Source organism: Castanea sativa, chromosome 2, assembly GCF_040712315.1.
Source record: "Castanea sativa cultivar Marrone di Chiusa Pesio chromosome 2, ASM4071231v1".
NCBI lineage: Eukaryota > Viridiplantae > Streptophyta > Magnoliopsida > Fagales > Fagaceae > Castanea > Castanea sativa.
This window is the reverse complement of record NC_134014.1, coordinates 45,818,579-45,890,667: the sequence shown is the minus strand read 5'-3', so window position 1 is coordinate 45,890,667 and position 72,089 is coordinate 45,818,579. Positions and strand designations below refer to the sequence as shown.

Below are 72,089 nucleotides of genomic sequence, written 5' to 3'. Positions count from 1 at the left end.
GTTAAAATGTGTGTAAGGTGTGTTTAAAATGTGAAAATGTTGGTTAGAACTAACCAACCAAACATGCCCTAAAATTTTTTAAACGAAAAATTGCTCGTAAAGAATGTTCCAACTGTCAAGTGTTGAGGTCCTTTTGTTGCCAATAGTAGGCCAAATGCTAGCGTTTGATAAGTCAATGGCTAGATTTGAATTGTTTGAGATAGTCGGTCTGTTGGGAGGATTGTTGAAGCGATTCTTCTAGTACTTCTAACTAATAAAACACGGTCATTTATGTAAATATGATATTACTTAGTGGTTTTAATTTTTAATTCTTGTACCGATTAAGAATCTAACTCACACATTTGCATAAGTAACATCATTTCATTGATTAGGTGAACCACTTAAATGATCCTCAGAGTGGACGTAATAATTTCTTCTAAAACACGTATCAATGGATCACTTTTATTAACCACCACCAATATATTTTCCTTTATATAATAAAATAATCCAATGAGTGTGGGAAGGGAAGTAGATTATTAATGTAAATTAATAAAAGAGGAATACAAATGTATCATTTTTTTCTGTTCTACTTTAAGTTTCATTAATTACAACTTTATCATATATTTATTTGACTTTCCTTATAAAATAATCAATGTTTAAGAGGGGGAAAAAATCAAACACATGCCATATTGTAATTGATGGAACATAAAATAGAACACAAAAGTAATATAAAAGATTTGTATTCATAAAAAAAAATCTTTCATTAAAAAAAAATTGGCTATAAAACATAGGACAAAGTTTAGCTACAACCCCCACTAAAAAAAACTAACATGGCTACATATTTTGAAAATTTATATGTTGGATTGCGTGTTCTTTATGTTCTTAACACGCATATCAAATTTTGTGTTAATCGGATGTTATTTAGTATTTACTATGCAATCCGTAAACTTATTTTTTATGCATAATTTTAAACTACAAAAACTTGAAATTTAAACATTTGATTGCTGATATAATTATTGATCTTTAATTTTCTAAAAACATTTTGCAAGCATAAAGTACATAAGAGAAAAATGTTTGTAACCAAACTTTATCCTAAAACATATAAAGAGAGATGTATAGTAACTTAGTAAGGTCAAATAAATATATTAAAAAATATTAAATTTATACAGTATTAAATCCAAGTCAATAAATAAATTTGGTTGCATCAAACAAAGATATCTAATGATACATAAAGAAAGTATACGAAACAATCCACATTTTCTATGAAAAACCATGGCCTAGACGGGTAATTATAGAATACTCCTAGAGTACTATAAATGCATACTTCTCCATCTCACATAATTGTGGATCTCATTAATTAAATTCATGGTGGGACCTACAATTCATGTGAGAGGGGAGAGTACACATTTATGACACTCCTGGAGTATTCAATAATTTTCCATCCCTGACATGCTTAATGTGAAAAACAAAACTTGTATGTTGGAAATTAATGGATGTTGAGAATTTGGTAGGGGACGAGTTAATGCTAAGGAAGTCAATACCGTACCGGATACCGTACCGGTTTGGTTACCGGTACGATATATTTTGGATATCGGTCAATACCGGTGTACCGTTTCGGGTTTACCGCTATTTTATACACACACACACACACACACACCAAAATCTCTAGAACTATATTTATAAGTATATAATATTTCAATTATATTATAGTAAATATAAAAGTTTATCATAAAATATTACCTCAATTCAGAACAAATTATTCATAATTTTAGACTTTAGTATCAATTAAAAGAAAAAAAAACACAATATAAAAAATAGAAAGCTTAGTTGTTCATTGCATACTAAGAAAACAAATAATACTAATAAGTTAATGTAAATAAGTTATCATTATGCCCTTACAAAAATTACAAAACTATAAATAAATAAAAAAAAAAAAAAGCTTTTTTCTGTACTGGCCGATATTGCCCAAAATTGGCCGGTATGGCCGATAGCGCACCGGCACGGCCGGTATTTTTTTCGGTACAAAATAGAAGTGTACCGGTACCGGTGCACTGGCCGGTACGATATGTACCGGCCGGTACGGCGGGTACCGGTACGGTATCGACCACCCTGGTTAATGCCCGTTGCTTCCTGCTTGCTTTTACTTTTTATGACAACTTACTATGGGTGCTATAAAAATCCTTCAGAAAGAATGAGAAAATCGTTTGAAGCAATGGATAATAGCAAAACTAGTGCATTAGGCAATGAAGTTCACAGGAGGTTAATTTGTTTGTATCATTGTATGTATATATGTTGTTGTTGTTTGTGTGTGTGTGTGTGTGTATGTATGTATGTATGTTTGCACTATACTGTACAGGCTTATCAAGAAACTTATTCAAAAAGATATTGATGAAGGCAAAATGTAAGGACTAACCCCATATATAAATTCAATGTGGGAACAATGAGGGAGCTAAGTCACAAATAATCCTATGGGTCCCATTATAGGGGCAAAACGAAAATATTTGCTTGGGGAGGCTAAAAACTATCAAATGCATTCACAATGCAAGAAAAATGCTAAATATAATATAAATACATATTTTCGTACATTAGTTTGGTAGAATTTACCTAAAAATAACTATAGTAGTACAAGATTTTTGTAAGACAGTTTTAATCAGTGTAATATATATATATATATAGAGGTGAAACAGAGAGAAACTCCAATTGAATTCTAAATTAGAATTTTAATCTATTGTTGTGCCACGTGTCAATGTAAATATGAAATTGGAGTCTAATTTGTAATTCCGATCTGCTTCTTTTTTTTTTTCCACACCCGTGTATTTTCAGGTTCACTTCCTTTTTCCACACCCACGTATTTTCAGGTTCACCTCCCTTTTCCACATGGAATTTCAAAAGAATCTCTCGATATCAATGATGCATGTATTTGGGTATTTTTGTATCTTATATAAGAAGAGGTTCTTCAAATATTCCGATTGTACGTATCTTTACAATTTTTATGGTCCTGGTTTATGCTCTGCAAAACAAATTCCAACCATTCCTAAGGTCTGATTACTACTTTCTTTCATCTGCCTATACTGTCGTTCTTTTTCGTGTAAATTTTTTATTGTTTAATTATATAATTTTGTGGTTTTTCTCTGATTGATGTTGTATGTTTATTGTCTTTCATCTGCTTATACTTTCTTTAATTTTTGTCAATAATTTTTATTGTTTAATTATAAAATTGTTTTGTTTTCTTATCATTGATATTGCATTTTTTTTTTCATAACACGTTATCAGCACGAGTCTCTACCCAATTTCGAAAGGAAGTTGTAATCCCATTATTCTTCAAATATCAAAGATTATTTGTATAGTTTTCTCAACTCACTGTAAGTTTTTTTTTTTAAAGAATTAGTACTTATCCTATTTGTTTGTCTTTACATTTTATGCTCATAATTTTAGTGATTTTTAATTGATAATTTTTTTTATGAGATTCACGTTATTCTGTTGTTATATATTGTTATGAGATGCACGTTATGAGATTCACATTTAATTGATTAAAATATTTTGTTAAAAATGGTTTGTGATAAAGTAACTTAATCATAGTTAGATATACCGTGTATGAATCAACCTTGAATATATATGTCTATGTAGCATTCTTTCATTAGAATTTTGTATGATAAAAATATTTGTTAAAAAATTACATAATACTAAGTTTTATTAAACATGAATAAACTAAGTCTTTTAAACATGACTAAATTCATGATTAATAAATAAAAAACAAAACCAATAGTATCACTTAAATAATAAAATGCAATATATTTATTTCCATTGTTTTATTAAATTATGTCAATTCCCGTGCGGTAGCATGGGTTACATGCTAGTTTATTAATAATACTTAAAGCACTAACAAAATTAAAATGACTAATTGAGAATCTAATGGATAGAAAATAGCCGTTGTAAGACTCAAGGAAATTGCGAATGAAAAAGAAAATGTTTCTAAAGTAAGCCAAATTAATGGCTTCATTTCATGAAGTTGGTAGGTATAGTTTCAACAGTAAAAGATTCTATAATGGTAAAATTGTAGAAGTAAGTAAATGGATGCTAAGTTCATAGGAGGCTAATTTGTTTGTATGTTTGTTTGTGTGTTTGTTTTTGTTTTTGTTTTTTATTGCTAAACAAGACAAATTGTCAAACCGATTGTCAAAGACCAAAACAACAATCCCAGGGGGCATCAACCCAGAATTGGCAGATCATTATCAAGGTAGTAGCCCACAGAAATAGGAGATCAAGGAGAATTGGATATGCATATGAAGCTAGAGACATAGATAGTAGGATCATCTTCACGGATGGAGCCAGCAAAGGGAGGCAGTCCCCTTACAGGGCCCTGTTGGATGCAGTGGGTGAGGAAACATATAGGGCAACGAATCTGGGCTACAATAAACTCATCATCCTTAGCAATAGCAGAAGACTTGCACAAATCTGCAACAAAGTTCAAACACCAATATGGCAGGAGCTTACCTTTATCTCGGACCTGAAACAGCTTCCACAGCAAGGGCTTCTAGTGTTTTCTTTTGTTGTGCCTAATTTAGTGCTCTCTCATGTTATGGACCTTGCCCTTACTACTACTTGTTTTCCTGTTCACTTATGTAGGATTAATCCCCACTTGTTGGGAAACATTGACTCGATCTAACTTTGGTTTTGCTTAATGAAATGTTTTATTGGGTATCCAAAAAAAAAAGTCTTCCTCGTACACCTGAAATTTTATTTTATTTTTGCATCACATACCTAACATTGGCTCATGGGGCTTGCAAATTGCCAAACATTGCCAAATCATTCCTAATACTTCCCATTGAGCTCAAAATAGGTGAAGGTGTCAACTGACTCAACTCCCACAATGTTCCCACGTTGGAATTTATATATGGGATTGGTCCTTACATTTGGGCTTCGTTTATATTTTTTTGAATAAGTATTTTGATAAGCCTATTTAGTACAGTGCGCGCACACACACACTAGCCTCATTACACACGAAATTTCTAATACTTCCCATTGAGCTCAAAATAGGTGAAGGTGTCAACTGACTCAACTCCCACAATGTTCCCATGATGAGGCTCTTTTTTTATTTTTTATTTTTTATTTTGGGTTTAGTGAAATAATGTTTAAAAGTGAATAAAGTTTGAAAGCCTAAAACTTAGGATCATTTTAAAAAAATAGTAAATTACTTTTTTAACCAATTTGTGTTTTTAAATTTAAAATTATTTAACTAAAAGATAGAGGTATTTGAGAGCATTTCAAAATTTGTGTGCATATATTTTTGTACGTAAAATGACAAAACTCAAACTAAAAATCCTGTTATTAATAGTGTGTGTGTGTGTATGGTTGGGTTCAAATTACACCTGGTGTAACTCTAAGCAATGTTACACCACTCAATATTTTTTAATTCAATGTAAATTTTGACAAATCCGCCATTAGATTGCATTATCTTTGTATATTCTCCATGCTTGCAAAATTTCAAGGTGATCAAAGATTAATAGCCATGTTAACAATCAATTGTTTAAATTCAAGTTTTTATAGTTTAAAATAATGCATAAAAAATGAGTTATGGATTGAATGATAAATAACATCTAATTGGCATAAATGTTAAGAACATATAGAACATGTAATTTCAATGGTGGGATATTCAAAATATGAGTTTTATAACAAGTTATATATATATATGGTTGGGTTCAAATTACACCTGGTGTAACTCTAAGCAATATTACACCACTCAATATTTTTTAATTCGATGTAAATTTTGACAAATCCGCCATTAGATTACATTATCTTTGTATATTCTCTATGCTTGCAAAATTTCAAGGTAATCAAAAATTAATAGCCATGTTAACAATCAATTGTTTAAATTCAAGTTTTATAGTTTAAAATAATGCACAAAAAATGAGTTATGGATTGAATTGTAGATAACATCTAATTGGCATAAACGTTAACAACATAAAGAGCATGTAATTTCAACGGTGGAATATTCAAAATATGAATTTTATAACAAGTTATTGGATGGTTCTCTTGTTTGTTCATAGAGTCAGTTGAAGTTAATGCCAAGTGTCAACTATGACATCCAGCTCTAGAACTTACCATCTAATGAGCTATGTACCGCTCAACACATAGCCACATCATTTGACAATGGTACTTGCCAGAGAATCAAGTGTTCGTACTTATCATAATCAAAATCACTCATCATCTGACTGTGATCTCGAATAATTCTCATTTTGTAGCTCAAATTACTGTATTTAAACTTTGACACCATATCAGATAAAGCACAATATGTATGTTATGTTTGTAGACAATTCTATATTTATAATTATGGATGGTTACACTACTATGCAATGTAGTAGTTGAGCTTTTATTTTGATGATATTGTATAATTTTGTTAAGTGTAGATAAGTATGGTTGGGGATTATGTGCATATGGAGGTGGCCACATGTTTAAACATGGCTAGAACTAAACAAAATAAATGGTTTTATCAATGTATGCCACATTTTGAAACAACTATTATGAATGGTTAACTGATTTATATGTGCAGATTTTGAAATTGAGCATTTTTTTTTTCACTTGCTTTTGTTGTATAGAACCACAATAAATAGAATTACCAGTCATTTTTGAGACATACAACATTGCATTGAGCACACGTATACATGATGCAAGTAAATTATATTCACTACCTCATAAGGGACAGCAAGGGTGGATTATTTGTTATTGTGCATTTGTAATTTCTCTGACATTATGTCTTTGTAGAAAAATACATTATATCAGAGATACATAGTGAAAAATAAATTCCAAACTCTAGCACACAAACAGCATAAATAACAAATTTAAGAATATTTATCTGCAATCTATTGGAGACATGAGCACAGTTCCTTCAGTTTAGAAAACATGACCATGTGATCGGAACCAGTTATCACCTTCACTTCATCTGTTGGATTATACTCGATCATCCACCTTTGAAAATCCTCCTTTTCAAGCATTTGTAATTTCTCTGACATTATGTCTTTTTAGAAAAATACATTATATCAGAGATACATAGTGAAAAACAAATTCCAAACTCTAGCGCACAAACAGCATAAACAACAAATTTAAGAATATTTATCTACAATCTATTGGAGACATGAGCACAGTTCCTTCAGTTTAGAAAACATGACCATGTGATCGAAACCAGTTATCACCTTCACTTCATCTGTTGGATTATTCTCGATAATCCACCTTTGAAAATCCTCCTTTTCAACATTGTCTTGGTCACACACAATATAAACTCTACGAACAGACCCATATTTCTCCTTGGTTAATTCTACTTCTTTTAACAACAATGCATCATCACCATAAAGACGGAAAGGTCTCACCAAAGACATGGCAAGCGTCAAATCCTAATTCAGTTCATCATTAATTATTGTTAAGTAAATTTAATATATATATATATATATATATATATATATATAGAGAGAGAGAGAGAGAGAGAGAGAGAGAGATGGGTTCAAGTTACACCTGGTGTAACTCTTTAAAGTTACACCCCTTCTAAACCATTGGATTTAGGTAGATCCAACGGTAAAAAAAAGACATCAATTAATGCTAATATTCTGATAAGGATATCATTTACTATCCCTTATTTATTTTTTCTCTCTCTCTTTCTCCTCCATTGCACGTTTCTCTCTGCTCCCTCTTTCTCTTCCATCACTCTTCCACCTCCACTACCATAGTATTCCACCTCCACGGCCAAGTTGCCGGAAGCAAAAGAAGTAGTGGTTAAATTGTAGATTATTTGGTCCTGCATTATGAGTTATGACATTGTCTACGACCTGTGCAATTTTTATCTGTTATGCTTTTATGTTCAATGGGTAATGTAATGTCAAATAGCGTTGTTAAGCTACTTTCGAGATGGAGGAATTGAAATGGTAAATATTATTCATTTGTTTGGAATTGAGCTTCGTTTTGTCTTTTGTGAACTTCGCTAGGACTATGGTATATTAGTATGTACATGATTTAGTTCCTTTTTAGTTCCTTTCCTTCCAAAAAAACAATTACAAGATAGAAATGAAGGCAAGCTGTGAAGCTGATAACAACAACGTGGGACAAGCGTCACATAGATTAAGTTTAATTTGAAAATAATTATTTTTAGGTGATGAAATAAATGTCGGCCAACCCTATTATAGATCCTTGAAGGCTTGAGTACTGGAAAGCATTTGGTTTTCCTCTTAATTAACAACTTGTCTAGCCTCAAGAATGGGATAGAAAAAATTCAGTATGAGGATAGATGAGCTGGACACCTTGCAAGAATTTAGATCATCCTATTTTTGGACAAAAGAAGACATGATAATGTCCTGGCCGTGGAGGTGGAAGAGTGATAGAGGAGAAAGATAGCGAAACATATCTTTTTTTGGGTTTAAAGATAGGTATAAAATGTCATAAATAAGGGATAATAAATAATATCCTTATCAGAATATTAGCATTAATTGGTGTCTTTTTTTGACCATTGGATCTATCTAAATCCAATGGTTTAGAGTTACACCAGGTGTAACTCTTTAGAGTTACACCAGGTGTAACTTGAACCCATCTATATATATATATATATATATATATATATATATATATATATATATATATATATATATATATATATATATATATATATGTATCAGCTAATTGTTTAAGAATTTGAAACTTATACAAGTTAAATTGATGATTGCATGCCTGACTAACTTTTCTGATTTTTCTTTTTAAGGTTTTCTTCCTAATCAACGTGTGACAATGTTGAATAAACATGAGGTAAAAGAAAAGTATAAACTCTATATCTTATCTCAGGTGGGGAGAGCTGGTATAACTTGGTTGCCATGAAATTGGACCCAAATAGCCATGGGGTTGGTGGGTTGGTGGGTTGATGGGCCCTTGATCGAATGTGAATTGTGAGTCCATGAACGAATCCAACCTCCGAAAGAATTACATATAACCAAAGATATCATTATGCACATTTGGGAACTAGTATAGGAAAGAGCAGTGACCACTGACTCGATGGGGAATTTGGTGCTCCATTGATTGTCCTAAATTTGAGAGAGGCAAATTGGAAATCCATGATCTAAACATTATCGAATTCGCAGTAAAAAAGGTAATGATTTCATTACCTTTTCAGCTAAACTTTTCATGGTACATTCCTATGATACTATCCCTCATAGGTGTATCCTCCATAAGGTCACATCACATACCCAAGCTCGACGGTTTCGTTTATAATAAAAAACAGTCAAAGTCTATTCTCAATAGTTTCAAGTCCTTTAACATCACTACCGTACACCTTTAGCGCGATGGTTACTTTACAAGTATAAGTGCTTATGGGGTGTGTGGGGTAAGGACCAGGGTTCAAGTCTCTCGATTAGGCTAGATTAGAATCTCTCTCTCTCTCTCTCTCTCTCTCTCTCTCTCTCACACACACACACACACACACAAAATCATCGACATTCTTATATCATTATTCTTGCTATATGATAATATACAACGACTATGAGAACTTGTCAAAACAAGACTTTTTTTTTTTGTGTGTGTGGATATTTTTGTATAATGTTTACAGTGAACTAAATGATTTTTGTTTGTTTATTAATGTTTAAGAATATTGTGATATATCAAAGATGATAATTTTGTATTTAATAAATTTATGAATTATGATTATTGTATTAATACTACAATTCGGCCTCCCTTGGTAAATTTTTTTGGCTACGCCCTTGGGTAAAAGGTATCAAGGTAAAAAAAGATAAAAATTTAAAAGGTTAAAAATATTTTTGATTCAAGGATTGAGATTAAAAATGAACTTATCAAGTTTCAATTGTAACCCTTAAAAGTGGTATTGCATGGTGCAATAACTACCGGATCTCAATCCTTGCAAATTCATTTCAGCAAAGCGTCGAAGAGGTGATCCCGCATCCTGACAAAAATTTGATTAATGGTCAGATTTTTTGTTATAGGTGAAAGGAGTTTGTTTTGGTTATGTTGCGATGATAGTTGTTGGGAAAAATGGCTAAATAATCGTAATTTTTAAACTATTTAGTTAAACAACCCCCTTCTCAAACTACGTAGTAAGATACGGCTGTTTTGGAACTCGACATTACTGATGTGAAGGTTTTGGCAGAACTCGACATTAGCATTGTCACGTTCTACGCATATTTTGTCACTTAAATATTTTTGAAATTTTTTTATAGAACTCGATATTAGGAATGTCAAATTCCACTTAAAAATATGCATAGAACTTAATATTACTAATGTCAAATTTTAATTGGAACTCGACATCAATAATGTCGAGTTCCAAAATAGTGGTATTTTGCTAGATAGTTTTAAAAAATGGTTATTTGGCTTTAAAAATTAAGGTTATTTAGCCAGTTTCCCCCATAGTTGTTTCATTGAGAAGAAAGAAAATGGGGCAATGTGGGGCTGGCAAAGGCAGTAGCCGTAGCGCTAAGAAAAATTGATTTCCGTAGGCAGCTTCCCTGAGTTGAGAAAAGATAGGAAAACATAAAGTGAATTTTATGTCATTAATGATGCTAGAGTGAGTTATTGCCCATTGGATTGATTATAAAAATTTCTCTTGGGCAATTGGGGAGTCCAACAATTAGTCATGTATAACTAGAAATCATAAGAATAGATAGGGGCCGGTTATAATATTTTAGACACCTAGTAAGTTACCCGTGTAATGCATGGATAATTTTGTAATTTTTATGTTAGATGGTTTTGGATAATGTTGTATATGTATTATAGCATAATTGTTATAGAACTTTATTAGTAATAAGTTCATCATAAAAAAGCAAAAGTTATAAATTGCACATACATATCTATTATAATTATTCAATTGAAGTAATGAGAAAAAAAATAGAGGTGGCCACATGTTAAAAAAAAGGTAGTAGTTCAGCTTTTATTTTGATGATATTGTATAATTCTGTTAAGTTCAGATAAGTATGGTCGGGGATTATGTACATATGGAGGTGGTCACATGTTTAAACATGGCTAGGACTAAACAAAATAGATGGTTTTATCAATGTTCATTGTTGAAGGTATGCCACATTTTGCAACAACTATTATGAATGGTTACTGATTTATATGTGTAGGTTTTGAAATTGGGCATTTTTTCACTTGCTTTAATTTGTTGTATAGAACCACAAAAATACATAGTTTCATTTGGGCACAAAATTATCGGTCACTTTTGAGGCACATACAACATTGCATTATGCACACATACACATGATGCAAGCAAATCACATTCAATACCTTGGAAGGAATAGCAAGAGTGGATACGCATTTGTAATAATTTCATTGACATTATGTTTTTTTAGAAAAATATATTATGGATGAGATGCTTATTACACACAGAATAATCGATTTTACCCATACATTACATCAGATACATTGTGAAGAATATATTCGGAAGTCCAACATGAATATGGCATAAATAAGAAATTTAAGAATATTTCTCCACAATCTCTTGGAGACATGAGCACAGCTCCTTTGGTTTAGAAAACATAACCATGTGATCAGAACCAGTTATCACCTTCACTTCATCTGTTGGATTTTTCTCAATCATCCACCTTTGAAAATCCTCCTTTATAGCACTGTCTTGGTCACACACAATATAAACTCTACGAACAGACCCATATTTCTCCTTGGTTAGTTCTGCTTCTTTTAACAACAATGCATCATGACCATAAAGACGAAAAGGTCTCACCAACGACATAGCAAGCGTCAAATCCTAGTTCAGTTCATCATTGATCATTATTAAATTAATTATATATATATATAAGCCTAAGATAGATGGACACTTCATTTGGGGTATCATGCTCGTGTTGTATCTGTGTCATACATATGTTGTAACAGTGTTCTATTTGCTGTATCATGTTATAATTTTTCAAAAATTGCTTGTGTCTCTATATCATATGTATGTTTGTGTTCATGTCCTTGCATCCTAGATACTAACTAATTTATTAAGAAATTGAAACTCATATGTGCTGTTGAATTGATGGTTGCATGCCCAACTAACTTTTTTGTTTTTTTATTTTTATTTTTATTATAATGTTTTCTTCCTAATCAACGTGTGACAATGTTGAATAACTATGACGCTAAAGGAAAGTGTCAACTCTAAATTCTTACCTCAAGTGGGGAGAGCTGGTATAACTTGGATGCCATCACATTGGACCTAAATAGCCCTGTGACTGGTGGGTTGTTGGGCCCTTGATCGAATGTGAATTGTGAGTCCATGAGCGAATCAAATCTCCGATAGAACTACATATAACCAAAGATATCATTATGCACATTTGGGAACTAGTATGGGAATGAGCAGTGATCATTGATCAATGAGGGATTTAAAGCCCCTTTGATTGTCCTAAACTTGAGAGAGGTAGATTGGAATCCATGATCTAAACAAAATCTAATTCACAGCAAAACATGTAATAATTTCATTTACCTTTTTCAGTTAATCTTTTCATGGTATATTCCTATGATACTATTCCTCATAGGTGTATCCTCATTCATCCATAAGGTCACATCATATACCAAGCTCAACGGTTGAGTTATTAGTTTAAAATAAAAAATGATTAAAGTTTATTCTCTATAGTTTCAACTTTCAAGTCCTTTAACATCCCAAGTATATATAACTATTGTCAATCACTAGGACTCATCCCATAACTTCTATGACTTGATATGTGGTAAAGAAACCTGAAAACCACACTAAACCAGTGGTCGACAGTGACTTAAATCCATCGTGAAGTGGGGCATGAAACTAGTATATCTATAAGATAAAATAAAAAATTCACCCCTGCTTTTACCTCTTACAATTCGATTATGCTATTGCACCAAATTCAAATCCTACGAAATAACTAGCAAAACAAGTGGAGGATACAAACTCCAATAAACTTTAGTGATATTGCAAATAAGAGCACATTTGTTTTAAAGCAAAATGTTTAATGATGAGAAAATGTTTTGATTTTTGGTGTTTAGTCTGAATGAAAAATTACTAATGAACCAGTCGTATATCTTACTACGAACTACTCGTATATCTAGAAAAAAAATGATCGAGTAAGAAAGAGAGTCTTCCCAATCGCCAATCTCATTGCAAACTAGTCGCAAATCTTTAAAAAAAAAAGAAAAAGATGATTGACGAGAAGGAGAATCTTCCTGACCGTAGATCTCACCACACCATGCAAAGCTTCAACGCCATCAAAACGATGTTGTCAAGGCCAACACCAAATCTCCTTAGGTCTCTATATGTTGAGTCATGGGGTGGTTGGTGGCGGTGGTTATGATGAAGAGGAGTGTTGTGATTATGGTGGCCGGGTGGAAAATTTGAAGAGGGAGAAGGTCTCCAATTTAAAAGCTTTGGGGTGTAAACTGTTTTACACCATTTTTAGTCATGCCAAACACCTGGGGAAAAAAAAAAGGAAATAGTTTCCAAAAGATATTTTATGTTGAACTAGTGTAGCCTTAATATTATCGTTTTTTTTTTTTAATGGGTGGTGTAAGGAATGATCCAACATTTGAAACTCTTGTTGCATATATGCAATATTTGTTGCATATATATATATATATATATATATATATATATATATATATATATATATATATATCACAATGATTTTTTTTGTTTTAGAGAGTTTCAACCTATGACGTCCATTCCTGATAATAACTCTTTAATTATCACCAGATCAAGACACCAATCAGTTTTTGATGTAAGCGGAGATTAAACCCCAGATCTTTTATACAACCATCAGAGACATTACCAGTTGAGCTAACTGGAACCCACATATCGCAATGAATTTACATATGCAAGTTATTAACATTTTAAAAAAACAAGAGCATTATGCAAGCCAAATATACATTATTGACAAGTGCATTATTTTTTTCTTTTTTTCCAAAAAATGAGCATTATAATCACTCATAATTGAGCATTTTTTTAAACTTGTGTTCTTAAGGACACTTATCGATAAGACTCTTCTTTAATAAGAGAAAAAAAAATCACAACTTTTTAATGTTGAGGTGACATATTGGGAGTGTGCAATAAAAGAGATTTTCATTTTATCCTAAGTTTAGATAGAAGGAGCGGAAGAGATGAACGAAGAAACCACTCAAATATACTTCAAATTAATATATTATGACTTCTAATAATAATAAAAATAATACATTCTTCTCTCTCTCAAATCTATATATATATAGCCAAATCTCAGAGAAAATCCAATTAGATTTTAATTGGATTCTCAATTTTGCGCCACGTATTCTATTTAATTTTTAATTTTGTGTCAGATGAATTATTGAGTGTAAAAATCAAATAGTTCAAATCCAATTAGATTCTAAATGGAATTTCAATTTTCTACCACGTGTCCATTTATTTTTTTAATTTTTGTGATAAGTGAATTATTGGGTAAAAAAAAAAGAGTCTAAATCCAATTAAATTATAAATCATATATATATATATATATATTATGGAAAACCATTACATATTTTAGAAATGTATAGTTTAAAAAAGTGTAAGTTAATACTATGAATAATTTAAAATCTTTTCTAAAAAAAAAGTATAAATGTGATTGTTTTTAATTGTACCATGCATATGCATGGGGCTACATATTAATATATATTTAAAGCCAAGATTGAGAGAAAATTTAATTAGATTCTAAATTAGATTCCAATTGTTGTCTAATTTTGCGCCACACGTTCTATAAATTTTTTTTTATTTAAAAATTGTTCTAGGTGAGTTAATGTTATGCAAAAGACGAAGAGTCTAATATAAATAAACTATAAAAAAAAGCCAATAAACAAAAAAGAAGAAGAAGAAAAAGTAAACTCATGTGTATATCCAAAACATTTATGTATATAACCACCACGCACCCTTGGTGCGGTAGTCACTCCACAAGTATAAATGCTTGTGGGTTGTGAGGAACAAAAGCCGGGGTTTAAGTTTCCAAGAGGGAACTTCACACACATATACACTTAGATTACGCTAGAGTAGAAATTCTATCTTGTACAAAAATAAAAAAAAATAAAAAAACATTTATGTATATATCTATGGCTTAAAAAAAATGTGTAACTCTTACACTAGATATAATTTGAACTCATATATCATATATATGTGTAATGTATATGCACAAGTTATATAATGGATGTTTCCTTTTTGTAATCAATTAAAGTGATGTTAAATCCATCAATTCTTGGGATGTCAAAGCAGAATAATCAAGTACTTATCTAAATTTGGAAAAAATATGTCGTGACATTGATGAATGAGACAATAAAGGAATGGTTGTTCAATGGAAGAGATAAGAGCGAGTCACGTGTGTGGCTGAGGCCTGCATAAGACTAAAATCTCAATCTCAAAGCCAATGTCTATCCATTGCATTTTCTAAGTAACCAAGTTCTAGGATCATCAATCATTTTAAAATTTTTTTGGTATAATTTTGATGTGATATATTGTGAGTAATTAACTATTAGTTATACATGGGTCAACTAATTTTTCTTCATCAATCACATTTTGCTATGTTACAGACAAAAAATTATAAAAAAATTTGTAGTACTAGACTTTTCCAAGCAACTCTTATGAAAAGTGATAGTTGAAGGGTCATAATGTCTTGATCCTGTCAACTAATAATAACGCACTAAGGGTCCGTTTGGATAGAACTTATTTTGCTGAAACTGAAAACTGAAAACACTGTAGCAAAATAATTTTTAAATATATGAATAGTTTTGTGGGACCTATTTTTAATGAAAAAGTTGTTAAAAAGTGAAATTTGTGGGACCTATGAACAGTGTATTTGTGTACTGTTCATGGCTGAAAAGTCAAAATAAGCTGCTAGGTAAAAAAAAAAAAACAAAAACGTAGACGCACAAACGGCGGATCCAAACGCCCTCTAAAAGTTTTAAGGAAAAAATTAACGGCTTAAGTGTTTCGGTTTAGAAAATATTTTTTAAAATGTTTTATGAGAAAAAAAAAAAAAACTGATTTTAGCTTTTTATATTACTCATCAGAGTAGAATCAAAACTTTCTTAGAAACTCAACATAATCCCTCACCTTGCAACACCAGAGCAGTGGCTTTGCTCCGGTAGACTAGAGACTCATTCGGTGATAAGAACTGGTCATTTTTTTCCATGTAACCTCAACCTTAACTTATCATTTGCTTTATTTATAAAATCTATGCCATACAAATTTTAATGTGATTTTTAATGATAAAATGATCTGATTATGTACAAACATGTCCTATTATTTTTGGGGGTGAAGGTTTCAATTGTAGAGAAAACATTTGATTAGTAAAGTTAAGAAGAAACGAAAGACTGTACAGAGTTTTTCGAGTCCATTATTTTCATGACATTGCCATACCCATCTATTATCCAAGATTGTCAAGCTAGATTGTCTAACAATATCTAATAGCAGTAACTTAGATAGAGAGTAGTACCTCATCATTTACTGCACAGAAATTGAGGTCAGGACCAAACATAAGGGCTGTAGCATATACTGCAACAGAAACTTTCTCAGGGAACTTTTCCATGGCAACAGAGATACAAGCTCCACCAAAGCTGTGGCCCACAAGGATGACTCTTTCATCTGCTGGAAGAGATGCCATGAATTCCATCAAAGGCTCAAGGTAATCTGATAGTGATCTGAGCTCATGTGCTTGCTTTGGGTGAATCCCGCTTGCAGCTAAGTCCAAGGCTGTTACTTTATGACCAGCCGATTTCAGTAGGGTTGCCACTTTGTACCAATTCCATGCTCCATGACAGGCTCCATGAACCAGCACAAAATGACTCTCCTTCTTCTCCATCTCCTCCACCTTGTGTTGTCAGTTGTGTGTGACTATTGATAATTGCTTAATCTTTTATACTTTTTAGAAGAAGAGCTAGAAGCCTCAATAATTGGACACGCTAGCTTGGTAATTCTTTTTTTCTTTTTTAAGAGGGGTAAATTTTATGGTGACACTGAGGCACTACTGACAACTTGGAATTAGGGAGGACAGAAGTATAAGCCAAAAAATAATTATGAAACTCACAAATACACAAAATTATTGAAAAGAGAACTTGACTTTAAAAAAAAAAAAAAACTTCCAAATCATTTGAACCCTTTCTTTTGAAAAAATAAAATATTGTAGTTGGTTTTCTCATAATGCACAAATAAAATATAATTTGAACTTATCATCCCATTAAATATTCAATAATCTACAAATCATTACACACAAACACTCCACAACTAACCAATGAATTTCAAAGTTGGAAATAATCTCAAATTTTATTTTATTTTTTTAAAAGATACTAACAACAAACACTATAAGACAAGCATAGTACAAACAAAATTTGACACTGTCAAGTAACAAATACACAAAACAGGACATGGTTGATGTGTTAGTCACTACTACAGTATTTTTTATGATAAAATATTACTTTAACTTTATTAAAGAGAGAAAGAGAAAAAGATGGAGCATTATATGTTATCTGCCCCCCCCCCCCTCTCTATCTCTCTCTCTCTCTCTCTATTTTCGGTGAGTGTAAATTGTGGAGAGAGTTCTCGGAGAAAATAGACATTTGCTCATAATTTAAAAACGTAGTAAAATGTCTTTGTTTTGAAACTATTTAGCAAAATGCCCCTATTTTTTAACTCAATTTTTAAAAAATCGAGTTACAGGTGAAATTCGACATTAGCAATATCGAGTTTATGCAAATTTTGTCATTTAAATTTTTTTTGAAAATTTAAGTGGAACTCAATATTGCTAATATCGAGTTTCACTTAAAAATATACATAGAACTCTATTTTGTTAAAATCGAGTTTAAAAAACAAGGACATTTTTCTAAATAGTTTCAAAATAAGGGTATTTTGCTGCATAGTTTGTAAATAAGGGGCAAATGCATATTTTTCTTGAGAATTCTTTCATCTCTGCCTCTTTTTTATTTTCTTCACAACTCAAATAATCAAATCAAGCTAATCAATCGACAAAAGTTTAGTAATTTTTGACACTAGAGATTCAGATATGGGAGATAAGATACTCCAATCCCAAAAGGAGGATAGATTAGATATGATACCAAAATTTGAGAGCGGTGGACTGGTGGTGGCGTGGTGCCAGTCTATTTATTGCTACTGCTTTGTTGTGTTGTGCTGCCGTTGCCCACTTGCCTAGGCCTAACTAGGGGGTGGCAAAATCTAACACGACTAACCTGTTTATAAACAAGACATGGGTTGAGGTTAAATGGGTTCGGGTCATATTTGAGTCCACACAGTTGACCCGTTTAATAAATGGGTTGTGTTCGTGTTCAACATGCAAACCCGTCTAACCCATTTCACCCGTTTAGCTTATAAATGTAAAAACTTATGTTATTATTGCTTAATTTTTGTTGTTGTAATTATATGTTCATTACTATATTTATGATTGTAATTGTATTTTAATCTTAGATATTTGGGAATTGATAATAGGTTATTCAGGTTAAGTATGACCTATTAATTAATCGGGTTATTAAACAGGTTATTTGTATTGACCTTTACATGACTTGTTAATTAAACGGGTTAAATATGTCATGTCGAGTAGACCTGTTTAATAAACAGGTCAGGTAAGAATTAAGGATTCTTGACACATTCACTAAACAGGTCGGGTTCGAGTTCGGGTCAACCCATATATTTGAATACTCATGACTCGACACAACATGACCCGACCCGCGAACACAAATTGCCACCATTAGGCCCAGGGTCTCCCTTTCCCTGCCTTCCAGTCCCAGGTCACACTTAGCTTAGGTTTTCTTTCTTTCTTTCTTTCTTTTTTTGTGCTTAGTGTCTTGCATGCGTGTTGAGTGTCTTTTTCTTTTTAAACCCTCTCTTTTTTTTTTTCTTTTTTTATTGGGTGTATGTCTGCTTAGGTATTGTTTGGATTTAAGCTAATTTTTGAGCTGGTTAAATTTATTTTAAATTTTATACTAACAAATTTTTTTATAGCCCTTTAAAAAGATCAATAATATTGTTGAGGGGGCAAAATGCAAATTGATTGAAGCAAATTGCAAAAATTAATACATACATACATATATATACACACTAGATTTTTTTTTTTTTTTTTGTGAAAAATTTAGGGGGGCCACTGCCCCCCTAATCCAAGAATAGCTCCATCCCTGCTGCCAAGTTACTTAAAAAGGTCAACCTACAATATTACAAAACTTAGTACATAATACTTATTACGTGTTTTAAAATAATGATTCACCAATCAATATCGTTATTAAAATCTATCACTCACATTCATTACATTATACACACTTTCCATGGAGGTTTTAAACATCTCCATGGAGGCAATGTCATTAAGGAACAAATTGTCAAAAAAGTAAAAGTGGGATGTTAAAACTTTGGAAGCTAATCTATATCAAAATCAATGAATAACAGCAAAATCTTGACTCTTTCTATTCTTTGTTGGCACATTAAGTAGTAAATATAATTTTGTGGAGATAGGGGCGATGGTTAGGAAGAACACATTTAGTTTTGTTATTTCCCCTAGAATATTCTTTGAGAAGCTGTTTTAAGTTTAAGTTTAATGATGTTGGTGTTAGCTTTCTTTTTAGTTGTTTATTTTAAAAGTCTTTATTTTAGGGATTTTGTTGGTGATAGACAATATCTTAACCCTTTTCTCTATATATATTCAATCATTCAACAATCTCAATAGATAAAAAATCGAGATTATAAATAAATATATGAAAATATTGATATTTAATATATTTGTAATGGTAAAAAATAGGTTCAATATTTTAGGTGTTACATTATAAATAAATATATGAAATATAGATATTTAATATATTTGTAAAGGTAAAAATTAGGTTCAATATTTTAGGTTTTATACCTTAAATTTTCAATCAAATTCAACTAGATGACTATGTTTAATAATACAATATAAATTTTGTTATCTTTATTTTAAGAACAATAAATTCAATCATATGGTTCATTGATCAATGCAAACATGTGATTTAATTTTAATCGAAGATCCTAGGGTACAACATCAAAGAAATAGTACCTAAATTTTGCTCAAACAATAAAAGATGAAACTAAAAAATATTTTTTGATAATTATGTTGCCATATTTCATAATAGTACTTGAAATACTAATTAATAAATGATTATAATGAATATTAGAGCATTAGATTTATAGTGAAATTGTAATATTTTGTACAAGTATAATTGGGGGAATATTTAGTAATTATTTTATAAAAAAAAATAAATAACATGATTTTTTCAAAATAATTTTCCCAACTGATAGCAACCCAAGTTTGTAGTGACCAAATGCAGGACTATTTTCAAAGCTTTTCGAGAAATCAAGTTTTTGCACAACGTCTGGAATAGTAATAGAGCAACCAATGCTCTTTGCCAAAATGGGTGTAATCAATCTGATGTTTTTGTTTTTAACTCTTGCCTAACTTGTAAAAAATCTTGATTTTTTTTTTTTTGCAATAAAAAAAAATGGTTAGATAAGGCGATAAGTGTGGCTTCCCTATCTAAGGGTGACCATAGTAGCACCCTAACTGCTTTCAAGATAAGACCCCATACCACAATTACTAGTGAGTTAGGTGAACATCCTACAGGTGAGGTAAAAGGAGCCACAACACATTATTAGTGGGGGAACTCAAACCATTCCCTAAGACATGTTGGCCCAAGCCCTTACTACTAGGCTAATGACCTGTTTGGGCTATTAATGATTCATTAATATGCATTTTGTTCTAACCAAAATTAGGTCTCCAAAAGAGAACTTCACACACATATACACTTAGATTAGGCTAGAGTAAAAATTCTATCTTGTACAAAAAAAAATACAAGCCAATGCCAGAACAATGAAAAGGAAAGAAAAATCCTCTTATCATTGGTCAAAATTTCTTCAACTTTTAGCTCTTGATTCCACTCTTGGGAGACAAAGTATCTTAGGCAAAATTTGCCAAACAGTATGGAAAATTATTAGGTGGATGGCATGCGTTCAAAGTTATTGAGTTAGTTGGACTCTTTTTGGAAGTCGATTTTAACAAACTCAACTTCTAGGCAACTTCAGCTCCACTTCTAGCAAATATATAAGTCTAACATGGATTAAAAAAAAGGAAACAAGCCACGTGGAAGTCGAGTTTACTAAACTCGACTTCTATTAAAAGTCAAGTATATTGAACTCAACTTCAAGCTTGGGTTAAAAAAAAATTCATGGGGGTAAAAACGAGAATCCGAGTTTCATATAATCAAGTTTACTAAACCTTCTCTCTTCGATGAACCTTCTCTCTCTCTCACTCCGGTGTCTCTCTCTTGTAGAACTTTGAAGTAGAACTTGCAGTTTCCTCCGTCCATCATCTACCTCTGTGGCGAGGAATCCGACTCAACAAGTTCGTTCTCTCTCTCTCTCTCTCTCTCGTGGGCAGGGGCGATTTCTTTCCCTTTATTTATTGGCTAAAATGGGTTTTAATTTGGAGATTTGGGTTTCATTTGATTTGGGTTTAGTTTTTATTTGTTTTTGTTTATTGTGCTATTACATATATTTTTTATCCGCATAATGTTTAAACTTGCTGAAGGCATGGTATACTTAAGGTTAACATCATGTGATGTAGTGCATTGGAACCTTATGTTTAGTCTTAGACCAGTTCAAGATACATGGTACATTTGCCTTTCTTTTTTCTTTATTTTTTTCAGAATTTTGAAACTGAATAGCAGGGTATAGGAACTAGAAAATTATGCCTAGCTAGAAACTCAAATATCCTTTGTTCAACTGAAATCAAGTAAAATGCTTAAAAAGCATTGAATTCATATATAAAGAAATAGACATCTGGAGCCATCCAACAGTATGTTTTGGTTTCGGTAGTCATAACACCAGTTTGAGCTTGCATTTCTAGCAATGCCAAAATCAGCAATCTTTACAACCTGGTAGACAATTTTTTTGAAATTTAGTCAATAGAAACTTAGATCAATCTTAAAGCCATGTTTACAGCCATGAAACAACCTAACAAAGCTCCCATCCAGAAGAACCAATAAATCAAGGACAAGAATGCATGTAGCTGCCCTCTAGTTTGGAAGCAAAAAGAGAAGGGAATATTAATCTAAAGAGATATATAGGCTGTTAAAAAATTTCATGACAATCAGTAGTGCCTTTTTATCAACTTTCATCCATTAATACCTAATAAGCTCTCATCCTTGTTAATTACATTGTTCGAGAAAACCATAAGCAGAACCCTACCTTCTGAGTCTGTATTAAACTAAAATTAACGCCTTCACATCCTATCATACTACCTGCAATCATGTGCCATGTCAATTAGGGGTCACTAGTCAAAATTTTATGTCGGAGAGCAGTTCTCCATCATGCGTACTAGCCAAAATTGTTAATTGAAAAGCAATTCATAGTTAAATTGGTCATTTTTATTTCAGAAAATGTAGTTGTCCTTTAAATTAAGCAAACTAGTCAAATTGGTTAATTTTGACATGATTGTTTTTAACCATGTCATCATCAACCCATCATCAGGCTATGCATCAGTATCTCCAGACTAAGACAGTGATCAATGAATAAGCCATGACTTTAGGAAACTCCAAGGGAGGTAAGAAGTAGTCCTTAATATACAATAACAAAAAAAAAAAACATACAGATCTAAAAGGCAACAACATAAAAATGAAAATCTCTTACTCCATTTCCATCTATCAAAAGATTGGCAATTTCCAGGTCCTGATGGATTATATTATTGTGATGCAACTAGTTCATTCCCTTGGAAACATCAACTAGTGCGTTGGATTTTCTGTATTTAACTTAGGTATGTGTTGAAAATGGATGATAAAGTGTGTTAGAAATTGAATCAGAAATGGTTTTTTTTTGTGTTTGTTTGTATTGTGAGGTTTTGAGAAGGGTTTCTAGATTAGATTTTCCTTGGAGGGCTATTTGGAGGGTGATGGCAGCCATGAAAGTAGTCTTTTCTTTTTCGATTGTGTCTTTGGGGGAAAATTCTAACCATAAATACTCTTATAAAATGAAGGAGACTATTGTGGATCGGTTTTGGATGCCATTGGTTTGTGGTTATTTTGGGGAGGCTATTCAGCTTGCAACTTAGTTTCTTTTATTTAATAAAGATTCTTATTACCTATCAAAATATTATCGTGCTTCTCTTAGCATGGAAGTCTACCTTTAAATTGAATTCCAGGACACATTAATGATTAATCCAAATGAAAGGATGTAAAAATTCTCTCTTCGCATTTGGAGCATTTTGACTAACATTCTGGGGGTCTAATGGTCTATAATGCATCATTTTAGGAGGATCATTCTCTCTCTATTCAATGTCACTAACCAATATTGCACATTACACAAATCTATTATTTATAGCTGATATGACACAAAAACTTTTTGCAGCATGACAATAGATCCTGGACCCATTGATCGTAGTGTATTGATAGAACAAGTTAAACATCGATCTGAGTTATTGTGGAACCTTGGGAGACAAGTAATTGCATGAGTTTTCTTGTACTATGCATTCATGTCACAACTCTAATTAGCCATAAATACTAAATAATTTTTATCTATTGTTATAATATTTGCAGGATCCTCCTGGCACACTGGATTGTCGAAGTCGCCATGAAGAGTTGACACTTCGAGGTCCTATGGTAGATGATCGTGTCCTTGCCATTGTGAGGTTGCTTGGTCTAAAGGGTCTGCACTTGGTCTCATCCATACAGCTTGACCAAATATTGATCACTGCATTTGTAGAGCGATGGCGCCTAAAGACCCATACATTCCACCTATCACATGGTGAGATGACGATCACATTGCAAGATGTGGAAGTTATCATGGGGTTGCCCATCGAGGGTGAAGCAATGGTTAGGCCCACTAGAAGAACTTGGAAAGATGTGTGTGCTGAAATGCTTGGAATTCAAATTCCAAATGGTCGTCAAACTGTGCTAAAAGGTCAAAGGATTCTGATACCCGCACTTGTCGACTGAATCAGACAACCACTGCCTCCGGATGTCAATGAGATTCAAGTTCATCAATATGCTCATTGCTATATACTAGCCCTACTAGGGGATATGGTATTTCTTGACAAGTCCAGAGATAGGGTCCATCTCATGTGGTTAAAGTTCACGCAGAACCTTCGTAATCCACGCAAGTATAGTTGGGGTAGTGCAGTCTTATCGTGGTTGTACAGACAGCTGTGCAATGCAACCGACAAGAAGGCAAAGCAGATTGCCAGACCATTGATTTTGGTCCAATTGTGGATATATGTCAGGTTCCCACATATGTCCCTACAGATGGTGCCCTAACCTGAGGGTGTTTATGGTCCACCACTACCACCAATTCCTATTTCTATGAAGTAAGTATATATTGCATAATTAGTGTGTCATCATGTATTATGCCACATTGTTATACGTAAACGACTAATGACCATGCAATGTTACTTGCTTGTAGGTGGGCAGGGGCGATGTGTACAACGAATACTCCCACGCACATGCTTTCCACATATCGCAATCAAATTGCCACGACACGGATAGACTAGGTATAATACTTGTATTTATACGTCCATAATAACTTATGTACTTCAAAAAGTTTTTCATTGCCCACTATTGTGCTACTTGCTATGCAAATTATGAGAAATTTTCTGAATGTGGTTGCTTTACTCAGTGGCTTTTGTAGGTTAAGTGGGAGCCATATGAAAATGACTTGAGCCACCTTCCTCCTAGTTTTCGCATCGAGGGAAGTAACGTGTGAAGGTTGACCATTCCACTTATATGTTTTTGGCTTGTAGAGTTCCACCTAGCCGATCGTGTCCTACAACAGTTTGGGCTAAAGTAGGAACAACTCAAAGATGCTAATACCAATTCTGATTTGCACAAAATAGATGCGAGGGGCAAGGTAGAGAAAAATTGGTTGGTGGAACATTCAGTCCATATTCAGAATTGGAATGATCGTGATCAATACGTTTGCAATGCACTTAGGATGGAGGAGGTGATGTCACGTCATCATCCATATATGGTGTGGCATCGTAAGATCACTCAATTGTATATCGACTGCGCTAGTGCTAAGATGGAAATTTTGGTAATGTGCATAAGTTTATTTTGTTTCGTATGTTGTGTTTGACGTTATGTATGTATCATACTTAATTATGCCGGTGATTTAATGATAGTTTGCAACCCAACTGGCTGTCCTCAACTGGTTTAGTGAAGAATCTTACGAATACAAGTTCATAGAGTAAACTTTGCTTGCGCACTTCACACACAATCTTTGCTGGTTGGACCACTCAGTTATATAATTCTTGTTGTTGTCCATAGAGTAAACTGTTAATGCATGTCTCACCGCCTTTTTATTAGGGAAAATCAACCCTTTGCTAAAATTCATTCCCCGCACCCAACTTGATGAAAATGGTATCTCAACATTTGAATGATCAACTATATTATCTCAAGTGTTTGCATGGAATGACAGGCCATGAGCTTCATATGTAGGGACTGTAGTTGTAACATGCTGCACACCTATACCATCGCCTATATCATCTTGAAACTCTATAGCATCATCATCATGATCATCCACGACATCATGATGGACATTGTCAACATTTTCATAGTTTATAGTATTCTTGTGAAAGTCATCTCTCCCAATCATATCTTCATACTCATCTCTACCATGATCAACATCATCTTCGTCTTCGTCTTCCCCACCTAGAGATTGAATACATTCTTGTTGATAACTAGATCCACAAGCCTCCATTGGAGTTGGTGTCTCTTGACATGGTAGTGTATAACCTGCAACTATAATGCACGGGGTAAGAGTCGAATGACTATCTGCATGTAATGATTGTAATTCTTCCCCGCCACCACCCTCCAAAGTTGTTTGTTGCACATCTTCACCGCCAACTTCTATACGAGGCTCCATACTCATATACAACTCAACAGCTTTTAACTGGAGTGTAGAGTTTATCCTGTCAAACATAATCTTAACATGCTTGTCTCCCTTTATTTCAATAGGCGTGAAGACAATACGGTCACTAAACACTGCATGAGGAGCACAATATGTAATTTTTGTGTCATGCAACTAACAGTCCAAATCCATCTCTTTCATAATTTTATTTTTCAACTTCTTCAAATTCATCTCCCGCTGTTTCTTTAGCTGAATAATTTCTAACTTTTTACCAGGCCCTTCATATGTCACTTCATAAGTCACATCATTGCAGGGCTCCCCACCATAATATGGATATAAATCAATCGAACTCATTACAAGCTTATAAGTCAAATAAGTTTACCAAAAGTTAGTGACAAATATAACACCTTTATTCAATATGAACTACAAAATATTGCCTGAAGGAAATATAAAGATAACACTGTATAGTCCACTAAACAATTATAAAAAAAAAAAAGTTTAAACTCAAACAAATTTGTACATGGTTGCTAACCTTAAAAAATTAATATTCGTTACACCTTACAACTAACAAACAATTACACATTACAACACATTGCAAGTAAATAATATGTTACCCATTCATTCGCATTATGCATAACAACATATTACAATGAAAAACCCATTGCATATTTCAAATAACAACCCATTACAAAGCACAAATAACAAATGCAAAAAACAACAACAACAACAACAACAACAACAACAATAATAATAATAATAATTACTATTACAAACAACACATTACTCATCAACAATATAACAGTGGTATGTGTGTGTGTGTGTGTGTATATATATATATATATCAAATGAAAAAGTGAGTAATTTATTAAAAAAAAATTGAAGAAGGTTTGAATATTAACTAGGTCTAACCAAAAAAATAATTAAAAAGGTTTGAATATTTACCAACAAATTGAAGAAGAAGAAAAGTTTTTTAATTTGTAGAATGATCAATGTGTGTGAAAGGGAGAATTTGGGCGTGGGAGAGAGCTGGGAGAAGTGAGAGTTGGGAGATGAAATTAGTGTAAGTGTATTAGAGATGAAAGTGTATTATATCTGAGATGGTTGAGGTTGGTGTAAAATTAATTGGAACTCGAGTTTGATAGACTCGAGTTCCATTTAAATTTTTTTTTACCGTGCTCGCATAACTGACTTAGGTGGGGTAGGTGGTGTAATGACTAGCCTAGAATACTTGATTTTATATGGTCTACGTGAGTTTTACATTTTTTAACCAAGCTTGAAGTCGAGTATAGTGAACTTGACTTTCAATAGAAGTTGAGTTCAGTAAACTCGACTTCCACGTGGCTTTTTTTTCATTTTTTTAATCCACGTTAGACATATTCATCTGGTGGAAGATGGGTCTATTTTGGCTAGAAGTCGAGTTTGTTAAAGTCGACTTCCAAAAAGAGTCTAACTTACCAATTAAGTTTGAACGCTGCCATCCACATAATAATTTTCTGGAATTGTACTGTTTGGCAAATTTTGCAGAGTATCTCAAATAAAACCTTAGACTTCAATTTTTGTCACGGTAACAATCCCCCTATGGCTATGTCCCACACCAATAGTAAAATGGAATTTTGAGTTGATCATAACGATATGTCCCAGTCCCACACCGATAGTCCAACGGAGGATTTTTTGTGTGTGTTTTGGTGTGCTAATAAATACTAAAACATCCGATGCTAGTGCTTTAATAAATGAAATAGTAAGCAAATCCATTCTCTCTTATTCAAATAAACACGTAGTTTCAAATTTTAGCAAAGGAAGGGGGGTTAAGGGGACCATGGCCCCCTTGACTTTTCAAAAATCCTCCCTCCCTCTTTTTGATTAAAAAAATTTATATAATTTTGGGCATAATTTTAAACATGTCATGACTTATTCTTTTTTTTGCAAAGATGAACACTTGTTTGATGTAATTTTTTTTTACATAAGAAAATATTATATATATGTTAAATCAAAATTACAAATATTTCATGTATAAGTAATAAATATTATATATATATATATATATATATTGAAATCCTACTGTTAAATTACATGTTCTATATGTTCTTAACATTCATACTAATTTTCATGTTAATTTGTTGTTATTTATGATTCGATCCATAAACTCATATTTTATTTATTATTTTAAACTACAAAAACATGAATTTAAACAATTGATTGATGGCATGATTATTTTTATTTAATCATCTTGAAATTTTACAAGCAAGGAGAATGTATGAAAATAATGTAATCCAATAGAGGATTTGTTAAAATTCGCATTTAATTAAAAAATATTATATGGTGTAATATTGCTTAAAGTTACATCAGGTGTAACTTAAACCCAACTTATATATATGGGTTCAAGTTACACCTAGTGTAACTCCTTAAAATAACACATTTTTAGACCATTGGTATCTATGAGATCTAATGGTTAAAAAAATCAACTATCACATCAGCAAAAAAATTTTAAGCGTGTTTTTTTTTTCTCTTTCCTTATTTTTTACAACCATTGATTTCTTTCACCTTATTTATTTATTCATGTGGTCAAAATGAAAACATTTTTCTCCAAATCATTATGGTATAATTTTTTTTTTTTTTATCCCACCCTTCTTGCTATGGAGACTTAATGGCATAACATCACAGTGCTTCCATTCCATCACTTGGCGTTGCATAAATACGTACATCGGTACATATATATTGATGTTACTGGGATTTATTTTTAACAAGGGGTAGGCGGGGGTGTATTTTGGTGCCATCATCTGAAACTTTTCATGAAGATTTTCTATCCCAAACATTGTATAATTGCCATTCAATAGTTTGCACAACCTGATCTGGATGCCAAAAGTCTAAGTAGTGGGTTAATGAATAAGTAGGCTAATTATTGATGATGTCCTAATTTTACAATCACAATAATTTCACCACAATCCAGGAGCAATATATTTCTGCTACTATGTTTATGTAGTATTTCCTTCCACAATTTATGCTATAAAAGAAACTGCAACTTCTACTTTTGTTGGTCTTGACAAAATATATTTCCCCTCTATTTTGTTAAAAATACTTTTAATTTATCATTGCGAGTTAATCAATAAGGTAAAATAAAAATAAAAATACTTGAAAATGGAAGTGGATGAGGTCTACATACAATTACTACTTTGAAAAGGATGTAAAAATTATGCACAGTGAACTGCATACACATACTGTGTGTATTGCAGTCAATGCTTATATGTAAATAAGGTGAGAGAAATCAATGGTTATAATAACTAAGGTGAGAGAAAAAAACACCCTTAAATAAATTTGGCTAATAAGGCAGTTAAGTATTTTTAACCATTAGATCTTATGTAAACCAATGACCTAAAAATGTGTAACTTTTATGGAGTAACACTAGGTGTAACTTAAACTTATCTCATATATATATATACAAGAAAATCATAAATAATTCTATGCGTCCCATTTAGGGCGAGACCAAAAATATTTGTTTGGGAGAGGCTAAACTATCATATTGATTCGAAATACAAAAAAAAAAAAAAAAAAAAAAAAAACTCTAAATATTATATAAATACATATCTTTGTGCATTATTTTAGTTGAATTAACTTAAAAATACATGTTTGCATAAAAAACCGATTAGTGTTTTGATCTATTGATAAAGAGCTATCATCAGAAGCGGACGTTATATGTTAAAACTCTCTTTAAAAAATAAAAAATAAAAACTTGAAAATGCCTATAGTAGTTCAAGATTTTTGTTACGCACTTTTAATTAGTGTAATTCGTATTAAAACCCAAAGCGCTAACAAAATTAAAATTAAAATGACCAATTAAGCATCTTTTTTTTTTTTTTTTTTGAGATAGGCATTCCTCATTGATTTCGGTGCCGCCCCGTGACCAATTGAGCATCTAATGGATAGAATATAGCCGTTATGACTCATGGAAAATGGAATGAAAAGGAAAATGTTTCTAAAGTAAGGGATTCAGATCCTCTAGAGTTCCTAGGGTACTCTACCAAGTAGAGTTCATTAAATCCTAACCACTCTTTAATGATTTAATGGTCTAGATTTTGTCATGTCAGCATTTCATTAACAATCATCTTAATTGTTTTGTTTACAACATTATTTTATTATTTCAAGAATATTATTAATGAAATGCTGACATGGCAGAATCTAAACCATTAAATCATTAAAGAGTGGTTAGGATTTAATGAACTCTACTGGTAGAGTACCCTAAGAACTCTAGAGGATCTGAATCCCTAAAGTAAGCCAAATTAATGGCTTGATTACATGAGGTGGGTAGGTAGTTTCAATAGTAAAAGGTTTTGTATTAGTAAAACCATAGAAGTAAGTAAATTGATGGAAAAATATTAAAATGTGTGACTTTAAGCTTCAAAGCAAGCTTGAAAAGACTTGCATTGACATGGCAGGGGGGCCAAAACTTTTCCTTTGAGGGGCCAACTCTTACAAAAATGGGTTGAAATTCTCATTTTTATACTATATGAAAGACTACAAAAAAAATTGGGGAGCCATGGTCCCTCCCCCTACAAGTCAACGCGGTTCCAACCTTGATCCTATCTGTTTACATCTCTATCCTTGTTAAACTTATTGAGTGATTGAGTAGTTGAAGAAGATGAGAAAAGTGAAAGTAAGAATTTAAAGTGATTTGGCCTAAAGGCTTACATTCACATTGAAAAGCCTTTGCCGGCTACATCTTGTCTATTTTAAATTGTGTTAATGAACACACTGTAAGGTTTATACACTAGAAAACTCTAAACTAACCCTAGACTAACCAAGAGTTAGTGTGCTTGCTTTATTATTAGGCTTGGACCTCTTAGGCCATAATATGTCTCAACAGTTCCATAAAACATTGATCGATCCTGCATGCAATTTGAATGGTACTAAGAGCATCCACATTGAAAAATCTATCTTATTCTATTTTACCATCTTAAAAAGCTACTTTATCAATTATACATTATCATTTTATAATACACCCAACATCCTAACTTTTAATTTATCCTACCATACATTAAAATAATATATCTACCTAATAAAATAATAATATAACCCAAAACTAAATAAAAACCAAAACCACCGTGAGAGAGAGAGAGCCTCCACTGTGAGCCACATATTGTGGCAAGCCACTCATTGTTGTAGAATAGCTGTTTACCCAGCTTCCCACGCACAAGCACACCAGAGAAAAGAAAGCCATAGACAAAAACAAAGACCAAGAAACTAAACCACACCCATTTTCAGATCCAACTAAATCACGCTTCTTTCAGATCCAACTTTCCCATTTCACACACAAACAAACAAACAAAACTAAACCACACCCATTTTCTATTTTTGTGAAATTTCAAGTTTATACACACATACAAACACCGCAAGCATACCGCCACCACCACCACCTCGATCTGCCAGCAACCCAGCCACTACCCACACGCCGGACCCACGACCCACGCCAAAAAAATTCAGCCACCACTGCTGTAAAATCTCATCAATAAACTAGAGGAGAAGCTAGCTTCAGCCATGGAGTCTCGGTGAAAAGAAACCAAAGGATTTGGGAGAGAATGAGAGAGAGTGATGACAGAGATGAGGAAAGAGAGTTGAAAATAAAAGGAGACCAGAAAGAGAAGGCAGAGGAGAGAGAGATAAAAATGGATTAAAAAACAAGATACAATAGTGCTACAGTGCTATCCTACATTTAGATAGCACTGTAGCACAATTGTAAATTTTTTTTTTTTTAAACTTGCAAGAGTTTGCAAGACCAGATGATGGGTGGTTTTGGAGCTTTGATGCTAAATATTACTCATATATGGCATTTACAACACTCAACGTGAAGGATCTAATATATCCCATTTGAATGGCAAGTGCTAAAGTAGCTTATATAATTTGAAATAATTATTTATCCGGAGAGGGATACCTATATAATGTTTAGCATATAGGACCATTTGTATTGCCGCACTACTTAGGATTGTAAAAAAGTCAAATTTATATGAGGAAATACTTGTTCATATTCGTTTATTTAGCAAATGAGCTAAACTTAACCCTAACTTTAGGCTCGATCATTAAACAAATAGAGTTCAAATATAATGATATGCTCGTAAAAAAAACTTATGAGTATGAGACTCAATTTAAGTAAAAATAATTTATGTATTACTTGTCTACAAGTGTAAAAATAATTTATGTATTACTTGTCTACAAAAATATATTTATATAAATATATAAAAATATATTTATATATGTTAGGGTCATATTTAATATGTAATTGGTTAATCCATTGACAAAATGTACTTTACTTGTAATTGGATAAATCTAAATTGAGTTTAATACATCAAGAAATATGTTGTTCAAATATATTAAGTGTTAGTATTAAAGACATCAAGATTGATTTAAGAAACAAGTGAAGAAAAGCTAATTTATTAAAACTTGACAGATAGTTGCTATCGAGACTAAATGGGAAGCTTGACACAAGCTTGATTTATCAAGAATTACAATTTCAGAATTACATATTTGAAATTTGGCCGAAGCTGTTATATTTTTTTAGGGTTTTTTTTTTCACAACCCTAGACATATATAAGGCTTATTTTTAAGAGCCATCAGATATGGATACAGAGACCAAGAGTTTAATTTTCTCTATGAGAAGCTACTGCGTTTGTACACCATACGGTTTTGTAACCAAGTGCTTCCCAATCTTCATTGTTAATGAAGTGAAAAATTTTGCAACCAACAACAATCATTCAAGTTAATGGAGTTAGTCATGTACTAGGATCCGTATAAAGGAGTTAGTTACAGATTGGGGATTTATGCATCAAAGGAAAGAAGGCTTACAAGATTAAATCCAATTGGGTATTCGAGTGAAGGTTCAACTATAGGTTAGTATTTTGGGATAGGCTAGGTAGTGGTAAGATTCTTCATACTTGTAACCGCTTGATTATTAATTAGTGGATTCTTTGGAGTTGTGACCTTAAATTCATCCCGTGGGGTTTTTGCCTTGCAAGAGGTTTTTTCAATTTGTCAACAAATCACCGTGTTAATTTATTTTCTGTAGCATATTAGTTTATTTGATGATTTGTTGATGCCTCCACAATTTGCATGTAATTAGAACTAATTAATCAACTTGGATAATTAAATTAATTAACCAAAGTCAAGGTATCTTAACCCAATAATATAGACTCGAGATTGGTTTGTATAAGTTTGTAACTAGGTGCATAAGATATAAAATTATTATTTGAAAATTTGTTGATAATACAAAAATAGTCCACACTTGTGGTAAAATTTTTAATAATACAAAGTTGGTGAACCTATCGAGTATATTATATTAAGTCAAGGCATGATTAAAATTCAAATTGAATATAAATTAGTTTTCAATTATAGTTTACTTTTGAGCTCTATGTCCACTTTAATTTCCTTAATCTATTTGCTAAGTGATTCATTCATAATACAATCTACGAGAAAGTTAAGATGACCACTTTACTCACCTAGGTAAGACCATGTCATTACTGTTATTAAATGTTTCTACGCATAGACACAAGTTACAATCTAGTTCATTATAAATTAATAAACAACAATTGTTTTATCTGATTAACTAAAGTAACTTGAAAATAAGCTCGAGCTTTTTTTTTTTTAATCAAAAGAACACGCCATCTCACAAAAATGCTAGTAATAGTTGGAGACATGGAGCTCTATATAAACACTAAGAACTACACTCACGCACCCGACGTGGGACACAAGCCCAGTTTTTTTTTTTTTTGATAAGAAAATAAACAAAATTGTTTTTTTTTATAGAAATAATTACAACATGTTACTAACTCCACAGCTCAAACATTTTCCCCCTAGACCCTCAAGCATTTTGTACATGGGGAAGTGCCAATTTGGCTACAAGGCCATTGGTGAAAATAAACAAAACTTGAGCATGTAATATAATTTGGTAATGAACTTAAGATATGCTTGTGTTCGAAATAAAATTAATTGAATAATCTTGAACTTCTAATACTCGGCTCAATTTGTTTAGCGCCCTGGCACTAGAGCTCCCCGTTCTCAACTGCTAATTATTATTTACTTTTTTCTGAGGCAAAAATGTAGAAATGATTTTCTTCTGGTCAAGAATGGTAGGAAAAGGGACTAAACAATAAACTAGAGATGATTTTGCTTATTTACAAGGGAGGATTTTGATTCTTACCAGTTCAATGGAAATAACCATCATAAATTGAGAGGGGAAGCATAACATGATTCAATGATGTATTCCACCTCCGGCACACCAATCAGTGGCTGAGCCTCTGCTCCAGCCTCCAGTGTGCAAGAGATGGAATATACCATAAACCCATGTGAGTCGAGACTTGGATATAACCACCACCATGCTAGAAATTAAGACAAAGATTTTCTAAAACCTTATTAGAGAGGGACTCTCTTATTTGATCTGGTTTAGATGTTTAACGTCCCAGCTTGTATACATGGGGATGGAAAAGCCAAGAGATACTGCCAATACTTAAAGAGTATATATGATGGGATTTGAGTCATTTGACCTTTGAGAGGGCTATAGCTAGGTTCCTCTTAAATAAGTGAGGGTATGATATTGTTTTCTGATCTGACTTGTTCAAAATTTTATTTATTATTGCTGTATATGAAAACAATATCCTAGCATTATGGTTGAGACCGAGGTCTCGATCATGCCTTTCTTTTTGGAATCGCACATATTGAAGAAGAATATGGAGAATTATCAGAGATAATTGTAGTGCTCCCTGACGTGGATTTCACCGACAATATTGGGCAACTGACATCAAAGGACTACTGAGGAGGAAATAGATAATAGATGTGATGGTGTTTTTGTTTTGTTTTGGTAGAAAAATACTATCACAGTTCTAATTAACATTTCTTTCTCGTACTATTGGAGGGTTGAATAATAAATATTATATATATATATATATATAAAGAAAATTTTAACCTATAACATCCGCTATTGATGATAACTCTTTATTAATAAGTTAAGACATCAATTGATTTTTGGTGTAGACGGAGATTGAACCCCATCTTATTTAAGAGTCAAAAATTTTACTAGTTGAGCTAATTAGAACTCCATATATCTTGTGTCTATTAGTGGTTATTGAGGTTAAGAAAACTTTTTTATAGAATTTTTAAGGGTCAAACAACTCTTTAAAGGGGTATAGTAGAATACATTAGATTTCTTAATTGAATTCAAATATTTGATTATTTTAAATTTAATTATCATTGAAAAACATAACATTATTTATTATTTATTGGTTAATGGAACCAAATGTTTGAATTTAATCGATTAACTTAATGTACTAAACCGAAAATATTGTTGTACCTAAACTTTATCCTTTTGAAAAACTCAAATTTTGAAACTTTTTGTCCTAAAACTAAATTTATATAATTTTTTATTATAGATAGTACATATTTAAATATATGACACCTGTTTTATAGTTGTTGATTTTTATCATTAGGTTAAAGCATTAATTAGTTTCTGAAGTATGCGGAATTTGAATCCAAATCCCTTGTTTGAGGATAATAAATTTTACTGATTGATATTGTTAAATCTATTTGGTTTTTTTTTTTCCTAAATAATGTAAAATATCAGGAACCACTATGATTTAGTTAAAAAAGATACTCAATACTTAAAAAAAAAAAAACTAAATTATTAATTAAACACATTAATAATTGAATAAATGAATAATTTAAATTTAAATATGAAATAATTACTTCTAGAATAATAACAACAACAACGACAACTGACTTTATTTTTAAACAGTAAAACATGAATCATACCTTCCTAATCAACTTTCATGCTTACGCCATCATTCTTTCTTTAATTTCATTTCGTAGATATGTATATTATTCAATTGCTTTTTATTCATTTGAAAAGCGATTGTGTGATCTTTCAGGGTATTGTACTGAAAATATTCTACCTGTCGGCCTCAAATCCTGAGCGATCAAAGTGAACAATAGATAGACACTGCACAAAACGGGAGTTTCGTGTGTGCATAAGAATTACAATAATTTTAATCACAAATAATTTAACAATTATTAATTTAGGCATGTAGCAAGTTAATTGTTAATAAAAAGAAAAATTATGGTGCTACCAACTAGTGCACAATTTTGTGCACAACTCGCCACCTAGACGAGTTGTACACAAGTTGGTGGCACCAGATGAACTCTAATAATAAACAATGTAGGAAGTGATAAAGTGACATCAACAATGCGTCAGTATAATTTCGATGTGCTGACTTAGTATTTTTTAAGATTTTATGATATCTATGAGATTCTAGGTTCGAAACCTTTTACTTCTATATTGGGGTTACTCTTAAGAGATTCATCCCTATAATAACTCAGTGTGTGTGGGGCGTAGGAACTACATATGCTCAAGTAAATAATTTAATACTCGAAAAATTTGGATATATTATTTGTCAAAAAGAGCGTCAATATAAGAATTAATAAAAATCTATCAACTCAACTGTTACAAAAAAAAATTATGAAAATCATTGTGTTTATCACCAAGCTGACAAAGTCTGGATACAAACTTGATTCTAGCTTAAGACTACCACTTCCTTCAAAAAAGTTAATATGTTTATATATTTTGAAAATTTAACCGCTGAATTGTATGTTCTTTATGCTTTTAATACATATGTCAAATTTTGTATAAATCGGATGTTATTTGATATATGATCCATAAACTTATATTTTATATATAATTTTAGCCTACAAAAACTTACAATTTCAACAATTGGTTGATAACATAGTTATTAATTTTTAATTATTTTAAAATTTTGCAAGTATGAAAGATACAAGACGAAAATACAATCCAATAATAAATCTCTTAAAATTCATATTTAATAAAAAGATATTAAGTAATATTGTAACCCTTAGGTTATAACCAGTTTGTAGTTAAAAATTTAGCATAGATCTTGTTTTTTTTTTTTTTTTTTGGAGGAGGTAGCATAGATCTTGTGATTAAGTTATTTCTATATATATAAACAAATCTTATGATTAAGTTCTAGGTGTTGTCTTGTCATTCCAATCTATGTTGTCATCAATGACGTGATTAAAAAAAAAAAAAAAAAGCTAGAGACAAAAATTCCCAAATCATGATATACTAATTTACTTAAATTACGTTTATATGAGGGTAGGTGGCTAGATTTTTTACTTAAAGGAATGCTATTCATTCACGTTAATTAGTTGAAGTTGGCAGAGAAGAAGACGCCAACAATTAAAAAAATTGACTAATTACGTTAGCAAGGATTGGTATATTGTCTGATTATTTTGGGAGAGGAGCAAATTGGAATCATTGAAATTACATTGAAGAATAGGGCTTGTTTGGAACCAGTGGCAGATGATCAGGAGGCCCCCCTCAAAATTTTTGAAAAAAATTAAAGAATTTTTTTTTTTGGAATTATCCTAAATAATTTGAAAATTTATAAATAAACCTTATCATTTTGGCCTTCTATACCTGATAATATACATGTATATATTTAAAAAAGTCTAAAAATAAACATAACTTTCATTTAAATAGAATACAATTCATAAATATATGTCAAAAAATTACAATAATTAAACATTTAACATCTTTAAAATAAACACATAGGTATTTTAAAAATTACCTCAGCAAATAAAAGGGAAATTTTTTTCTAATTTTCATTCCAACACATCTAGGGCTTACCTGTACCACAACAATAAAAAAAATTGAAAGGTCATAAGTTTTGTTGATTTGCGGTACCACCAAGTCCCCCACACAATTGCAGAACGTTTGCTCTTAGTGCTCTCATAGGTGACTCTCTCTGTCTACGTTGGTGTTTGCCTTCTTCTTCTTTTGTCCTTTTAGTTCTACAGTTTTGTGTTTACAATATAAAAAGTAAAAGTTCTGTGTGACTAGACTAGATAAAAAAGAGTGAAAGACAAGCTTGAACTTCTGTAGGCCTCTTACCCCTATATAGTGCTCTTGTGCTGTGTTATTTTATTTTTCATTTGCTCTGCTTTGATTTCCTTACAATATATTATTTGTTATTATAATAATCAATATGTTATATTCCATATGGCATTATAATTTATAATTGTACTTGATTAGTTTGATTAAAATATACCGTATATACTACTATATTAACATGTATTTAATTATTATTTATAGTACATATTAAATTATGAAGTATTGTACATAATTTTTTAGATTTCATATCCACAAAAGAATTTTTATACATGGCCCTCCCATAATTCCTGGCTCTGCCACTTTTTGAAATTGTTGCAGTTTTCAATATTTAAACATCATAACATATATTTTCATAACACTTTTTTACCCACATGTATTTTCACCATGCTTAAATAACGATACTAAAATTTTTTTACCAAATGGCATAGTTGTTGACCCATTTTCTTATTATCATATGTTGTTATTATTTGTATTTTGTGCTTCAAAGTTTGTGTGCATGTTAGTAGTGGCAGAGTAGGACCCAAGGCCCATTATGTAGGACTACTAACTCAAGCGCCCAACTCTAACTTTTTGCAAAAGCCCTAACCTGCAGTTGCCCACACTTGTTGTGACACATTTCTTATGTCTAGGTAATATCCAAGGGAAACAAAAGGATTCCACATTGTTTTAAATTTTTTCTTGATTTTTAAAGAAGAGTCCAGATGGTTAGCAGGTGCATTAGGATATTTTTTAATGGATAATTTTAAGAAAATTTTGATATCACTTCATGAAAAATATAAAAAGTTGTAAAAAAATTAGTTGTTTTTTTCTTGGGAAAATTATACTCTAACACCCGAAACTATACTCTAGTTCCTAAACCGAAAAAATAAAAATAGCTCACAACTCCGAGGCTTTGAATTAAAAAAAAATAGTTTTTTTTTCTTGGGAAAATTATACTTTAACCCTCCAAATTATACTCTAGATTACACTTTGTACCATAAACTTTTTGAAAGCACGTGTTGTACCATAAATTATGATTGTTATTACACTTTGCATCCTAATATCAAGTTTGTTGTTAATTTGGATAGAAAAATATGGCATCATGTGAAAAAACCTACTTGTCTGTCTTCTCAATCACTTTTTCTTTTTTGAGAAACTCTTCTCAATCACTTAAAAATAAAATAATTACATTTTACCATCCTAAATATACTCTAATTACATTTTGCATCATAAACATTAATTTTTTATACAAGTTAACAGCAAAATTTAATTTTGGGGTGCGTAGTATAACAAGAGTTATAGTATAGAGTGTAAAATGTAATATAAGGTATAGTTTATGATAGTAAAGTATAATTTATCAATTTTTATTTTATTATAAAAAGTTTCTAAAAATATTTTCTAAATCAATACACTTAGAACATGAGAGAGAGAGAAAAAGAGAGGAAATAGGCTAGAATTGTGATACAGGCCGACGCGATACACAGTTCGATCAACGAATCAGGCCAGCCCAAAGTTCTCAGCCCGACAACACATAGAGGCTCGAGCTAGCTAGCTAAACCCGTGAGGCCCAAAACTTAAAAAAAAAAAAACTGGGGACTAATCAGCAAATAAAAGAGTTCCTAAACCGAAAAAATAAAAATAGCTCACAACTCCGAGGCTTTGAATTAAAAATTCCGAAACAAATAACCAAAGCCCAAAGGCGGGTCTTTCTCTTTTATACTTTCATTTCACTCCCCCTCTTTCCCTCTCAACCTAGGGTTTTAAAGACCGGGGGTTTAGTATTTTTTTTCTTTCAATTCCATCCCCCAATTCCCAAATCAAAAGCCCAGAAAACACTTTTCTCATTCAAAACCCAAAAACACACAACCAAAAAAAAAAAAAAAACACAGCATGGCGTTTTCACTGTTTTCTACTCCACAGCAACCACAACAACAACAATCGCTGTTTCAACCTCAAACTCAGTCTTTTCAACCCAGTAGTCCATTCTTTCCTCAACAACAACAGCAACAACAGCAACAATTGTTTCAACCACAACAGCAGCAGCAGCAGCAGCAGCAGCAACAACAGCAACTGTTTCAACCGCAACCGCAACAACAGCAACAGCAACAACAGCAGCAGCAGCAGCAGCAGCAACAGCAGCGGCATTTGTTTCTCTTCACTAACGATAAAACTCCGGCGAATTATAGTACCAAGTGGTCGGATCTCCATCCTGAGTCTCAGAAAATTCTCCTCCAGATCGAGTATGTTTTTTTTTCTTATTTCCCAGTTCTTGATTTTTCTTTTTTGCTGGCTGTGTTTTCTGTTTGGTTGCCGAGAGAGTGTGGGAAAAATTAACAGAAACAATGTAAAATTGAGTCTTTTTTTTTTTTTTTTTCTGACTTGTTAAAGTCTCTTGGGTTTCTAAATAGAGATACCTTAAAAATTCAAGTTCTTGATTTTTTTTTTTTGTACTACGATAATGCCAATTATTAAAAGGAGCTTAGGGTCTTTTTTTATTTTTATAAACTAAATGTGGCATTAATTTTGGGTTTTACTTGTAGTTCTTATTATCTTTTTGTAATATATTGTTGTGGATTGAGTTTTGACATGATAATTGTTGTATGAGCTTTTTGAGTTGCTGAAGTATTTTTGTCGATAGGGAGCGGATATTGGGGTATAGAGATGAGAGCCAGAGGCTAGATCAATGTAATCGTCTTTATGATTCTTCGGTTTCCAATGATGGGTTTGAACTTGATGCAAGCCATATTGTTCAGGTTTACTCTTCAATTTGATCCAATTTCTTTTCTTCTCTCTTCATTTTGAATTAGGACTGATAGGTTTGAATATTTTCTAAATTGTCTATATATGTGTATTGTCTAACAATTCTTTGTTATTAGGAGTCAATAGTTTTTCTAGGAAAGGGTTTTGCAATAGCCAATATAAAGACTTTTTACATAGTGAATAAAGCAGATAAGAGAATAATATAGACACAGAGATGGAATTCAATTTCAATAAAATGCCTGCAACATATTTTAGGCTTTGGGGTGTGATTGCTTTCTCCTACCTAAGTGTGATTGCTTAGGAAATCTAGGTTATGGGGAAAAAAATGTTAGGGGATTCCAATACAACAATTACCACGTTTAGGGTATGGGTTTGTAGATCTCATTACCATTAATTTGTTTGAAGAAAGGTTTATGGGTTTGTGTAAAGAATTACAAGGTGGTTTGATGAGTTATTTGATGGCTATGTTATAGAAGAAAGTATGTGGGGTTTTAGGGTTTTCATAGGTAAAATAAAGGGCTTGATTTGAGGTTGTAAGGAGGAGGAAAACGATAGAATTTTATGGTGTTTAGGGGCTGAATGAACAGCACACGTGAACAACACCAAAAATTAAAAAAAAATAAAAAGAAGAAAAAAAGAGAGAAGAGAAAGGGAGGAAAGTGCACACAAAGGCCCAATATTTATATTAATCAGCTCCATCGATTCTTTGAGTGCATTGAGCACAAGATAGGAAATTTTCTTGTACTAGAAGTATTAGGACTTCTAGCTTGACTACTAAACTAAAAACCTAATAAAATATAAGATACTTAGGATCCCCTAGAAAATTCTTGATTCAATTAAACTACCAAAGTACCCTTAATTTGCAGGAATCATAGAAGTTGTAGATTTGCCTGACTACAAAATTGACCATAATTAATTAAATAAAAAGCCCAACAAAAAACTGTTTTTACACTAAGACACATATCTAGAAATTTCAAACCACACAAAATTGAACTTCACATGTGAACCCATAAAATAAATCTTAAGTGGGCGAATTTGTGAAGTAGTAACAATTAGTAGTCCCATGGCTGCATCAAAGTGGTGGTGGGAGCTATAGGGTGGAAGCCAGGCTCATTCCTTGAGTGATGCAAACATGGAAATGGAAGTATAATGGGTTTTTGATCGCATGAAAACACCATATTGGTCATTGGAAACTTGGAAGGAAAACAGCTGCAATTGGAAATTTATTCCCATTCGCTCATTGCAGGCAAGCAAATGTGGCCTTAGAAGGAGTGACTTTCCATGCTACCATGTAAGACATTGAAGTTCAACAAGTGGAAGCTTATAACCAAGTCTTTGAGTTTGTTATGAGAGGAGAGTTTAGGTGCTTTGGTAATATAACACACATACCTCAGTCTTGTTGAGTTTCACACAAAGAATTTTAATTGAATTTATCTATAGCAAAAGTGACAATGAAATCAGTTGAAAAAGATTTTAAGAAAAGAAACTCCTTTTTTTATCAAAAAGTATTATGAAAATCTTATCGTTAAGACCTTTATTCTGAGTCTACTGCAGTACTTATTGGTTTTCTGCAGTGTTTTATGTACTTGTTATCTGTGAGTATATTGCATGAAAATGGATATCTTTTATGTTATTTGTCAGGAACTGGGGGGAATTAGTACTGCCATGGAACGACAGAAAGCTCTGCTGCAGGAGCTGATGTCTGTTGTGAAAGATATGTTACGGAACACGGAGGTTGCTGTTCGTTCTTTCATGATGCTACGCCCAAGGTTCCTTCATCCAAATTCTGGAGGTGCTTCAAATGTCACTGTACCATCACAAGCTCCAGGAGCAACAGGACCAACTGGTTCAAGTAGTCAAACGGCAGCAAACTCTATATTGCCAATTTTTGATTTCTACAGTGGGGTTCCAAGAAAACCATCTCCTTTTTTACAGCAGACAGTTTCTAGATTTGAGAAGTATCTTGGTGAGTGCCGCCAGTGGGTTGAAGAGTTAGAGCAGCTTCTTCTCTTAGATTCTGATAGAAACTCTTCCAATTTTCGATCGTCCTTGTTACTGTCTCTTCCAAAAGTCATGTCAAATGTGCATGACTTTTTTGTTCATGTAGCTGCTAAGGTAAAATAACAATTTTTTTGCGTTCAACAAGCATTATTGCTGTTAATTGTCTGGTGAAATATTGCCAGTTATAATACATATTGATAAATTGTTGATTGTCCCAAAAGTTTAAGTTGTTAGTAAATGCTGAATTCAATCATTTAGTCATAATTCTAACGTACCTACCACACCTATCAAAAAAAAAAAAAATTCTAACATGCCCTTTCACATGTGGGCCTTAACTCCCGCTTAATAAGTGGGGCCCAACATGTGGGATTTTAACATTTTGAATGGGAGGTTGGAGTGGAGATAGGGATTGAACTTAAGATCCCCTGCTCTGATACCATGGTGAATTTAATCATTTAACCATAATTCTAACATGTATCTTTTTTGGCTTTGTTTGTATAACATATTGATGATGAACTAACCCTTTGTTCTCTCTCCATATTTGTCTTATTTTGTAAATTTTAAAAAAGAAGAAAACGATTTCTTTTTGCCAGTCTGCATTTTGGGATAAAAGCTCTTTTGACTTGAGTTGAGTTGAAAAAAAAAGTCCATAATGCTGGAACATTTCCCTTTATTTATCCAGCGTACTTTTAGAAATAAAGGCTGGTTAGGTGCCTTCATTTATGAGTATGCATTAGTGGTTGACTTGAAAGCAATTGGGGTTTCCTAGCACCAAAGCAAATGCCAAAAAGTACCTTATGACTCATTTGTATAATCTATAAAAGATTTGTTACCTAGTGCAATGCTTTAAGTAATTGGAGTTGATCACACTCAAAATGGTTTGGTATGTTGTTTCCTGATATATCTTATGATTAATAGCAGATGCATTAAAATGTGTTCCTTAGGTGGAGAGTATTCATCAGTACATTGAGTCCATGAAAGCAGCTTATCTTGCTGACCAGCGCCGCCGAGGGGATGGGAATGATCCGTTCCTTGAGGCTGATCGGCGTGAAACAGCAAGACAAGAAGCTGCTGCTAAAAGGGTACATCCAACTTTGAATTTGCCTGCAAATTCACAACCATCGACACAAGTTGCAGGGTTGCTTACAAGCTCAGGGACTCAGGGGGCATCATCAACTGCACAACAGACTTCTGCAGCCACAACATTTGCTTCTTCTGGGAGTGGGTTGTCACTTTTTGGTACACCTGCTTCTGCCCCTTCCTCTGTGCCATCTTCTCTGTTTGCAACACCAAGCACTTCTGCTCCAGTATCCTCTCTATTTGGATCATCTGGTGCTACACCACAGACATCACTTTTTGGATCCACATCAGCTTCTTTGTTTGGGTCTGCTTCAACTCCCTCATTGTTTGGTACTGCTGTTCCATCCTTTGGTTCAACTACTCCTCCTGGAGGTTCACTATTTTCAACACCATTTGCTTCAGGTATCCTCCTTCCTTTTTTAGTTCTACAAAAGAATGGTCACACTGTAAATTTAGTTTTGGGCTGAGAGCTTGTGACATTATGTTTTTATTTATTTATTTTTATAATTTTGCTTGCTCATTTTTTTTTCTTGTTCTCTACAATTTTGTGACTCCAATCATTTTTGTATATGGGCTTGGCCTACTTTATAATATTTGAGCCCCTTTGTGACATATTGAATGCTCCCATAAATACTTAATTATAGTTGAACATTTGAAGCTGTAACTTTTGACCTGGGACTTAGAGAATGATGAAACTTAGGGTTGTTCATCTGTAGTTGTAGTAGGATTTTAGAGAGATTTTCTCAGCACACTGATCTCATCAGTCTCCTAAACTGCCAAACTGTGCAGAGGTTTGGAAAGTGACACTTTGGCTAGTGGTTTCTGTTGGGGGCAAAGGGGGGTGGGGGTGGGGGGGGAGGGGGGACATATTTACATAGTTGGCAGTGGGGATGTATATTTCGGTGGTGGTTGGTGGCTGCATGTGGAGGTTTGTCTTGACAGCTCATTAAATGGGATCAGGCTTGGGTTGTTGGCAGTGTGGCATGGTATATTGAGGCGGGGTTGAGCAATTTGGCTAGAGTAGGGCTATATAATTGGTGGCCACAAGGCCAACCTGAGTGGGGCGAAGGTGCAACAGTGTTGGAGCAGGGTGAGAAGAAACCTGGGGGTCGGGATTTTATGAGAAAATGGGGAGGGTCAATCGTTTTAGTTGGTATTTAAAACCTTCTGCTGATCACCACACTAACCTCGTTGGTTTTGAAGATTTTGGTACAGACCACTGTCACTAACTTTGTTGGAGCCTCTGTGGATGGTCAGTTTGGCTCAGCTTGGTTGTTGCTTGGAGCTTCAAAGTTTGAACAGCCCCTGATAGTGGGTTATTGTAGTGATAGAAAGTTTAGTTTAAAGCAGAAAAAAAGTCCATATTATTTCTGATTATTCTGTCTTTATTTTATTGAATAGATCAAATTCTGAATCCATTTATTTTCCCGGTACGTAATCAGATTAGAATATTTAGCATAATAATAATATGGAAATTGATTAAATTTTATTATAATATTCTATGAAAAAAATGGGTCTCATTAAATGTAGTTCTGAATCATACTATAACATTTTCATCGCGGTATCAGGATGGTACTTGTTGAACTCAATTTATGTTGGATTACCAGAAAAAAGGAAGATAAATCTTGATGATTTGCAACTAATTTACAGATCATAACTTTAATTTTGTTAGTGATTTGAACTTGTGCATTTAATTTTTTGATTTATTTTTATAAAAAAAACTTAGGTTCTTATGTAATTTTATTTGCTTAATAAATTTTCCTACTTCCCAGGTGCTGCAACAGGCTCTGGGGCTAGCTTTGGGGCTGCAACGGTGAGCAGATTTTCTCACTTTTGACTTTGTGTACAAGTTTATTTGATCTTGTACTCCTTGCTTAAAGAACCATAGGAACACTTGTCCTTAATAAAATTACCATTTTTCTTTTTGGTTGGTATAAATTGATCATTCAATGCGGCAAGAAGAGTAATAAACACAATTATCTTTGCTACAGAGCTCCTTCCATTCATGCTTAAAGCCTTACTTTTATATGAATCCCTTACAAGTTACATGGTATGCATCTGTACATAACTATTTTTTTCCATATATCTGTTGTCTTTTGCAGAAATCATCAAAGACAAAATCTCGAACTAATCGGCGGTAGCCACAGTGGCTTTGGGTTATGAAATCTGGAGGAAACCTCTTGTATTTCTGAAGATATTAGCATAGTTTTATGTTCAGAAGCATTTTCTTTGCTCTCCACTTTTCGTAAATGCGGCTTATTATGCTGTGGAGTTTGTGTTTCTACAAAGATTTCTCACTTAATCGAGGATCGCATATTGAATGCTTCTGTATCATGACATCCCAATGCTGTGCTAATCCCTTGTGTTTCTGATATTGTCAGTGAGATGCTGGGAGATCCATGTTACTGTAACATTGTAGGGTACAATCTTAGATAAAATGTCTGGATGTGGACTCTCATGAAAAAGATGTAGTTCATTTGTTGAGATATTAGAATGTGTCGAATAAACTATTCATCTGTTGTCTTGCTTTGACTTTGCTGGATGAGTCCTGTCAATGGTAATCATGTACTTTAAACTTTTTCAGTTGATAGAACCTCTATTTGACATGTATTCAACACTCACAACTTGTGTATTTCATTTTTTTTGTTGTTGTTATTATATGTTATTTTTTTGATTAAATGTTTTGGAGTGATAGAACAGATGGTACACAATTGGTCTGAATCCCAGAATTAAAAGATATATGCTTTAGCCACTGATAGTCTTGCTTGCTTGTATAAATCGTGGTCAGATGGTTTAACAAGTTCAATTCTGGGTGGTGCTCCAGTTGAAATAGGGTTTCTCAGAATAATATGGAAGTATTTATTTCAATGGAAAAATACTGACTATTTGCTAAGGCTTGGAATATTTTTCTGAAGAATGTGATATCTATAGAGTTTCCTACTTTCCTTACTGTGTTTATGAGGTGACAAGTCTCACCATTTTGGGAAAATTAACCCGTACAAGAACTTTGAAGAAGGTCCAGACATTTTTGGACTGAAATATTGTAAGAGTGAAGGAAAATGTATTGCCTCGAGGTTTATGAATATGACAATTTATTTACCCAAAAAAGAAAAAGAAAAAAGAATATGACAACTCGTTAATATATTGTCAGGTTTCCAAGACTGAAATATTGCTACAAAAAAAGATTTTGAAGTTCCGCTTTCTTCTCGTGCAAAACTTGGCTGGAGGGCACAGATATTGGACATTTATGGCTCAAGAATTTTGTAGAACGCAGAACTGTTGGTCGTGTTGCCTGATCAACCATGTCTAAGCCAAGCCTGAATTGAACACCTTGGATTGAAGGTGAGCTTAAAACCCGTGTGAAGGCATGGTCATATGGTTGGTTGGGCTGCAGGTATATTTGCTATTGCTTTGTTTCCCGGTTTGTATATCCTATGTAGAATAAACCCTTGCATCAAATTCATCTGTTTCTGATCTCATCATGTTTGGTCGTAGCCTCTTTAGTTCGTCTTGGGCTTTTTCAACCTTGGGGTGTATTTGGTCGCCGGAGGCAAATACGTGAATATTATTCTCGGCCTCAAACCAGCTTAGTCCAGGATCCTTTTCCAACATCAATCCCCTTATCTTCTGTCTCATTTCTGCAACATCATCCCATCTCCCTGCAGCAGCATAAAGATTTGAAAGCAAGATATGGGTAGCACTGTCTTCAGCATCCAACCTTAGAACTTGCTCTGCTGCACGAACTCCTACTCTCAAATTTCCTCTGATTATACATGAGCTTAGCAAAATTCTCCGTAGTTCAAGTTTATCTTCGCTAAAAGGTGATTCGATTATCATTTCCTCTGCCTCATCCAATAATCCAGCTCGACTTAGCAAACTTACCATGCAAGAGTAGTGTTTAGGCCCAGGTGATAAACCATTTTCCTTCATATAATTCCACAAGAACTTTCCCTTTTCTACTAATCCACTGTAGTTACAAGCAGAGAGTACAGACAAAAATGTTATTTGATCTGGTCTTAGGCCGGAATTTATTATCTCTTCGAAGAGCTGCAATGCCTCCATCACCATTCCATGATGACCGTATCCTCCAAGCATTGAGTTCCAGCACTTTAAATCAGGGTTTGAAACTTGGGAAAATATTAATTGAGCTGAGTGAAGGTCACCATTTTTGACATACATATCTATCAAACTCCCAGTGACAGACATTTCAGCATCATATCCCCTTTTTACCACCTGAGAATGAACCATTTCCCCGGGTCTCAATATTACAAGGTCAGCGCATGCACTCAACGCTCCACTGAGAGCAAAACTATCAATCTTATGGCCTTCCCTACACATTCCATTGAAGAATTTAATTGCACTCTCCCCATCAGTCATTCTAGTATGGCCTAAGATCATTTCAGTCCAGAGAACAACATCCTTCTCTGAAATCAAATCAAAGATCTTCTTGGCAGATTCAGCTTCAGCATTTTTGAAATACATGGACACTAGTGTACTTCCTACAAAGACACTCCTCTCAAATCCTGCCTTTGTAACTTGGGCATGAAGAGGTTTCCCATAATTAGAGGCAAGGAACGCACAAGTCGCAGATATAATGGCTGCATAAGTATACTCATCTGGTTTAAGAAGAGACATACCTTGCAACTGGACAAATAGAGCCATGGCTTCCTCTCCGTCCCCATTCTCTGAATACCCAGAAATCATTGAGTTCCATGAAACTAAATCTGGATTTTCAATTCTACGAAAAGCACTAAATGCTATCTGGGTATCACCGCAACTACAATACATGTCAAGCAGGGCATTTTGCAAAGGCAAATCAGCAAGCGCATCTGAAACAATAACTTGGGCATGGATAAGTTGCCCAGAATGAAAATCTCCCAATCTGCTGCACGCATTTAAAACCATTGAATATGTAAACTCGGTTGGAATAACACCTGTCCTTACCATCCTACCAAAGACATCAAGCCCTTCCTTGAGCTCATCATTCCTGAAGTTCCCAAATATTATAGAATTCCAAGCCATGACATCTTTATCATCTATTGACTCAAAAACTCTTTTTGCAGATTCCAAATCCCCACAATTCGAGTACATCCCAAGTAAAGAGGTTTGAACGCAAACATCATTCAAGAACCCAAATTTCACAACTTGGGCATGAAGCAAAGAACCAACCAACCAATCCCCATACAAAGAGGACGCTTGTAGCAAGCTGGTGAAAGTAGAACCGTTTGGCCTCAAGTATTCAATTCCCATTTGAGCAAGCAATTCAAAGGCCAAGATTGCATGGTCCGGGACTCGAGAATATGCTGTAATAAGCGCATTGAAGGAAACAAGATTTCTCTGAGGCATTTTGTCGAACACCAAGTGGGAATCGCGGAGGGAGCCACAGCGTGCATACATTGAGAGGAGATTGTTGTTCAGATAGGGAGTTCGTGCACTGACAGTTGTGGTAGTTAGGAGGAGAGCGTGAAGTTGGCGCGCTTTTCTCAGTGAGGTTATAGTGGTGCATTTTTGTATGAGGCTTGCCAAGCAAGATGTCTCATGCAATGGTGGCATATAAAGGTTAGTACTTCCTACTTAGCAACACTTCACTTCTTACTTCTAAGTTCTTCTTACCTACAAAAACTGCAGAGAATTTGTATTTATTTTGAGTAGGCGCGTGTAAGTGTGTAACTATCATTTACTATATTGTTTATATATATATAAAATCAGTTATATTTATGGAAATTTAGATTTTAAGCCTATAATCTTAAAAATAACAAATTAAATCTCATTAAACCTTTAAAAAAAAAAAAAAAACTTCGTATCATTTAAATGAAACAGAATTATATTTAAAATTTAAGAATCACCGCACATCCTTAATGTGATGGTCACTCTATAAGTATAAGTGCTTGTGGGATGTAGGGGGCAGATGCCAAGTTTAAGTTTTCAGGAAGGAGCTTCACACACATATACACTTATGCTCTGTTTGTTTCAGCATTAACGTTTTCTGGAAAGTAGTTCATTTTCCAAAGAGCATTTTCTAGAAAACTATCTCATTTTCCAATGTTTGATAACGACCTTGAAAATGAGCTTGAGAATGTATTCTGGTGTTTGGTATGCAATTTTTTTTAAATATTTCTTGTATAATTTAAAACATGTATATTATGTAAACTAACTAATGTAATCATTATAAATAAAAAACCAAGAATGAATTTGGTTTTTATACTAAAATTTTGAAAATATACAATCAAAATTAATTAGTTATCAAATTTTCATGATCTCTACCACTCATCTTGTTCATATATATAGATAGTAACGTACGTACACACACACATATCAACCATTTGCCTATATATATAAATTTGACAGGGAAATACATTTTCAATAAATATAGATAACAATAACTTTTAATTATCCACTTTTTTTTTGGTATACTAATTGTTTATTATGATCAACCACAAGTCTTCAATATTACTCTAAATTATGTATTTACATAATGTACTGCATAATATATCATCAGTGCATAATATCTGCCAACAAAAAAAGTATTTACCAACAAATGCAATTTTCCTAAACAATTATCATTCATTATATAACAATATTATTAGTCCACTGTAAATATTTTCCCATGTAAAAGCAAATTTAGAGCAATATAGGTACTATGTTTAAAATTTTTATCTTTTACTTCATTCATTATTTCTTCTTCTTTTTTATTTTTTTGCACTTTATGTATGAAAAAGAAGTAACTTCTGTCTGGAGAAATAGTTAGAGAGAGAGATCTATGGCAAGAGGAAAGACTTGAGTTAGTGACAATGAGGGTGTGAGGAGAGAAAAAGCAAAGGGAAGAGAGAAAAAGTGAGAAAACTTACTATGAGATAGAGAGAAGACGCCAAAAAATTATGTTTCCCACAGCTATAGACGAATATAATATTTATAGAAGATGCAACGTGTGAGAGAGAGATTGTTTTCCAAAAAAAAAAAATTTGGAAAACAACTTATTGAAAATAAGCCTTATTTTTATTAGGGTTTTTCGTTGACCAAAGATAGTTTTCCATTGACCAAGTTTTTTTTATGCCACCAAACATTGGAAAATGTGGAAAACTATTTTTACAAAAGGTTTTTCAGTGAAACAAACAGAGCGTTAGATTAGGTTAGAGTAGAATTTCTATATTGTATAAAAAAAATTTAACATAAATTTTTTTTTGAGAAATAGAATTTAACATAAATTGAATAGAATTTAATTTTTTTATTGATAAGCAAATTAGAGTTTAATTTGACATTGTTACTTTTTATACTTTCTATAGAATTTATAATATATATGTATATATATTATTTTATGATTTAATTTATTATTATTTTTTATAGAGTTTAATTATAGGATTTAAATAGAATTTTAAACCATATATTTACTCCTATATTTTAGTGCTCCTTATCATTTTTTTTTTTTTCCTTTTGAAATAAATTGATGCTGGGGAATGAATAAGTGAAGTGGAAACTCTCAAAAAAAAAAAAAACAAAAAAATTAATACACACAAGAGCAGAGCTAGGCGCGGAAAAATGCGTCGTTTTGAGTCTGAAGTCTGAACTCTGAGTCTGAACCGAAAGGCAAAGTTAGACATGTCAGCCGCTGCTTCTTCATCTTCAAATTGTTCACGTCTCTGCCGTCTGATAGACAACTCTCTCCATCAATTCACGGTTCATCATACATACCACTCTCACTCCACTTCTGTTTCTTCTTTACCCAAAGACAAAGACAAAGACAAAGAGAAACAGATTCTGATTGCTCTTTCTGAGGTTCGCTTCTTAATCTCAAACTGCTTCTCCATTTGACCCCTAAATTTTAAAAAAATTATCTCAATCATAATTCTGATAATCTTCCTTTTTGGTATTTCAGGTCTTGAAACAAATTCAGCTTTGGATTCCAAAACTCAATGCCTACTACTCTCACAATGTTAAGGACTTGGAATCGGCTTCGTGCTCAGGTGGATGTGCATCACATTCTGACGACGACAATCACTGTTTGGCTAACATTGTAGCTCACTTGGTATTCTTTATCTATTTCACTTTTATTTGTTCTTTTATATATCAACCTTTCTATTGCAATTTATCAAAATCTCTCTAGGGTTTCTGATTTTTTTGTGAGCCATTTTTTAAAATTTATTTTTATACGATTCTTCTTTTTCTTTGTTTTGCTTAAATTTGGTTAAGTTTCGTTTTCATCTCCCAAATATCAAAAGTTACAATTTTTTCACTATATAATTTAAAGGGGACTAGTTTATGCACAAGGATGAAATTGCAGCTTTTACAATTTAGGAGGCAAATATTGAATTTAGACTAAATTAAAGGGTACAAAGTAGATTAATGGCTCTTTGTTTAATTTTTAAGAGTTGAGCCTGTTTTAGCAATGCCCTTGTTTTCGTTATTCTTGAATATTTTTTTTCGCTTTCTGTGTTCTTTAAATTTGAAGTGCGTAGTTGGCGATGCTATCATTTCAGTTTCTGCGATCCTTAGGTTTGATTTTGATTTTTCATGGCAGATAGTTTTGCTTACTTTGGAGAATCAATATATTCAACATCTGGCAGGCAATGTCCTTAGTTTCATTTCCGAGTTTGTTGCGACATCTGTATGTTACAATTTTCTGTTTTGAAAGCTCAATTTATAAACCTTGTAGTCTGCTTTTATATTCATGACTATGAATGTTTTTGCAGAAAACCAACTGGGATGAATTCATTCGTTTGGTGTGTGTTTGCTTGGAATTGGCTATCAATAACACACTTTCATATCCTTCTGCACCATCAAGTAGTGAAGCTGAAGATTTTAATTCTGATTCATCGAAGTTTGATGATGTCATAAGACCAAGACTCACAAATGCTAACTGGTGCACAGTGGCTGGCATTATTCGAGTTTTACGTAATATATTGAAATATTTGAAGCGAGAAGATGATGATCAACTTCTTGAAGTGTATTTAAATTCTGTAGATTCTTGTCTGTCAAATGTGCATTGGGATTTATTTGAAGAGGTTCATGTTGGTCAGAACAGTGTCGCTCAGAAGAATTTTTGTGCAGATGCCTTATTTTTCAGAAGCATCAGTGGGTGTCATGAGCCAAGCATCATTTTTCTTGGAAATTTTCTTCAGCTACTTTGTTCATTGGTTGATGAAAGTGATTTCGTGGAAGCTGCAGGTGGTTGCATAGATAAGCACCCAATTTGTTATAAAATCATTAACCTTGTGCCTAAAGTTTTATACTGGTGCCTTGGCAAGGAAGGAGATTATGTTGATACATGCATCTCTCAGTACTTTAGACACAAGTTATTGGTATGGATTGACGATACTTTTTAATTATAAAAAGTAAAGGTTTGGACTTAAAGATTTCGCTTGATGAACTTAATTAGAGATTCTTTGAACTTCATAAACTTCAACAAGGATAACTGAATAGTAACATAAATAGTTGTTGGTATTAAAGATTCTAGGAAATATGCTGTGGTGATCACTTATATATATGTAAAAGAATGCAGCCCTGTTCATTGCACTATAAATGTGTGTTTACTTTACAATTCCCGTCGATCTCTCTCTCTAATAAGTCTGGTCTAAGTAGTAAAGCAACTTAAATATTTTCTGCAGGTTTTAATGATCAGGCTTAGTTTTCAAACATGTCTGGAATGTTCCACTCTTGTTTCATGGTTGCAACTTCTCCATACTTACTTTCAAGAGCTTTTGTGGCAACCCATAACCCAAGCTGAGTCTTCTCTGGATGATTGTCTAGAAGGCTCTCCATTTTTTATATGTGTTTCTAATGGAGAAACACATCTGCATTCAAGCCATATACAGAGGCAGGCTATTTTTCTTTTCTTAAAAATCTCCTTCACTTTGATAAGTCTGAAAGAAAACACTGAGAAGCAATGTCTGTGTACAACCCCAAACTCATGCTTAACGTATGAGTCAAATTCAGGCCTGGAATGCTGCTTTAGGAAGAAGGGTTTGTTAGAGCTCCATAAGTGGCTTCAAGGGCATTTTCCAACTGAAACATTTTTGGACAATGAAATGTATATGGAAAGATGTGTAAATTTTGCCTCATCCTTACTCCAATTATTTATGCACGAGGTTTGTCTTTCCTACCCCTTTAACAATGTTGTGATTTTGTGTAAGTTTATAAGCTTGTATGCTTTTGCTATATTTCTGAATTGTGCATGGGCAAAAATAGGTGCTGGGATCCCCCACAAATTTTGAAAACTGTATTAATATCTTTATATATAAAATTTTTTTTGTTGCTCTTCCCCCCCCACCCCCCTTTCCAAAAAAAAAAAAAAAACCCAAAAAAGGAGCTTCCCCCCTCAAAGAGGGGAAAAAAGAAAAGAAAAAAGAGTTAGTTATTTTAGATTCCAATATTCAATAGGTTAGACTTTCAAGTAGTAAAAATTATCTCATAGAATGAGAATAAAACTATAATTATATTACATAAAAAAATATAAATATCTTATTCGCATTCATTTTTTACTGTAAAATTTAAGTCTATATAGTTCTCAATATTGTATGAAATTTTTTATTGAGCTTTATACAATCTGATATGAAAGAATGATATCTAATCAAAATTCATAATGTTAAAAAGTTTAAAAGAGAAATTGAATCAAGACCTTCCGAGTGGTGTTCGTTTATATATGTGTGTTAAATAATTAATTATATTTTGAGATTACAGTCCCCTCCCCCTCCCCAAGCAAAAAATCATGATTTGCACCTGAATACTTGTATTTGATGTACTGAATACTTGCGTCATAATTTGTGACTTGTTAAAAGAAAGTCCATACTTCTTGTTGGTCTCTTTTTTATTTATTTATTATTATCTATTGTAACATTTGTTTAGGCTAAGTTCTTATGTTATAGCTAAACATATAACTACTCTCAGTCACAGACACACACACCCCCACAAAAAGCTGCACATGTGTTCTTCACTGAACTCTGGCTTGAGTCGTTTCCACTTTGCAGCCTGTCACATTCTGCTAGGAAGTACAAGGAAATTCTTGAACTCTGATAGGGAGATTTTAGAGGTTTCAGTATCCATGTACATTCTGATATGATAACATCCTGGATTGTGTGAAGAGATTCTTAGGTTGGCATTTATATGAGATAGGAATTCCTGAACTCAACTTCTTGTTCTTTAGGGACATGTCTTTGCAAAAAACTGGACAAGTTGTTAGGGATTTGAAGTTTCCCTAATTTGAGCAATACATACTGTAGACATCAGTTGACAATCAAAGTGGGAGGGTTTTCATTTTTGTTTTTACTCGTCTTTCCTCATATTTGTATGGTTAAGCAACCTGGTAGCCAATAAATTGCTGATTGGAACAGAACATATCCCAAAATAATTTATAATGTGATGTCGTAGTACATCTTTCTCTCTTCTTTTGGTAGGTAAAGAGGTAATATAGTTAATTTCACTGATCTTAGGTATCAGTTGAGTTAATGCAGTAGCTTTAATAAGTGCTTGTAGAATAATAATTGTTCTAGACAAGGAAGCTATTTTTCACAGGTTATTTGATTCGTGGATGTCAATTTGTTTTAGAGGCATATTGTTTGTATTCAAAAGAATTTATTTTCCTTGAACTCCAAAGCAATAAAATTGTATTTGGCTGCACAAGAATAATCATGTTATTGATGTATAGAAATTACCGAGAGAAAAGGCATATTACTTTGAGAATGCATTTTTCGCTCACTGCAATGTACTATTATTCCAAATTCTGTTATTTCTTCTTTTCTTATATGTTTCTTCTCATAGAATTTCTATATTCTAATTTCTTGTTCTTCTCTTGAACTGTAGGATGATATATTATTTAAAATGCTCTTGCAACTGCTTGGCGTACCTTTTTGCACAGAGCAACAGTGAGCAATTCATGTTGTGGTTGTTTTAATTGATAATTAATTTGGTTGGAAACTAATCTAACAATCTCTTGGGTTGTACCTAGGTATCACAAAGAGAAAGGGACATTTCAGGATGCGAAAGAAGATATTCTTTTCCATGTTTCAAACATTTTTAGTCCCATATGCCTGTTCCATCTATTTCTTTCCAAGGCAAGTTTTATGCAACCCGAAAAATGGCACATTTAGGGTATGTTTGGTTGGAGGTGGAATAGGGAGGGTAGAAAAAAATAAAAAAGGAGAGAAAAGTGGAGAGAAAATATTTTAGTGGGTGTTTGGTTTGAGGGAGGAGAGGAAAAAAATTGGTGGGGCCCAGGTATTTTCCACCTAGGCCCGCAAAACAAGATCACACCAAATTGGAAAGAAAATAGGGAAGAAAATTAAGAATGAACCAAAAATTACCATTTTGTCCTTACTTACCAACACCTGCTTCGTATGCTTATTTTTTCTCTCATCAGAATCTTCTTCTTTTTTCATTCTTTGCCTGTGCTTTTTTCTTTCATTGCCTTTGCTTCTTTTTTTTTTTTTTTTTTTTCTTTGCCTTTCATTCTCCACTTCTGCTTTTTTTTTTTTTTTTTTCCCTCTTCTTTCTTTGCCTTTCATTCTCTGCCAGTTTCAACAAAAGAGTGCTGGTCATTGAAGCTTTGTTGTGTCTGGATATATATTAATTGAAGATTTGTTTTGGTTTTATTATTCGTGGTTGTGGTTTAATTTGAGCCAATCACTACTCCTTTTTTTAATATATATATATATATATATATATATATTTTAAGTTTTTGTTGAGAAGCTTCAGCCACTATTCTTATCTTCTATTTAGTACTCGTTTGGATTGCGTTTCTGGTACTGCGTTTGTGCGTTTGCATATATATATATATATATATATATATATATATTTTTTTTTTTTTGGAGTAGTCAGTTTTCACGTGATAAAGCACTTTATTCAGAAAAAAAAAACTTTGAAAATGGGTCTCACGACACTATTCACACATTTAAAAATTATTTTGTTACAGTGTTTTTAGGTTTATTCTTTGTCATCACAATTTATTGACATTTTTTACAATTATAAAGTGAAGTGTCTGTACAATTTTTTTTTTTAATAAAAACAATATGTTACTTTTTGTTTTATTAATAGGGATATAATTGTAAATCTATACCAAATTTATTTTCCATCCTCTCATTTTTCTTCTTAACCAAACAAATGAGTTTTCCATCTTTCCACTTTTCCATCCTCCCAACCAAACACAAATGAGAGAAAACTAAATCTTTCCTATCCTTTCACTTTTCTATCATTTTCCCATTTTTTATCCTCTCACTTTTTCACCCCTCTAACCAAATGGACCCTCAGACAATCCCTCTCTCTTATGAATGTTGTCTATTCGTTAGTTTGAACTAAAGCCAATTTGAAAGGGAAAAAAAGGAATTATGATGTGCTTCTATTTATAATTTGCAGTTACACTATGATCATGAAGTTCTTCTTGATTACCTTATATCTAAAGATATGGGAATCAGTTGTGCAGAATATCTTTTAAGGTATGTATACTAGTTGCTCCCCACCTCAAAAAAAGAAGAAGATAAACTTTGGAAAGCTATTAACTTTCAATCACTGATGGGAACTTTTCCTGCTTTGACCTTCAAGCCTGTATGCAGTTCACTAGTAATGGTTACTTAGGCTGTTAGGTTAGGCTAATTCGATGGTTTTACTTCATAACCTTTTGGTCCTCCTTGCTTTTAATGAATTCTTTCTTACATCTATAGCTCAAGGCAGAAAACAAGCAGAGTTCTGTTCTCATTCTTTTTTTATATATGATATTGCTGTAACGGTGACATTTAATTTCTCTGGTTTTTATATGTTTCTTCATAGGTGCTTGCGTATAATATGTGACTCATGGAGCTTATTTGTGGAATTTTCATTTAATGGGAAAGTTATTAATCAATCTTCTTGCAAGAAAAGAAAAGTTTCATTCGATGGCTCAAATTTTGGGGCAGATGTAACACCTATGCTTGTGAAAAACAATGGAATTATCACATCACAGGAGAAGGAATATAAGAGAGACCATAGATATGGAAGTCAGCACTATATAACAAAGCCATTTGAAGAAGCCAAAGAGTGCTTGCTTTCATTGAGAAATTCTGTTGAAAGTCTTCACAAGAAGAACCTCTTTCCATATAATCCCAAAGTGCTTTTGAAACGGTGGGTATTCATAACAATGAACACATTGTGCTTCCAGTAAACTTCTCATCACTGTTACATTAAAAAAAAGGAAGTTGTGTTATTAATCTATTCTAAATGGCTAATCTCAGGTACCTAAAACTGGCTGATGCCCTTTACAATATGGATGATATTCTTAATATTTCTCAACATACTCATTTCTTAGCAGTAGCTAAGGCTTATTGACATCAACGTAGTGTTGTTTTTCTTTTTTTATGAGTAATTTGGGGAAATGATATAAACTCGTAGTCTGTTTCTTCTTAGTACTAGTTGTATGTCTATAGCTACAATTTACATACACCTTTACATAATAATCTTATGACTCTGCTTATGGTACTTGAATATCTGGGAGTTGCATTTCAGTATTCATTTGTTTTGCCCTGCACAGTGCTCCTTAGATGAAATGACTTAATTCACCAATTTTTGATTTTGATATAATATTGGAGCATTTGTTCTATTTATCTTGTCCATAACATTCTACTTAATTTTTATTTTCAAGAGTTTGAGAGATGTTTTAGATTCTACATTGAAAAAGGTCTCAGGACTGGTTAGTAAACAGGTAATCTAAAAGATGTTTCTAGTCTTTCTCAAAAAGAAAAGATGATGTTTCTATTGATGGTCCCTTATCCATGTATTGCTCTAAATCATTTTGTCATTTCAGATTGTAAAAACTTAAAACTTTTGAAAATTCTTTTCAAGATACACCGACACACATATGGAGACTAATGGGGCAGTTACCTGTTGAAATTGAAACCGCTTCACCAAGTATCTGTTAAACAGGTGGTCTGTGGGAATACTATTTGCTTTTAAAAAAAAGGAGTATTTATTGTACACTTGTCTTGATTGCCTTCTTCTTCTTCTTCTTCTTCTTTTCAATAAATTATAGGACCAGAATTAATAAAGAACTTAGGGATCCTAGAGAGACTACAGTTATCTGAGCTGCTTGCCCTTGTCTTGCAGTTTGACAAGATTTCAGGAGCTCTGCTTCAAGTAAGAGAAATATTATTGAGGCATTACTTAGGAGCTTGAACCCAACAAACTTCGCAGAGCATCATTTATTTCTTTGGAGTAATGTCAGCTAGATGGCTTAGCTGTTCAGATGTTTCAGATGAATATGTTTACTAGTGATGGAAAGATATCCAGGCAACTTGGACACAATTGAAAAGAGAACTTTGAAGCTCATCTCAAGTCTCTGTGCGATATTCTTGCAGACATTCTGTTGCGTTGTTTGATTTTACCAATTGAATGAATATTTTGCAGTGGATGAAGAGGAGTAATAGCCACCTGACTGCAACAGCCAGTTGAGGTAGTTTTCAGTTAAATCCTGTTATATATAATCTGTTTAGTTTTCTACGGTTTTCCTAAAAAATGAGTAAAGGGAAGAATGAGTTGTATTGCATCATTGAGCAGAAAATGTCCACATATCCAAGTGGATGCTTGCATGAAAAGCAAGGAATGCAGAAGCTAGAGAAAAGAAGTAGAAAGAATGAGAGAATGAAAATGTATTTCTCTAATTATTTTGTAATCTGTACAGGTATGATATATATGCAAGATGTAGGCTAACTGCACTGACCAGAGAGCTCAAACTAGTCTCTAACAAATTTGTAACTGATGCTTACAAACTCTACATTTAACTAATTTAACTAATCTTCAGTTTTCTTTACACGGTAGGACTTATAATACATTCTAGGTCTAAACAGCATGTCATCAATATCAAAGGAACCATCTATTTAGTAGACTAAAAAGGACTTGTAGTTGTAGCAGAGAGTGCTTTACTTGAAAGCGTCATATGAAAATGTTAATTTTAAAAGTTATTACAAATTTTCCAACAAAATGTTTACAAAGTTGTGTGCGTGGATAATTTAGCTCAAAATTCATTATCAGAAAAACAGAGTACAACACAAGCCATCAAAAGACCACTGGCAATAAACGAAGAAACTCACACTGCCTCAAAAGACAGGCACAATAACGCTAATACAAATACAACGAATCAAGATTCTTTAGAGTTCTTAGGATACTCTACCACATAGAAAAAGGGGTAAGATATTGTCTATAATCAATCACCAACTAAATCCCAAAAATAAAGACTTTTAGAAACAACTGAAAAGAAGTCTAACGCCAACATCATTAAACTTAAACTTAAAACAGTTTTTGAAAGAATATTCTAGAGGAAATAACAAAATAGAATGTGTTCTTTTTGACCATTGCCCCTATCTCCGCATAAAGAGAAATTATGTTTACTACTTTAGCTCATTTGGGATGAGCTATAAACAAGCTTTAGCTTATTTGAGTTTATAGCTTCTTTTTGGTACTATTTATGAGTTCTATTGTACTATTCAGTTAGCTTTTAACCTTATTTTTTACACTTTCAGTAAAAAAAATTCAGTTTCAACTAAATAAATTCTTCCCAAATGAAAATGTGCCGACAAAGAGCAGAGAGAGAATTTACTGTTATTCATTGATTTTAATATAGATTGGCGCCTAAAGCTTTAACATTTACTTTTTTGACAATTTGCTCCTTAATAACATCACTTCCATGGCTCCATGGAAATGTTTACAACGTACATGTGAGTTTTAAAACTTCCATGGAAAGTGTGTACAATGTAATGAATGTGAGTTAGATTGTAATAAGTATTATATACTAAGATTTGTAATATTGACCTTTTACAAATTTTGGCGAGTAGTGCCAAAATGTCACGATCAAATTTTCCCCTCTCAAAAAAAAAAGAAGAAGAAAAAGGCAAGCTAGCGTGTCCAACTATTGAGACTTCTAGATCTAGTTTTTCTTCTACAAAGTAAAAGATGAAGCGACTGTCAGTAGTCACACACAACTGACAACATAAGGTGGAGATGGAGAAGGAGAAGGGGGAGAGGCACTTTGTGCTGGTTCATGGAGCTGGTCATGGAGCATGGAGTTGGTACAAAGTGTTAACCTTGCTGAAATCGGCTGGTCATAAAGTAACAGCGTTGGACTTAGCTGCCAGTGGGATTCACCCAAAGCAAGCACATGAGCTCAGATCACTATCAGATTACCTTGAGCCTTTGATGGAATTCATGGCATCTCTTCCAGCAGGGGAAGAAGTGATCCTTGTGGGCCACAGCTTTGGTGGAGCCTGTAACTCTGTTGCCATGGAAAAGTTCCCTGAGAAAGTTTCTGTTGCAGTATATGCCGCAGCCCTTATGCCTGGTCCTGACTTCGATTTCTCTGCAGTGTATGATGAGGTACTATTCTCTCTCTCTCTCTCTCTCTCTCTCTCTCTCTCTAAGTTGATGCTATTAGATATATTGTGAGACAATCTAACTTGATAATCTTAAGATAATAGATGGGTATGGCAATGCCATGAAAAAAATGGACACACAAAAATTCTGAACAGGCTTTGGTTTCTTCTTAAACATATCTCATCAAATCTTTCCTCTACATATGAAGCTTTCTCCCCCCAAAAAATAATAGGACATGTTTGAACATAATCAGATCATTTTATCATTAAAAATCACATTAAAAAAAAGCTCATTATAAGTTAAAGTTGAGGTCTCGATATTGAAAAGAAGCCTGTTACATATATGGCAAAAGGTGACCACCTTTTATCACTGCACGAGTCTCCACCGGAGCAAAGCCACTGCTCTGGTGTTGCAAGGTGAGCAATTACATGGATGAGCAGTCTTGAATTTTCATTTTTTATTTTTGCAGAATAAGACATTATTACCAGAGAAAGGATAACAACACAAACAAAACCAGAGAAATGAGCAGTGTTGATTAATAGACGGATTCAGATCCTCTAGAGTTCCTAGGGTACTCTACCAAGTAGAGTTCATTAAATCCTAACCACTCTTTAATGATTTAATGGTCTAGATTTTGCCATGTCAGTATTTCATTAACAATCATCTTAATTGTTTTGTTAACAACATTAATTTATAATATAAAGAATATTATTAATGAAATGCTGACATGGCAGAATCTAAACTATTAAATCATTAAAGAGTGGTTAGGATTTAATGAACTCTACTGGTAGAGTACCCTAAGAACTCTAGAGGATCTGAATCCTTAATAGACCCGTTTTAGTATTATGGATTATTAGTTGAAAGGACCATGCCATTATTGTGACCCTTAACTATCCGTGCGGGGTTGCCTAGGAATGGACCAGACCAAGCTTATTGGCTTTGAGATTGAGTTTTTAGTCTTATGCAGGCCTCAGCCTCACACGTGACTCGCTCGTATCTTTTAAAAAGTTTGTGATTCTTTTTTAGTCTCTTATTAAGGAAGAGTCTTGTGACTCTTGTCAACTGAGCGTCTTTATAGATTATTTTTTGCCAGTTTATTTTATTATTTAGTTTATTTTTGTTATTATTCATAGACCCCACTATACTTTTTAGCTATTCATGGATCTCATTGTACTATTTCAACTAACTTTTATCTTTATTTACAGTACTTTCAGCAAAAAAATTTCAATTTTAACAAAATAAGTGGATCTCAAACAGACCTTAAATGTCTTTGAAGAAAAATTAAAAAAAAATCTCAATTGTGAGTTATTATATTGCTCATTTTTTTTTTTTTGAAAAAAGAATGCACTTGTCAATAATGTATTGGCTTGCATAATGCTCTTATTTATTTATTTTTATTTTATGACAATATTATACTGACTTGCGTATGTAACTTCATTGTAATTGTATGTGTTTTTGGAATGTGTGCCCAGATATACACACCCACACAACAACAAATATTGCATATATGTAACAAGAGTTTCAAATATTGGATCATTTCTTACATCACCCATTAAAAAAATATACACGATGATTTTAACGTTACACTTGTTTCAGCATAAAATATATTTTGGAAACATTTCCCCCTTTTAATTTTTTTTATATAATAAATTCCAGGTATTTGGCATGATTGAAAATGGTGTAAAACAATTTACACCCCAAAGCTTTTGAATACAAGACCTCCTCCCTCCCCTCTTTCAAATTTTCCACCCACCATAACTACCACACTCCTCTTCATCACGACCACCACCCCAAACTTCTGTCAACCACCCACACCATGAATCAACATATCGAGACCTAAGGAGATCAGTGTTGAAGCTTTGCATGGTGGTGAGATTAGCTATTGAGATGACTCTCCCTCTTGCTCAATCAAAATTTTTTTTTCTTCAGATCTACAACTAGTTCGCAATGAGATTGGCGACTGGGAAGACTCTCCTTCTTGCTCGATCAATTTTTTTTTCTCCTCAAATCTACAGGTAGATTGTAGTAAGATTGACGAATGGTTCATTAGTGATTTTCCATTCAGACTAAGCTCCAAAAATCAGAACATTTTGCATCGAAACAAATGTGCTCTTATTTACAATATCACTAAGGGTATGTTTGGTTGGGGTGAAAATAGGGAAGATGAAAAATAAGAAGAGGAAAATAGGGTAAAAAATGACATTTTTTACTGTTTGGTTGAGAAGAGAAAACAAGAGAGACGGAAAATAGGGGGGGAAAATTTTCCCTCCAAACTCACCTTTTTTTATTCTTCCAATTTGGGAGGAAAATGAGGAAGGAAAAGTGCTGAAAGATGCACTTTACACAAATACTCTCAATTTAAGTTGCATATTTTTTTCCTTCTTCTCTCTTCCTTGGGTAGCAATGTTGAGTTCAAATCTTCTGTTCCACTTCTTCTGCTCTACTCTATACTCCACCAATAAAAACTTACCACGTGTTTACCTAATTAATTAAATACTATCATTATTGACTTATTAATGTTACCGTTATTAATTAATAGTAGTATTTAATTAATTAGGTGGACACGTAACAAGTTTTTATTGGTGGAGTATAGAGTGGAGCGGGAAAAGTGGGACAGAAGATTTGGACTCAGCAATGTTGCCCCTCTTTTTGGAGTTTAAATCTTCTGTCCCACTTTTTTTGCTCCACTCTATACTCCACTAATAAAAACTTGCCACGTATTCACCTAATTAATTAAATACTACCATTATTGACTTATTAATGCTACCGTTATTAATTAATAGTAGTATTTAATTAATTAGGTGAACACGTGGCAAGTTTTTATTGGTGGAGTATAGAGTAGAGCAGGAAAAGTGGGACAGAAGATTTGGACTCCTCTTTTTGCCCCCTCCCCCCCCCCCCCCTTTTTTTTTTCTTTTGATTTTTTAGGGCTTCGGTGTGATAGTTTATTTTTATTTTTATTGGATGTGATTTTATTTTGAACATGTTTTTTATTTTTATAAAAATTTTTGGGTGATTGTTCTTTTTTGTGTGGTTATTTATCACTTAAAAAAAAAAATTTGACATCATTCTTTAATAAGGATATATGAGTAAATTTATACAAATTCATTTTTTCTATCATTCCACTTTTCCACTTCCAACCAAACAAAAAAGAGAGAAAATAAAATCTTTTCTATTCTCCCATTTTTCCATCCTCCCATTGAGTTGTGAGAAGTAAAAGCAAGGATAGATTTTTTATTTTTTCAACACAAATAAAACAAACTCCTTTTACCTATAACAAAAAAATCTGACCATTAATCAAATTTTTGTCTGGATGTGGCATCACCTCTTTGATGCTTTGCTGAAATGAATTTGCAAGAGGGATTTTTCTTCTCTTTCTCTCTCTAAAAATCATCATCATTCTTTTATCATTATTCTTGCTATATGATAATATACAATGACTATGAAAACTTGTCAAAACAAGAATTGTTTTTGTGCGGATATTTTTGTATAATGTTTATAGCAAACTAAACAATTTTTGTTTGTTTATTAATGTTTAAGAATATTGTGATATATCAAAGATGATACTTTTGTATTTAATAAATTTATGAATTATGATTATTGTATTAATACTACAATTCGGCCTCCCTTAGTAAAAGTTTTTGGCTACAACCTAGGGTAAAAGGTATCATAGTAAAAAAAGTAAAAAAAGATAAAAATTTAAAAGGTTAGTTTTTTTTTTTTTTAATTTATTGATTCAAGGATTGAGCCTAAAAGTGAACTTATCAAGTTTCAATCTTAACCCTTACAAGTGGTATTGCATGGTGCAATATCTACCAGATCTCAATCCTTGAATTCATGCCCCACTTCACAATGGTTTTAAGTCATTGTTGACCGCTGGTTCAATGTGGTTATCAGGTTTCTTTACCGCACATCAAGTCATAGAAGTTATGGGATAGGGCCTGGTGATCAACAATGAATTGAGATCAGGTTGAGATTGAGAATTAGAAAGAGCAACTTCCAATCTCTACCATTGAATAAAATAAAGTAAAAAATAGTTAAAGTGGGCATGGTAAAACTTTTTGTGAGAGAAGAGAGGGGTAATTGCATGGTGTAATTGCATTGAATCTCAATTTATCAAAAACAGTTATATATACTTCAGATGTTAAAGGACCTCTTCTTTTTTTTTTTTTTTTCGTTGATACAAGATAGAGATTCTAATCTAGCATAATCTAAGTGTAAATGTGTGTGAAGCTCACTCCTGGAGACTTGAACTCCAGTCCTTACCCCCCACATCTTACAAGTACTTATAGTAATCATCGCGCTAAGGGTGCGTAGTGGTGATGTTAAAGGACTTGAAACTATTGAGAATAGACTTTGACCGTTTTTTATTATAAACAAAACCGTTGAGCTTGGGTATGTGATGTGACCTCATGGAGGATATACCTATGAGGGTTAGTATCATAGGAGTGTCCCGTGAAGAGATTAGCTGAAAAGGTAAATGAAATTATTACATATTTTGCTATGAATTCAATAATGTTTAGATCATAGATTTCCACTTTGCCTCTCTCAAATTTAGGACAATCAAAGGGGCTCCAAATCCCTTATTGAGTCAATGGTCACTGCTCTTTCCCATACTAGTTCCCAAATGTGCATAATGATATCTTTGGTTATATATAGTTCTTTCAAAGGTTGGAATCATTCATGGACTCACAATTCACATTCGATCAAGGGCCCAACAACCCACCAACCTCATGGCTATTTGGGTCCAATTTCATGGCAACCAAGTTATACCAGCTCTCCCCACCTGAGGTAAGATATAGAGTTTATACTTTTCTTTAACCTCATATATATATTCAACATTGTCACACGTTGATTAGGAAGAAAACATTAAAAAGAAAAATTAGAAAAGTTAGTCGAGCATGCAATCATCAATTTAACAACTTGTATAAGTTTCAAATTCTTAAACAATTAGCTAATATATATATATATATATATATATATTAAATTTACTTAACAATAATTAATGATGAACTGAATTAGGATTTGACGCTTGCCATGTCTTTGGTGAGACCTTCCCATCTTTATGGTGATGATGCATTGTTGTTAAAAGAAGCAAAACTAACCAAGGAGAAATATGGGACTGTTCGTAGAGTTTATATTGTTTGTGACCAAGATAATGTTGTAAAGGAGGATTTTCAAAGGTGGATGATTGAGAATAATCCAACGGATGAAGTGAAGGTGATAACTGGTTCTGATCACATGGTCATGTTTTCTAAACCGAAGAAGCTGTGCTCATGTCTCCAAGAGAGATTGCGGATAAATATTCTTAAATTTCTTATTTATGCCGTTTGTGTGCTGGAATTTGGAATGTATTTTTCATTATGTATCTCTGAAATAGCATATTTTTCTAAAAAGACATAATGTCAGAGAAATTACAAATGCACAATAACAAATAATCTACCCTTGCTGTCCCTTATGAGGTATTGCATATGATTTTCTTGCATCATGTATACGTGTGCTCAATGCAATGTTGTATTTGTCTAAAAAATGACTGGTAATTCTATGGTCCATATGAAACTATTTTTGTGGTTCTATACAACAAAAGCAAGTGAAAAAAATGCTCAATTTCAAAACTTGCACATATAAATTAGTTAACCATTCATAATAGTTGTTTCAAAATGTGGCATACATTGATAAAACCATCTATTTTGTTTAGTCCTAGCCATGTTTAAACATGTGGCCACCTCCATATGAACATAATCCCTAACCATACTTATCTGCACTTAACAAAATTCTACAATTTCATCAAAATAAAAGCTGAACTACTACCTTGCAACTTGCATAGTAGTGCAACCATCCACAATTATAAATATAGAATTGTCTACAAACAAAACATACATATTGTGCTTTATCTGATATGGTGTCAAAGTTTAAATACAGTAATTAGAGCTACAAAATGAGAATCCATTCAAGATCACAGTCAGATGATGAGTGATTTTGATTATGATAAGTACGAACACTCGATTCTCTGGCAAGTACCATTGTTGGCGTTAACTTCAACGACCTTTAAGAAACAACAAGAGACCCTCGTTCTATATAAGAATTATGCTCCGATCCACACCGCTAGTACTACTATAGGACATAATTCATGAGTTCTTGAATCTTTGAAAGTTTTTGTTCCTCACTCGGCAATATCTGCATATGTGATGTGACTTGTGACTAGCTGTGCTAGAGCTAGAAAATTGCTGTTGTAACTCTAAGCAATGTTACATTATCCAATAATTTGTTATAAAATTCATATTTGAAAAATTCCACCGTTGAAATTACATGTTTTATATACTCTTAACATTTATGCCAATTGGATGTTTTTTACCATTCGATTCATAACTTATTTTTTATGCATTATTTTAAATTACAAAAGCTTGAATTTAAACAATTAATTGATGACATGACTATTAATCTTTGATCACCTTGAAATTTTGCAAGCATGAAGAATATACAAAGATAATGTAATTTAACGGTAGATTTTTCAAAATTCACATCTAATTAAAAAATATTGAGTGGTGTAACATTGCTTAGGGTTACATCAAGTATAACTTAAACCTAACTCATATATATATGAGATGGGTTCAAGTTATACCTAGCGTAACTCAATAAAAGTTACACATTTTTTAGGCCATTGATTTACATGATATCTAATGGTTAAAAATACTTAACAACCACATTAGCCAAATTTATTTAAGGGTGTTTTTTTTTCCTCTCACCTTCTTTATTATAACCACTAATTTTTCTCACCTTATTTACATATGAGCATTGACTGGACAACTGATTGCTAGCATTTCCTTTAGTACTAGAGCAATACACATAGTATGTGTATGCAATTCAATGTGCATAATTTTTCCATCCTTTTCAAAGTTGTAATTGTATGTATACCTCATTTACTTCCATTTTAAAGTATTTTTATTTTTATTTTACCTTATTGATCAATAAGGTAAAATAAATTTATCACTACGAGTTAGTCATGATTAACTTGCAGTGATAAATTTAAAAGCATTTTTAACAAAATAGAGGGGAAATATATTTTGTCAAGACCAACAAAAGTAGAACACTACAAAAAAACTTTTCCTACACTGGTTGACCTATTACTGCAGGTCAAAGCCGACACTTTCAAAACCGCTGTTATAGGTCTCCTATAGAGGCGGTTTTTGAAACCGCTGGTATAGGTGGACCTATTACGGCGTTTCACAAGCGCCGCTATAGGAATGAATTTAAAATTTTTTGTTTTTGTTTTGTAAACAACCTATTCCGACAATTTTAAAACCACCACTATAGGATTTTCCATATGTAAAACCGATTAAAACGCTTTTTTGTAATATGGTTTACCTAGAAAGAAAAGAGTAAACCCTATTATAGTGCGCTATAATAGGGTTTACTCAGAAAGAAAAGAGTAAACCCTGTCTCAGTGCTTTTTAAAGCGCTGTAATAGAGGTTACTCTTTTCCTTCCGAGTAGACCCTATTATAGCGCTTTTAAAAGCACTGTAATAGGGTTTGCTCTTTTTTGGTTTTTAAGAGACTCTTCCTAAAATTTACCAAAATACCCCCTTAAATGTAAAAAATGACCGAAATACCTTCGAACTTAAATGACCAAAATACCCCCGATGACTAGAAAATGACGAAAATACCATCGTTGCCAACAAAGGACCAAAATACCCTCGATGCCTGAAATAAGACCAACATACCACCCCCTAAACCTAAAAAATGACCAAAATGCTCCTGTAAATGTAAATTGTGGAAGGAAATACTGCATAAATAGAGTAGCCAAAATATATTACTCTTTGATTGTGGTGAAATTACTGTGATCTTAAAATTAGGACATCATCAATAATTGGCCTACTTATTCATTAACCCACTACTTAGACTTTTGGCATCTAGATAAGATCTTACAAACTATTGAATGACAATTATACAATGTTTGGGATAGAAAATCTTCATGAAAAGGTTCAGATGATGGCACTAATATACACCCTTGCCTACCCCTTGTTTAAAATAAATCCTAGTAACATCAATATATATGTGGCAATGTACGTATATATGCAACACAAGTGATGGAACGGAAGCATTATGATGTTATGGGTTGGGTTAAAGTTACACTTGGTGTAACTTTAAACAATGTTACACCACTTAATATTTTTTAATTGAATGCGAATTTTAACAAATCCATCATTGTATTACATTATCTTCATGCATTCTCCATGCTTGCAAAATTTCAAGATGATTAAATATCAATAGTCATGTTATCAATCAATTATTTAAATTTAAGTTTTTGTAGTTTAAAATAATGAATAAAATATGAGTTTATGGAGTTTTATTATATAATATATTGTTAAATCATGCAACTTGTGGAAAAAAAATGCGGGGTTGTGTGGGATTTAAGTTTAGAAATTTTTTATATTAGACTTTTCGTTTGAATAAAATTTAAATTTGTTTTAAATTATTGTTAAATATTATACCTTAGTCAAAACATGGGTTGTTGTTTTTTTAGAAAGTAAAACCTTGGTTGTTACATGGGATTTAAGTTTAGAAATTTTTTATAATATACTTTTAGTTTGAATAGAATTTAAATGATAAAGTTTTACCTAAATTAAACTATTTTTAAATATTATTCCTTAATTGAGGACAAATATTCTAACAAAAAATATATAATTAAGTTACTAATTAGTGAGAGTAGTCATTTGATGCAACCGTGGTTTCTAAGCCCAGATTATATATATATATATATGGGTTGGGATAACTTTAAATAATGTTACACCACTTAATATTTTTTAATTGAATGCGAATTTTAACAAGTCCACTATTGGATTACATTATCTTCATGCATTCTTCATGCTTGATAAATTTCAAGATAATTAAATATCAATAGCTATGTCATCAATCAATTATTTAAATTTAAGTTTCTGTAGTTTAAAATAATGAATAAAATATGAATTTATGGAGTTTTATTATTTAATATATTGTTAAATCATGCAACTTGAGGAAAAAAACAAAACAAAAAAATGTGGGGTTGTGTGGGATTTAAGTTTAGAAATTTTTTATATTAGACTTTTCGTTTGAATAGAATTTAAATTTGTTTTAAATCATTGTTAAATATTATCCTTTAGTCAAAACATGGGTTGTTGTTTTTTTTAGAAAGTAAAAGGTTGGTTGTTACATGGGATTTAAGTTTAAAAATTTTTATAGTATACTTTTAGTTTGAATAGAATTTAAATTAGTTGAAATTTAAATGATAAAGTTTTACCTAAATAAACTATTGTTAAATATTATCCCTTAAGTGAGGAAAAATATTCTAACAAAAAATATATAATTAAGTTACTAATTAGTGAGAGTAGCCACTTGACGCAACCATTGTTTCTAAGCCCAAATTATATAATATATATATATATATATATATATATGTGTGTGTGTGTGTGTGTGTGTGTGTGTGTGTGGGGGGGGGGTTGGATTCAAGTTACACTTAGTATAACTTTAAACAATATTACATCACTTAATATTTTTTAATTGGATGCGAATTTTAACAAATCTACTATTGGATTACATTATCTTCATGCATTTTTCATGCTTGCAAAATTTCAAGATGATTGAATATCAATAACCATGTTATCAATCAATTGTTTAAATTCAAGATTCTGTAGTTTAAAATAATGAATAAAATATGAGTGTATGGATTGAATGGTAAAGAACAACTGATTGGCATGAAAATTGATATGAATGTTAAGAATATATAGAACATGTAATTCAACGGAGGGATTTTCAATATATATATATATATATATATATAAATATAATATTTATTTATTACTTATACATGAAATATTTGTGATTTTGATTTAACATATAATATTTTTAGATGTTAAAAAAAATATTTACATCAAACAAGTGTTTACATCTTTGCAAAAAAAAGAAAAAAAAAGAAAGAAAGTAAGTTTTGACATGTTTAAAAATATACAAGTCAATTTAATAAAAATAAAATATAATTAAATTATGTATGGTATACATTAAATACACTTTAAATTTAATGAGCTATGTATGGAAAAATTCTTAGGTATTCCCAGAGTATAGTAAAATAGTGTTGTCTTCTCTTACATTCATAGTGGATCCCACCATGAATTTATTGAGTGGACCCTAATATAAATGTGAAAAGAGGGAGCACCATTTCCTGTAATGTAGGACTGGGAGTACTTAAGAATTACTTGCTAGGGGTGTTCACCAAACCGCAAAAACCGCACTAAAATTGCCAGCAAAATGGCATAACCGCACCGCACCGCAAGTAACAGTGCACCCCACCATACCGCACCGCACCATCTCTATATTTTAATTAATTAGTTTATTTTTAATATTAAATATATTATTAATAGTTCAATAACCCTAGTTAAAAAAAAAAATGTTTGATAACCCTAGCAAGTGTTGAATAGGAAAGCCATCCCTAAATAAGGAAAAATTAGCTCAATAGTTTATAACTTTGTCCAAAACAAAGGGAAAAATTAGTTTTGGGCTGGGTAGGAAAAACAAAAAATTTGAAAAATATACCAACTTCAAGCTGTTCAAATCGCATCTTATACATCGCACCGTACATGTGACAGCAAAAATAAGGTGCATTGCGGTTTTGATTTTGACTAAACTCTAAATCGCACCACACCACACCGCACCGCACATGTGACTGCAAAAATAAAGTTTGGTGCAGTTATGGTTTTAGTTAAACAGCACCGCAAAGTGCAGTACTAAAAATGGCCTAAAACTGCACCGCACCGCACCTCGAACACCCCTATATAAATACTCGCTATGTATGACATGTTTTTAATAAAAATCTAGGGGGACTATTATTGAAATTTATGTCCAAAATTTTATATATATATATATATATATATATATATATATATATATATTTTATCAAAAATACAAGAGGGAAGGAGGATTTTTGAAAAGTCAAGGGGCCATAGTCCCCCTAGCACCCCTCCATCTGCCCTGCCTCCACTTGTGAGCTCCCAAAACCAATTTGACATTTAAAATTTTGAACTGCATATTTATTTGATTAAGAGTGGTTGGACACTTCGATTTGCTTGCTAATTCGTTTATTAGATCACTAGCATAAGATAGTTTAGTATTTATTAGCACACCAAATAAGCACAAAAAATCCTCTGTTGTCGTTATGGTCCAACTCAAAATTC

The 72,089-nt window shown here is 32.6% G+C and overlaps 5 protein-coding genes and 1 pseudogene across 6 annotated transcripts; 4 read left to right on the top strand and 2 right to left on the bottom strand.

The window, feature by feature from the left end:
* Window positions 1-11,249: 11,249 nt before the first annotated feature.
* LOC142623552 (methyl jasmonate esterase 1-like) lies at window positions 11,250-16,821 on the bottom strand. Its single transcript, XM_075796988.1, has 3 exons — window positions 16,401-16,821; window positions 12,118-12,249; window positions 11,250-11,719 (listed from the first exon to the last, which is right to left on the bottom strand). The coding sequence occupies exons 1-3, from the start codon at window positions 16,764-16,766 to the stop codon at window positions 11,432-11,434; spliced, it is 786 nt and encodes a 261-aa protein (XP_075653103.1). The 5' UTR covers window positions 16,767-16,821; the 3' UTR covers window positions 11,250-11,431.
* A 6,494-nt stretch (window positions 16,822-23,315) lies between these two features.
* LOC142625414 (serine/threonine-protein phosphatase 7 long form homolog) lies at window positions 23,316-23,901 on the top strand. Its single transcript, XM_075799078.1, has 2 exons — window positions 23,316-23,405; window positions 23,503-23,901. Exons 1-2 carry the CDS (start codon window positions 23,316-23,318, stop codon window positions 23,899-23,901), a joined length of 489 nt encoding a protein of 162 aa, XP_075655193.1.
* Window positions 23,902-39,442: 15,541 nt separating this feature from the next.
* On the top strand, window positions 39,443-46,244 carry LOC142626090 (nuclear pore complex protein NUP58). Its single transcript, XM_075799867.1, has 6 exons — window positions 39,443-39,964; window positions 40,363-40,477; window positions 42,126-42,599; window positions 43,430-43,967; window positions 45,338-45,378; window positions 45,668-46,244. The coding sequence occupies exons 1-6, from the start codon at window positions 39,615-39,617 to the stop codon at window positions 45,704-45,706; spliced, it is 1,557 nt and encodes a 518-aa protein (XP_075655982.1). The 5' UTR covers window positions 39,443-39,614; the 3' UTR covers window positions 45,707-46,244.
* Window positions 46,245-46,604: 360 nt separating this feature from the next.
* Window positions 46,605-49,154, bottom strand: LOC142625969 (pentatricopeptide repeat-containing protein At3g50420). The gene has a single exon (XM_075799728.1). The coding sequence runs from the start codon at window positions 49,116-49,118 to the stop codon at window positions 46,998-47,000; it is 2,121 nt and encodes a 706-aa protein (XP_075655843.1). The 5' UTR covers window positions 49,119-49,154; the 3' UTR covers window positions 46,605-46,997.
* Window positions 49,155-51,076: 1,922 nt separating this feature from the next.
* LOC142625971 (uncharacterized) lies at window positions 51,077-59,328 on the top strand. 2 transcript variants are annotated; one of them, XR_012842432.1, is made up of 11 exons: window positions 51,077-51,338; window positions 51,439-51,588; window positions 52,081-52,167; window positions 52,253-52,861; window positions 53,168-53,647; window positions 55,359-55,420; window positions 55,504-55,609; window positions 56,907-56,986; window positions 57,318-57,647; window positions 58,626-58,971; window positions 59,076-59,328. XR_012842432.1 is itself a non-coding variant. In XM_075799729.1 (10 exons), exons 1-10 carry the CDS (start codon window positions 51,162-51,164, stop codon window positions 58,657-58,659), a joined length of 2,115 nt encoding a protein of 704 aa, XP_075655844.1. In that variant the 5' UTR covers window positions 51,077-51,161; the 3' UTR covers window positions 58,660-59,328. The 2 variants fall into 2 exon arrangements, 1 of the variants encoding a protein (XP_075655844.1); XM_075799729.1 differs by having other exon boundaries at window positions 58,626-59,328.
* A 1,091-nt stretch (window positions 59,329-60,419) lies between these two features.
* Window positions 60,420-66,211, top strand: LOC142625974 (methyl jasmonate esterase 1-like; annotated as a pseudogene).
* Window positions 66,212-72,089: the final 5,878 nt, after the last annotated feature.

Bases quoted from the DNA above. Each gene is read 5' to 3' on its own strand.
- LOC142623552 (XM_075796988.1), bottom strand. From the start codon at position 16,766: ATGGAGAAGAAGGAGAGTCATTTTGTGCTGGTTCATGGAGCCTGTCAT. The intron at 12,250-16,400 runs GTACTACTCTCT...GGTTATATGTAG, and splicing joins TCTGTGCAGTAAATGATGAG to TTCTATCGGAGATTTGATTC. The intron at 11,720-12,117 runs GTAAGAATTTAG...GAACTGAACTAG, and splicing joins ACCAGCTCTCCCCACTTGAG to GATTTGACGCTTGCTATGTC.
- LOC142625414 (XM_075799078.1), top strand. From the start codon at position 23,316: ATGACAATAGATCCTGGACCCATTGATCGTAGTGTATTGATAGAACAA. The intron at 23,406-23,502 runs GTAATTGCATGA...TAATATTTGCAG, and splicing joins TGTGGAACCTTGGGAGACAA to GATCCTCCTGGCACACTGGA.
- LOC142626090 (XM_075799867.1), top strand. From the start codon at position 39,615: ATGGCGTTTTCACTGTTTTCTACTCCACAGCAACCACAACAACAACAA. The intron at 42,600-43,429 runs GTAAAATAACAA...TGTGTTCCTTAG, and splicing joins TTGTTCATGTAGCTGCTAAG to GTGGAGAGTATTCATCAGTA. The intron at 45,379-45,667 runs GTGAGCAGATTT...TGTCTTTTGCAG, and splicing joins CTAGCTTTGGGGCTGCAACG to AAATCATCAAAGACAAAATC.
- LOC142625969 (XM_075799728.1), bottom strand. From the start codon at position 49,118: ATGCCACCATTGCATGAGACATCTTGCTTGGCAAGCCTCATACAAAAA.
- LOC142625971 (XM_075799729.1), top strand. From the start codon at position 51,162: ATGTCAGCCGCTGCTTCTTCATCTTCAAATTGTTCACGTCTCTGCCGT. The intron at 53,648-55,358 runs GTTTGTCTTTCC...CTTGAACTGTAG, and splicing joins TCCAATTATTTATGCACGAG to GATGATATATTATTTAAAAT. The intron at 57,648-58,625 runs GTGGGTATTCAT...CTTGTCTTGCAG, and splicing joins CCCAAAGTGCTTTTGAAACG to TTTGACAAGATTTCAGGAGC.